This window comes from Glycine max, chromosome 5, assembly GCF_000004515.6.
Source record: "Glycine max cultivar Williams 82 chromosome 5, Glycine_max_v4.0, whole genome shotgun sequence".
In the NCBI taxonomy this organism is placed as follows: Eukaryota; Viridiplantae; Streptophyta; class Magnoliopsida; order Fabales; family Fabaceae; genus Glycine; species Glycine max.
The window spans coordinates 5,344,523-5,416,611 of record NC_038241.2 but is presented as its reverse complement, the minus strand read 5'-3'; the positions used below and the strand labels follow the sequence as shown (position 1 = coordinate 5,416,611).

At 31.7% G+C, this 72,089-nt stretch overlaps 3 protein-coding genes across 5 annotated transcripts; 2 read left to right on the top strand and 1 right to left on the bottom strand.

Moving 5' to 3' along the window:
* Positions 1 to 18,708: 18,708 nt before the first annotated feature.
* LOC100305616 (alpha-amylase inhibitor/lipid transfer/seed storage family protein) lies at positions 18,709 to 19,462 on the top strand. The gene has a single exon (NM_001251066.3). It carries the CDS (start codon positions 18,759 to 18,761, stop codon positions 19,170 to 19,172), a length of 414 nt encoding a protein of 137 aa, NP_001237995.1. The 5' UTR covers positions 18,709 to 18,758; the 3' UTR covers positions 19,173 to 19,462.
* A 12,787-nt stretch (positions 19,463 to 32,249) lies between these two features.
* On the top strand, positions 32,250 to 44,127 carry LOC100795700 (protein NRT1/ PTR FAMILY 6.3). The gene is given in 6 exon segments (XM_026128650.2): positions 32,250 to 32,364; positions 32,580 to 32,757; positions 32,946 to 32,984; positions 33,521 to 33,929; positions 34,051 to 34,214; positions 43,317 to 44,127. Coding segments are annotated over 6 exon segments (1,716 nt in total).
* Positions 44,128 to 47,261: 3,134 nt separating this feature from the next.
* Positions 47,262 to 58,625, bottom strand: LOC100812205 (oxysterol-binding protein-related protein 2A). Of its 3 annotated transcripts, none has more exons than XM_006579564.4 (11): positions 57,804 to 58,622; positions 55,448 to 55,807; positions 53,626 to 53,722; positions 52,301 to 52,743; positions 51,393 to 51,548; positions 50,817 to 50,984; positions 50,280 to 50,420; positions 49,815 to 50,042; positions 49,586 to 49,699; positions 48,050 to 48,240; positions 47,262 to 47,891 (listed from the first exon to the last, which is right to left on the bottom strand). In XM_006579564.4, exons 1-10 carry the CDS (start codon positions 58,227 to 58,229, stop codon positions 48,061 to 48,063), a joined length of 2,313 nt encoding a protein of 770 aa, XP_006579627.1. In that variant the 5' UTR covers positions 58,230 to 58,622; the 3' UTR covers positions 47,262 to 47,891; positions 48,050 to 48,060. The 3 variants fall into 3 exon arrangements, 2 of the variants coding, with proteins under 2 accessions (XP_006579627.1, XP_014630976.1); XM_014775490.3 differs by lacking the exon at positions 57,804 to 58,622 and adding an exon at positions 56,414 to 56,430; XR_414210.4 differs by lacking the exon at positions 47,262 to 47,891 and having other exon boundaries at positions 48,205 to 48,240; positions 49,586 to 49,737; positions 57,804 to 58,625.
* Positions 58,626 to 72,089: the final 13,464 nt, after the last annotated feature.

Here is a 72,089-nt window from a genome sequence, read left to right as displayed (position 1 = left end):
TAAGGTTGAAAAGAAAACAAGAGAAGCCTTAATTATTAGGAGCCTAGAATATTAAGTTACCAGATACCTGCACGCTGAAGCCCCGATTCCCCGAAGTCTTCGTAATTTGTGTCCGTGCATTGATTTTATTTTTATTTTCTGTTAGAATGACAGCAACAATGTAAAGACCTAAAACAAATTACCCAGACTTCTCACTATTAGGCCCACACTAATGATGATCATGCCCTGCGTTGATTAATTTGATGTTCCATACGTTTTTATATATAGGAATTGGTGAAGCAGGATAATTAGGATGTGTTTGATTTATATTTATATTTTTTGTTTTTATTTTATTTTTTGAAAATTGTTTTTATTTTTAAAAGATTAGAATTTTAAAAATATTTTTGATTTGAAGTCTTATTTATTGTTTTCAAAAAATAAAAACACTGAAAATGCATTTTTAAAAGAAAATATATTTTTAGATTTGTTTAAAATTACATTTTTTATCACCATGTTTTCATTTTATCCAAAATGAGATTCTTAATTTTAACTGAAAATGAGATTTTATTATTTTTAATTTTTGGTTCATTTAAGAAAATATTTTCACTGAAAATAAAAACAGAAATCCAACCAGACATATTTTTATCATCATTTTCTATTTTCAACAAAAATAAAAATAAAAAAAATCAAACAAAAAACCCTTATATATCCTTTCCGGATAAATATACAATTATTGACTTGAGGTTTTGTTAAAATAAATCCAATCAAGATTAGCCTGTGATCGAGACTGCTAATTACTATTACGAGAAAATAATAACGATTTCCACGCGTTCGGGCAATGGGCAAGTTCACATGGAAGTTCTTCTAGTAGGCTAATTTTTTTATAATATAATAGCGATTATCATTCAAAGAAGCACTTTCAGATTATAGTCACGGGCTTGGTTTAACTAAAGTGGGTTCCACTACAAGCTCACACACATCTGGACGAATATGAATCGAAGAGTGTGCTGCATGGGTATTTTTCTTTTCAATAAGTTCAAGTTAAATTAAGATACATAATTATACTAATTACTACTATTCATTATTTAATAACTTTTATTTGATAATTTTAAATTAAAGTCTGTCACTGGATTATTTTTTGTTATCCTATGGATAGAGCACAACTACAAAATTTTATGTTTATTTAAAATTATTTAATAGATTGGTATACATGGAACTTAATGTAATATATACTTTAAAGTATACAAAAATAAGAATTCGCACATGGATTATATAATTTTAGTTCAATTTTGAAAGAAAAAAATCAAATAAGTTGATGTAACAAAAAAAAAATAATAGTAGTGTATTTTTTTTTCTTATGCCAAAGATATTTCTCAATAGTCAAGGAATCATTTTAAGACATAGTGATTACTGAATTAAGTTTTGTCACTTCTAACAAAAAAAATTCAATTCACAAGGTCAGAAATAGAATCCTTGACAACATGATTGAAGAACCTAACTATCTATCAAGTATGTTTTTTAGACTATCTATTAAATGTGTTAAACTTCATTGATTATAGTATAATTTGATTCTTTCTTAGAGAGAAAGAGGAGTGATAAACTTAAACAAATATGAGTTTTGTTTACTCTTACATCAATAAGTAATTTTCAATTAGAAATTTTTTATCCCAATATATGTTACATTAAAATTTTCTTTCATATAAATAATATTTAAGTAATTTTAGATTAATTAAAATTATAAGTTATTTAATTTATGCAGATCAAAATTAACATAATATTTATTTTTAAAGTATATAAAAATATAATTTGATTATCTTCTTATTATATTTTAATTTTTAGAAGATTTGATACAAATAATTTAGCTAGTATATATAAATAAAAAATATTCAATTTAGCTAGTATATATAAATATAAATTAAAGTATAAATAATTGAATATAAATATTCAATTATTGAATTTGATACCAAGAAATTTACAATAACCTACATACATTCTTTAAAAATTAAATTAGATTCCTTTGGTGCTTTATACAAAATTATTTAAGATATAAAAATAAGTATAAGTAATACCATCCCTCCTTTTATATGGGAGAAAATAAATTATATCGTTCAATAACATTTAATTAAAAAATTTTATTTCAAAATTCATTGGATTAAATTTTTTATTTTATATAAATTATATTTACAAAATTTTAATTCAATCCAAAAATATTATATATATATATATATATATATATATATATATATATATACTTTATTCATTTATATTGAAATTAACATGATAATATTTTTAAGATATATAAAAATATGAAATATTTTTTTACCAAAAAAAGTATGAACTAGATAAAAAAAAGTATGAAATATTTGATTTTATTCTTCTTTTCATTCTTTTTTTACAATATTTAATACAAATAATCTAAATAATATATATTTATAATTTAACCAATAGTTAAAAAAATTATACTAACATAATATATGACATAGTTGAAAAATAACATTATCTCTTAAAATATACATGATCATACATTCAATCCTCAGGTCTGTATATACTATAAAAAAACATTTATTTCAAAAAGATCGTCATTTAAAATGAATCTTAATACTTCAAAAGAATTAATTTTTAATTCCCTATTGAAGAATACTCTTAGTTCACAACATTACAAAAAATTAAAGAAAAATATATTTAATATATAAGTTGCTTAAAATATAAGAATGAATATAATTTGATTTGAATCACCAACCGCCATGCTTAATCAATTGCACGAATTCTAATTGGGTTTGTATCTTTTCCACCAAAGCGTGTCTACACGCTTTTCAAAGAAGGAACTGATCATTGTTTGAAGTTTTCCACCGATGGTGAAAGATAGGTTGACAACCAACCTGGATAAGTCGGCAGCGCCATCTTTGATCTAATAATGTATCGGAGAGAAACCACTAATTAAAAGTTAACAAGCTTAAAGGGTCCCATAAATTTTTCTTGCATTTCAAGAATAAACTAAAAGTTAGGCAAAAACATTATTTTGGGGTCTTTTTTCAAATTATTTATCAAGAGGGAACTGTTTTCAAATTATTTACTAAGGGAATTTGTTTTTATTTACATTGTGTCAAAGACAGAGACGCAATTCAAAGGGGAGTTAACATGTGGTATTGAGTTATTGTGCCAAAAGCTTTGCACAATGAGTTGTTACAGCTGCAATGACACAATCACTTTTGGATAAACTATGTCAGCGTGTGTTGCTACAACTGCATTGGCGCAATCACTTTTGATTTTATTTTTTCTAGATCTTCGCACTCGGTTTCATCAAAGGAAATTAAGACATCTCATAATTTAGAATTCAACCTAAAAATAAGCAACATGTGGTAAAAAATTACTTACATCAAAGATAAAACTTAAATACTATCAGATAATTATATTGTAACTTCAATACATTAATTACTTGTTGAAATTCTCTTGATTTTAAGTGAAATGAATAATATATACACTAATATCATTTAACTACGTACACTAATAATTCCGTGACTGGATCAAAAAAATTTTGTCACTATTTTCTTAATTATTCAATCAATATTTGTTTTAAAAAAAATTCAAACCATTGAAGGCTACTTTCGTGCTATTCGTGTAGTGGTTGTTTGTGCTAAATAGCAGTACTCATGTTGTTAATGTGGAATGAATATCCATTAGTTTAATCAATTAGTAATTTTTAATCTAGATTTCATTCTACAAAGATACGTGTGGGACGCATAGAAGAAAAATAGAGATTTTAATTTCCAAATTGCAAGAGAAGTTACGCGGGTTAGGTGATGATTTTCTTTTTTATCCTTCAAACCGCGTGAACAATTTTACAGTACAACAGTAATTGATATTTGAGGGACACATTATAATAGTTATAACACTTAAATAACTTTTTTTTTTAACAAACGGGGCTCACACCCTATTAAGAACATTTTATCTTCTGAGGACATAAATACTATATAGAAACGTCCATTAAATAAAACCGAGTGTGAAGATCTAGAAAAAAATAAAATCAAGAGTGGTTGCGCCACTGCAGCTGTAACAGCACACGTTGACATAGCGTGTTTACGCTTACATAACCTATCCAAAAGTGGTTGCGTCATTGCAGCTGTAACAACCTATTGCGCAAAGCTTTTGGCACAACAGTTCAATGCCATATGTCAGCTCCCCGTTGAATTACACCTCTGTCTTTGACGCAATACAAATAAAAACAACATGTGGTGAAAAATAAGCAACATGTGGTAAAAAATTACTTACATCAAAGATAAAACTTAAATACTATCAGATAATTATATTGTAACTTCAATACATTAATTACTTGTTGAAATTCTCTTGATTTTAAGTGAAATGAATAATATATACACTAATATCATTTAACTACGTACACTAATAATTCCGTGACTGGATCAAAATTTTTTTGTCACTATTTTCTCAATTATTCAATCAATATTTGTTTTAAAAAAAATTCAAACCATTGAAGGCTACTTTCGTGCTATTCGTGTAGAGGTTGTTTGTGCTAAATAGCAGTACTCATGTTGTTAATGTGGAATGAATATCCATTAGTTTAATCAATTAGTAATTTTTAATCTAGATTTCATTCTACAAAGATACGTGTGGGACGCATAGAAGAAAAATAGAGATTTTAATTTCCAAATTGCAAGAGAAGTTACGGGGGTTAGGTGATGATTTTCTTTTTTATCCTTAAACCGCGTGAACAATTTTACAGTACAACAGTAATTGATATTTGAGGGACACATTATAATAGTTATAACACTTAAATAACTTTTTTTTAACAAACGGGGCTCACACCCTAATAAGAACATTTTATCTTCTGAGGACATAAATACTATATAGAAACGTCCATTAAATAAAACCGAGTTTGAAGATCTAGAAAAAAATAAAATCAAGAGTGGTTGCGCCACTGCAACTGTAACAACACACGCTGACATAGCGTGTTTACGCTGACATAACCTATCCAAAAGTGGTTGCGTTATTGCAGTTGTAACAACTTATTGCGCAAAACTTTTGGCACAACCGTTCAATGCCATATGTCAGCTCTCCGTTGAATTACACCTCTGTCTTTGACGCAATACAAGTAAAAACAGACTTCCTCAATAAATAATTTAAAAACAGTCTCATTTTAATAAATAGTTTGAAAAAGAACCCAAAACCGATACTTTTTAACACTCACATACATGGTTATCCATTTATAACGAGATATGTAACTGTAGGAACCATTTATTGTTTCCCATTCTCGATCAAAAACACATGATTAAAATGTCGAAGCATAAAAAAGATGTTAGAAATTAATGATTACAAATTTTCAATCCAAACCCCACCAATTAACTTGAAGATGAAGCAGCACTTGGTATCACAAATGGAGAGTTCTCTTTTTGTCTCTCTTTTTTGTTTCTTTGTCAAGTTTATGTCTACAAGGATATTTTTCATTCAGCTTCGTAGAGTCTAAGGGCCAGCTTGTAAATTGAATTTTGATTTTTTATTTTTAAAAATGTTTTATAAAATAGTTTTGATTAACTGTTTTTCAAAACAAAATAAGAAGAAGAAAAAAAAATGTTTGATAAGTATTTTTTTTAAAACAGTTTTAATTTATAGATAAAAAAATACATGGTAAATTTATTTTGAAAACATAAAAATAGAAATATCATTTGATTGTATTTTAACTTTGTTCTCATTATTTTCAGAAATAAAAAAATCGATATATCCATATTTTTGCTATAGTAAGAATAGGACTCGAGTTACTTCAAACTTGTTGTAAATAAATTGTTTAAAAAAACACAACATAATATTTAAGATAAGTACAATTATAATTTAATTAATAAAATAAGGTCTATTATCATAATTAATCAAATTGGCTCCTTGTTTCCATATAAATATAAGCGCAACATATTTCCTTTTCTAAATTTGAAAAACGAGAAACAGCCTATTTTGAAAATTAATTTTTAAAAAGAGTCTAGTCAAAATATTTTATTTTTGAATTTTTGAAAACAAAAATAGTTTTAAAAATAATTATCAAATAGGACCTAATTTATAGCTATTTGAAAATTTATTTTTTTAAGACGAGATTGTATTATACATATAATTTTTATACGGACATCTATTAATTCTTTTTATTTTATTTTTTTCATTTTCACTAAGGATATCACTAATCGATAGTGGAAAACTAATTTCTTTTGAAGTATAAAGATTGCAAAGTGGGTTTCAATCTCAACAAAGTTTTATCCAATCAAACATTTAACAATATGTTTAAAGAACCTTATCATCTATTCTTTTTTATTATCCGCTAGTGCTTTATGTTGATTGTGGGACGATGAACGATAGAGATAGGATGAACAACAATTTTGGTTGTCTAGTATAGTATTCTTGTCTTCTGTATTGGTCGTTCATTCTCTTATAATCTGGTGGAGCGTCCAATCTGATAGTTCATTAACATAAGTTGTGTTGTAACTATAATTGTATTATGTTTTCTTTTGTAACCATTTTCGGTTAGATATTTAGTTGTTGTCTCCTTTATAAGGAACTTTATATTATGGGTTCTAAGAGCTTGAGAGTGTTTTGAACCCATTCATTGTAAATTTTGTTATTCATATTAAACTTAATAATTTTACATGATATCTGTCTTTTACTTCTATCATATGAGTTTCCCTATTTGAATAGAATTTCTCAAATCTTCCAACAAATTGATATCTAGAGCTTTAGTTCAAGATCAGTTCTACATTTGTTTCATGGTAGATCAAGTCATCAGTGACTAGCCAATCTGTTTGTTATTTGTTTATGTTGCGTCCAGATTCTATTGGAGAGAATGGTCAACACAATCAAGATTGAGAAATTCACAGGGAATAATAGCTTCAACCTTTGGTGCATTAAGATGCGAGCCTTGTTGAAAAAATATATCATTTGGGCTCCTTTCTCCTATCAATTGTCGAAGATTGATAAGTCAATGCTTGAGTTACAAGAAGAAAAAACACATTCATTAATTCTCTTATCTATATATGATGAGGTTTTTTCAAGAAGTTTTTGAAGAAATAACAAGTATTGGCCTTTTGATCAAAGTGGAAAAACTCTTCATGACGAAATCAATCTGCAATAACTTGCTTCTAAAATGACCTTTGTTTGGCCTCTGAATGAGTGAAAGTATGTCACTAAAGGAACATCTTGATGAGCTAAACTTTGTCCTGGATGGAGCTATGCGACATTGATGTCAAGATGGAAGATGAAGATTTGGCATTGATTTTGTTAATCTATCTTCCTCCTTCCTATGAGAATTTTGTGAGTTCTTTTAGTATAGGCAAGGACTCCATTACGCTTGAAGAAGTCAAGTACAATCTCTATTCTAGAGAGCTTCAACTAAAGGTGTTTGGGAATGGTGATAAAGCCTCTGCGTTTGGATTATTAGTGACTGATTTTGCTAAAGGGAAGAAGAAGAAGAAGAAGAAGAAGAAGAAGAAGAAGAAGAAGAAGAAAGACAAAGATGACAAGAAGAAAAAAATTGATCCTAAGGATATATACAATTACTACAAAGAACTGAGTCATTGGAAGTAAGATTGTCCAAAGAAAGCAAAGAAAAGTTCTATTGTTGCTCTTGTTTAGAATGACGTACTCCTCATCCAAAAGTGATTTGGTTCTGGTTGTTGGTGAACAACTACAACAACATTTTGGACAATGGGTATTGGACTCATATTGTTCTTATCATAGGTGTTCACACAAACATTGGTTTATGACATATGACAAGAAGTTTGGTGGTAACATCTTCATGGGTAATGATGTTCCTTGTAAGTCTGTAGGTAATGGTTCTATATAAATCAGAATGCATGATGGTTTATTAGAACCTTAATTAAATTTTGTCACTTTCCAAAGCTTAAGAAAAATCTTGTATCCGTGGGTGCCATGGATTTGAAAGGTTTTTCTTGCTAGGTTGAAGGTGGAGTTATGCAGATTAGAGGGAAAGGAAAGTCTATGATAATTCAGGGAACCAAGCAAGGAAATTTTCTACATCGTTCAGGGGTCCATTGTGACAGACTCTGCCTATGATGTTTCATAATTTGGAAGTCATGCGTCCAATGGGTCATTTGATAATTCTCTATGGCATCTGCGCCTGGGCCACTTGAGTGAAAAAGGGTTTAGATATTCTAAGCAAGCGAGACTTACTTGGGAATCACAAGGTGGAGCCTCTTTAATTTTGTGAGCACTATGTCTATGGGAAGTGGCATTAGATGAAGTTCCCAAAGGTTGTGAACACAACAAAAGGCTACGTTCATTTTGATTGCTAAGGGCCTTCGAGAGTTTCATGATTGGGAGGGACAAGGTATTTTCTCTCCATCATTGATGATTACTCTAGGATGACATGGGTATTCATGATGAAGCAAAAATCCAAAGCTTTCAAATTTTCAAGCATTGGACGATTCTTATGAACAATCAAACAAGCAAGAAAGTAAAGTATCTTAGGACTAACAATGACTCAGAATTATGTTCTACTGAATTCAACGAATTTTGTATAGATAAAGGCATAACAAGACATCATATCATACGCTATACTCCACAACAAAATGAAGTATTTGAAAGAATGAACATGACCTTGTTGGAAATGGTCATATGCATGTTATCCAATTCAGGATTGAATAGGAGTTTCTGGGCTGAGGCAGTCAACACAACATGCTATCTCGTGAATCACTCATCGTCCACTGCCATAGACTTTAAGACCCCTATTGAGGTATGGTCTAACAAACCACCTGAATACTCAATACTAAAGGTGTTTGGATGTCTGACATATTATCACATAAGTGAAGGTAAGTTAGAGCCCGAAGCTAAGAAAGGATTATTTATGGGTTATGGAGATGGAGTCAAAGAATTTTGAGTCTGGTTCCTATCTAAAAGAAAGGTCATTCTGAATAGAAATGTTGTCTTTGACGAACTCTCTATGTTGTATACTAAATTTGATGAAGATTTGGACAAGACTGAGGATATCATTGAGTAGGTGGAGTTTGAGAGCTCCACAATTAAAAACATTAGTGATCAAAAGCAGTTTGAAGCATCTAATGAGACTGATTATGATCTTCAAATGCACCCTCAAAATCAGAATTCAACACCATTTGAGGGGACTGATTGGACAAGTCAAAACCATCTGAAGTAGCTCAAAACCATAGCACCCTAAAAGTCACAAAGGCAAATTAAAGCTTATGAAAGATATGGCTCTGATGTAGTGTCTTATGCGCTATAGGTAGTAGAAGAAATCGATTCATTCAAACCAACCACTTATCAGGAAGAAATTTCCTATTCTGAAGCTGAAAAATGGGCGATGGCTATGAATGAAGAGATGTAATCCCTTCTTAAAAACCAAACCTGGGATTTAGTTGAGCTATTTGAAGGTAGACAGGTAGTGGGGTACAAGTGGATCTTTAAGAAGAAATTTGGGTCATCCACTAAAGAAGTCATTTGTTATAAAGCACGTTTGATAGCAAAGGGCTACAATCAGAAGGAAGGAGTGAACTACAACGAGATCTTTTCTCAAATAATTCGACACACCTCCATGCGTGTTTTGTTGGCCCTAGTGAAGCCTCTAGACATGGAATTAGGGCAACTTGATGTCAAAACTTCCTTTCTCCATGGATGACTGGACTGGAGGAAGACATTTTGATGCAATAACCTAAAGGTTTAAGGTTAACGGAAAGGAAAATTCTATATGTATATTGAAGAGGTCTCTTTATGTGATGAATAAATCACCAAGACAATGGTCAAGAGACTTGATGTGTTCATTGTCTCTCATGGGTATTGTTAACTCATTGACAAGTGCACCAAATTGTCATAAGTAGTAAAGTTACTCGGAAGTCCGAGTGTCGAATCCACAAGGACTTTGTTCGTACTTGAGATCGTGTATATCTTAATTTTTAAGCAAGAGATAAGGAATTGTAGATCTAAAACTTAAAGAAAGTAAAAGATAAGAAATTTAAAATAGAAGATAAAGAGAGGTAGAAGATAAGATAAAGATCTAAAGATATAAGAGATTTAAAGATAAAAAAGTAGAAGATAAAATAGATAAAAGATTTTAATGTAAAAGATAAGAAAAGTAAAAGATAAAGATGATGATAATATGTTTTAATACTTAAAGGTGAATTTAGAATGCAAATGTGTTGGGGCCTAGCATGTCAAAACTACTTGTGATGCAATGTTAATAAATTTTCTCTATCTAATGTTATCCCAGTTCCCACCCACATCTACTATGATACTCTATCTTTGGTTTCCCGCATGAAGAGCCTAATTTATCTATTTTTCTCTCCCAAATTTTTTTGCAAAGATAAAAAATAGTAAATTGCATTAAGATTGAAGATGCATAAAATAGGCTAAACAAATCTTACTCTATTTCTAGCAATGATTTTATTTAGATGCTCTTTCCCAGTTCTTAGAATAGAATCATTTTTCAATGCATCACCTCCTAAACAATACATGAGCATGGGTGATCAGACCATACTCAATAAACAATAAAGCACAGAAAAGAGTAATAAAAATTGGATTGCATTAAATAAATAACAGGAAAGAATTATATTACAAGAGTTGGTCTGCCAGACTCCCAACAATGGGGGTTTAGCCTTTCGTTGTCATGAGAAGCTTTACACTTTAGGGGCTAATGTGGATAGAAGAAGGAAAATGATGGATAAAGGAAGAAAAAAGGATAATGGACATAGAAAGAAGGTTTCTCGTATTTGAAATACTTAGACTTAAGATGTATTCATTAGAGAGCTCTGAGTCTTGGTGTATTTTTCTCATTTGCTTCCTACTCTTTTTATAGGCCTGGGGTAACTTAAATTCTCGCGACCTCACGCTAAGCGAGCCTGTTGGGCTTAACGAGTATGGAGGTGATCATGCGCTTAGCGCAAGATTCGCGCTAAGCATGCCTTTAGGCTTCTTCGTGGGCCTTTTTCGTGCTAATCTTGTGCTGGCCCAATTTTTAACTTTTTCTTCAAGTTTTTGCAACAATTTTTCCTCAAAAGCACTTGTAATTTCCTTCTTTTGAATTCTGCTGATAAAAAATTAAAATGATATTAAAATTCTCATTATTTCATTAAAAACAATAGTAAAGTAGAGAAATTCTAATCATTCTTAGTCAAAATTGACTATCAATTAAACCTAGATTTCGCAGTTATCAAGTACGTTAGAAGTCTCTGTGACTCATGTGTTTATCATAATAAGATGGAGGGTGGTTCCTACATCTATCTACTACTCTATGTGAACAAGATGCTCATAGCAACTCAAAATTTGATAACAATTCAGAAGTTGAAGTCACTACTCAGTAGGGAATTTGAGATGAAGGACATGAGAGCTACTATAAAGATTATGGGCATGAAGATCAAGAGGGATCGAGTTTAGAATAAGCTTTTTCTGTGTCCAAAGAAATACATTAAGAAATTATTGAATCGTTTTGGAATGACATCTGTAAAACCAGTATGTACTCTTCTGACAACATCCATTCATCTATTTGAAGTCAATACTACCCATTCAAAATCAAAGAAGAAATACATGTCTCATGTTCCTTATGTCTCATGTTGTAGGCAGTTTCATGTATGTTATGGTATGCACTAGATCGGACCTAGCACAAATTGTCAGTGTTGTGCGTAAGTATATAGATAATATTGGAAAGGAACATTGATAAGCTATGAAACATATATTTAGGTATCTTAAAGGTACAACTTATATTGGACTAGTCTACCATGGAGACACGTCCTGTGTTCTCGTTGGTTACTCAGATTTTGACTAAGCTGCAAATTTGGATGCAAGGAGATCTGTGATTAGGTATGCATTCATGATCAAAAATTCTCTTGTCAGTTGGAAGACAACACTTCAGCCCATAGTGGCTTTATCCACTATAGAGGCTGGGTACATGACTCTTGAAAAAGCAACAAAAAAGAAATTTGGTTGAAGGGTTTGATTAGCAATCTTGGGTTTCCACAGGAAAAGACTATCATTTTTTGTGACAATCTGAGTGTAATTTTTTTAGCCAAGGATTAAGTCAATCATGAGAGGACTAAGCACATTGACATCAAATACCACTTCATTCGTTCTGAGAAAAGGGTCGAAGTCCAAAAAGCTGATACGAGGGAGAATCCAATTGATATGTCAGAGTTTCATGAAGCCTTTTACAAAAAGTAAGTTCGTGCATTGTTTGGATATACTTAACATAGATTTTTGGAAATGAATTGAGTTACTTGTAATTAAAAAATGTTATTAAGCCAAGGTGGAGATTGTTGACTGTTAGATGATTGATGATAAAGACAGGGTGGATGATAGCGTTGGTCGTCTAGTTTAGTACTCTTGTCTTTTGTATTGGTTGTCCAATCTCTTGTAATCTAGTGGAGCGTCCAGGAATGTCCAACCTGGTGGTTCATTACATAGGTCGAAAAGAGATAAGATTCTAAGAAAATTTCTAAAACACTATGTTAAAGAAAAACTACTAAAAATACCTGCGTTAAAGAATGATGACTAAAAGTACTTTTTTTCAAATTGACTATTCTAATTTATATAGAAAGAAGGATGAAATAATATTTATACAAATTAAGGGGTTATTAACTTGTAAAAAGGGTGCTATTTACTTATTAAAAAATAGTGTTTGCCTTCATTTTGCTTTCATGAAAAAAGAAGTCATTTTATATAAAAAAGGTATGGAAATAATTATTATATAATATTTATATTCGTTTTTCAAAATTTTCATTTTTTATTATAATTTTTATTTTAGGATAAAATTTAACTTTTTGTCCCTGATTTTAATTTTTAGTTTCAATTTGGTTGGATGAGTGGCTATATAGCTAGGGATGGATGAAAAGAGGGCTATGGCCCCTTTCCTTGGCACTTCTCATTTATATATATATATATATATATATATATATATATATATATATATATATATATATATATATATATATATAAAAGTTGGCTAAGGTAAAATAATAAAAGATTAATTGTGATGTGATTATTATAATAATGGTTAGACTTAGTTTGTATAAAATTAGTTGAATTTGTTGTTATTACTGGTTAAAACTAATTATGTGTCAGTTGATAAAAATTAATTTTAGTATCATATAAAAAAATAATTTCAATCTTACCTGTAAAAATATATAGTAAATACAAATTGTTATTTATTAGAAGTTCACTACTAGATAAGCGGGATTCTACATCGGTTATTTGAAGCATACTACATCGGTTTATGATCGTCGTCGTAGGGAATGTCATAAAAAGGGGAAACCTTTTCTACGGCGGTCACGAACGACTGTCTTAGAATGCTAAAGATTCTATATCAGTCGTCTCAGAACCGATGTAGAATGCATTGCGTTCTAAGACGGTCTTTGACATGTGACCGTCTTAGAATGATTATCATTCTACATCGATCGTCTCAGAACCGATGTAGAACTTTTTTTTATAGAATTGAAAGTTAGGTTCTTCAAATATCTGCAATAAACACATGAGAATATGAAATGAATTAAATTTTATGCAATGAAAAATAACAATATATAAATTCAAGATGGTACATATTAATCAAACAATGTTTATCACTCCTTCACCTAAACCTTGCTCCTTCTCACTCTCACTGCTCTTCCTGTAAATGTCATATTTTTGTTTAGTTAAGATACACGAGCTACTTCAAAGTTCAAACAATCAAATTAAAGCAAGTCTAATATAGTCTTCTTAAACTGTAGACTTTTGTTTAGTTAACAAATACAAAAAATTGAGATTGGTAGAAGCAGGAATTTATTTATTATCATAGAATTGTCCACAAGTTTAGTTCATAATGAATAAATTGCATATATAAAACAAAACAATGAAATATCATCACATTTACTGCTGATCAGACAATAAAAATGGAAAAATGTCAAGAAGGTACCTGCCAATGTACAACTTTAATTTTAATAATGTAAGCACTAATTAGATCAAAGAAATATTTGCTATAAAACCAGGGGAACTATAAAACCAGACTCACATATAACATTAAATGTGATCATCAATGTATAGTGTTACTATATAGATCAAAGACCCTAGTAATTTGTTTACATTTATAATTTGACTATTTAGTAGTAACAATCCATTCTATACATAACTACATATAACAAGCAAATAGTAATGCAAAATTAAGAGAATGGTTTTGTTGTATTTTTTATCAAGGCCTGGAAAAAGAAGTATCCTTTGGCGAATCAAACGAGCTCCAATTACCTATTAATAAGTCTGCGTGCTCATTTAGATTTTGGAAAGGTTTAAACAGATGTTTTGATTAAAAAAAAGGCACTTTAGGGAGAAACTCCTTTTATTTCCTTTTCCCAAACACCAGTTGACATTGGGATAAATAAGCCAAACAGGCTGAAAGCCATCTGCGAGGCAAATATTCAAAAAGAAAGAATTACCTGCTCATAAGTCTATTTCCAGAAGACACTACCTCAAATGGTAGATATTGACTAGACAAACAATATGAATATCCACCACTTAAAACAAATATTATATTACAAAGCACCAAAATAGTTGTATGAAAAAAAATTGTCACTATAAACAAAGATATAAGAACATATCCTCCAACAGCATAGTCATCACGACACAAAATAGCTTAGGGTCATAAAGTGTGGTATTTGCCAAAAACACAAAGCAACTTGAAGAATCATTGCATTTAGTGAAATATCATTAGAAGCTACAACCCATATGAAAATCAACATAAAAAAAAAAGTGAAGAAGGGCAAAAAATACACGTGCACATTCCTATACACATGGTGAATGAAGTGAGACAATATGAGTAAAGAAAAAAGGAAAAAGAGAGAGATACTAATTCCACTTCAAAAGAATTGAAACTCATTTTCAGGTAGTTAGGGATTGAATTATATGATCTTTCAACATTTCACTCATTAATCCCATTGGACTAACAAAGAGGGGGGGTTAAGCTTTAGAATAACTATGCCAAATATTTAAAAATAATAATACCTTGACCAATAGAAAGTCAATAAATGACTTGGATAAAATTCGTCTCTGGCAATGGAAATTTAACGCACACAAAATACCAACATGAAAATATTGAGTCAAGCCATATCAATCTTGTGTGGAACAACATAACTTCATAGGGATTTTACATTGCACATGGTAAAAAAATAATTAAATAACACTCACATATATTCCTAAAGCATTCTGAAATATTCATTCCCATTAGAGAATTCATGACATGAATCATGTGGTCAATTTGCAAATTCCCATTAGAGAATTTCCAATCGCGATTGAACTTGAAGCAACCACATGGTCAATTTGCAAATTTCCATCCAATTCTATTTTCTTCTTACAAAATATACCCTTTGTTGAAACCTTGTTTCTCCTGGTCTCTTTAGAAGCTAGTGTTTTGGGGATGAATCCCTCACTCTCACCTTTTGAATTTCCCGACACAACAATAGTACAAGGCAACCCATTTTGTAGTTCCAACTGAAGCTCACAAAGAGCCCGAGCCATGCTCAACATCCTCGGCCACCTGGAAAAGTTTTGTTTCCATAATGTGAGCAACATAAAAAGGGAAAACAAAGCGCCTGAGCCATGCTCAACGTCCGCCAGCCCATTTTGCACTTAAAAAAGGAAAACAAAGAACAAAAACACCCCACCAAACAAAGGTCGAGAAAAAGGGTTTTTCCCCTACAATGTAACATTATGACAAACACGTAGTGGACAGTACTCACTGGCGATTACAGAGGAGTATGCACTTGACCATGTCCTCGAACAATGTGAGAGAGTGAAACACCCTTCCAGAGAAGCTTCTATTTGGATGATCAACCACGTGCAGGATTTTGAATTCCCTCACAACCTTCTTTTCCACTTCGGAGAAACGCAGCATTCGCGAAACCTGAGCCTAAAAATAGCAACAATGGAAGAAGCGAAAGAATGGAAACGCACGAAGCAAAAGAAGCGATCAGAGGTTAGCGGTTACATAAAGAGTTAGGTATCGTGATGGGGTTATGTTGTTGGGGAGAGAGGGCGTGGGTGGCGTGAACCCTAACGGCAAGGGATTGGGAGTGTTGGGAAAGTGAAACGAGGAAGGAGGAGGGAGAAGAGCGGAGTGGGCGAATTAGGGTTTTGTAGAATGGGTCCCAATGGTTGGGCGACATCATAAAGAGGTCGTGGCTGCACACTGCTTGCTCCAACTGGAATGGCGAGGGAAGCTTCCGTCAATGGGGAGGATGAGCAATGCAAGCTAGGGTTAGTACGTAATTAGTAAAGGAACGAAGGCGGGTTTTCTTGAAACCCGATGTTGTTTAAACTTTTGATAATTACAGAAATATCACTGTATCACATTCTAAGACAGTTATTTATAACTGCCTTAGAATATACAACGTAAAAATAAATTTTTGTTCCCCTAATTACAAAATTATCATCGCGCCATATTCAAAAACGGTTCTCCAGAACCGTCATAGATGACACATCGTAAAAGCAATATTTTCTAGTAGTGGTTAAACATTTCAACAATTAGAAAGGAAAAAAATTCAACTCCTTTTAATAATTTTTTGGATCCATCCATGTATTTAGCTACGTACTATAGGAGATTTATATTTAACTTTGAGGAGTATATTTAAGAAAAAAAAAAAAAAGGACTTACAATAGGCTTCAACGAATTGAGTACAAAGTTAAGCTTGGTCTTCGGGGAAGAACCTTGCCAGCCCCGAGTTTAATTTTTCTATTAATTATTTTCCTTAAGGACTTACACGTACGTTATTGTGATTAATTTCCATGCAATTCCACTTGATTTGTGTTAACAAATATTCTAATTATTATTCCTTAATCAAACCTTTGTATTGTATAGATGCATCAAAATTTCCACACAAAAAAATAGATGCATCATAATTTCCAACAAAAAAAAATAATGCATAATAATTAATTAAGAGATCACGTTCTCACAATCAAAGTTGGCAGAGATAAATCCTTATAGCTCTTAAGATCAGGAGCAGCTATAAGGTTTTTTTTTTTTTTTTTGAAAAAAAGGAGCAGCTATAAGGTGCTTTGTATTGTATATATTAAAAAAGAGGTTTGAGGTCTATACTATATTAAAAAAATTCAAGAAATTTAACAAACACTCTAAAATATTAATTAATATAGATTAGATTTGCATACCATGCCTAACCTTTGCTGTTCTCCAGGAGAGAAAAATGTCTTCCCAGTTTAGATTTGCATCCCGGCCATTGCTGTCTATTTTTAGAAGACAATTCAACTGAACAATATTAATCTCTATGATAAGTTGCAAGTGCGTGTCCAACAATTTTCTAGGGTCAGAATGTTTTTCACCTGAACTAGCAAGATTACAATGGCCAGCACTAAATTGGGAAAAAATGTAACCCTTTAAAATGATTAAAAAAGAACATTAGTACTTAATTACAGTAGAAATCGCATTGGTGTGCGCACCTAAAAAGGGGGAAAAGACTAAAAAATGAGACAATTGAAGAAAGAATCTAAAAATTCAGCATAAGCCCTAACAATCTAACCATTGAAATAAAATAAGAAAATGGGTGGTCAGATATATATATTCAAGTTCAGACAGCAATATATTACAATAGATCACATACAATTGTAAAGCAATTAACTTCTTTTAATTAAACAGTAAAGATATATGCTAAATATTTGAGGTCAGACAGCAATAGATGCCCATCCCACCTTACCACCTAAAGAATCACTTGAGTGTGAGCCTAATCCAATGGGACAATCTCGGTTCAGTAACTATAAATCCTTTAAATTATAGTTCATGATTGTCCTTGGTGATACTAACAAGAATGGGATCCCCTGCAGTTTCAAAATAAAGTGCAGTGTGTGCAGTTTTAAATCCCACCAATGGAATGCATTTAATTGATTTTGAAAGATAAAATTATCATTTACTAATCAAACAAATGATATTCAAAAGCATGTTCTTTCAGAACTGTAGACGACCTTAATCCGTATTAACTGTAACTAGTAAGACCTTAGGCCAATTTTGCAGAGGGATCGGTGGTCAAATACCCCAATTAGGGACCAAATTTAAATCCATCTTCATTTGGGAAAGGCAATTCCAAATTGATATTCAAGTCTTCATTGTATCCTTGTAGGACACAGCTTAATTTGTTCATATTACTATTACTATACATTAAAAAATAAATAAATTCCAAGGCAAGTCCCACATGTGGGAATCAAATCACAGGCCGTTTTCCCGCGCATGATCGATGAAGTTCACGGGAGTGCTTTCACTGATCACATGCCAAGTGGTAGATATCTTTTCACAAAGCAAAAGTGGGAAACCACTCCATGGTTTTCCAATACTTTATGACGAAAATTTTCCTATTGGGAATTGGAAAGCCTATCATATTTTACGCCCATTGTCCAGCTACACAAAGACAACTTCGTCGGTTCACATGTCTGGTTCCTCAAACATCAAAACCCACGATAAATAACCAAGCACTATATAGTTTAGTTGGCAAACACATGTTAAGTTTTTTGAAAAAAATTTAAGTTTAATTTTTATAAAATACATCCTTAAATAAGGACAAAAAAATTTAAATATAATTAAATTTTAGATAAAATATTAATCTTAGAGTGGACTCAAAACATCAAAATTTATAAAAATACTTTGAAATTTTACTGTTACCAATAAATCAAAGATCCTAATTCTTGAATCTTGGACAAAAAGTACACCAACCATTAACTCCTATATATAACCTCATCACAAATTACTCTCCCTTCACACAAACTTTATTACAGTTGTTGTAACTAAGCAAGAATATTATTAGGCAATGAAGTCTTCTGGACCTTCAACAACTCTTGCTCTTTTTTTAACCATCAATTTGCTTGTCTTTGTCATGGCAAGTGGCTGCTACACTTGCACACAGCCTAAGCCAAACCCTAGCCCTAACCCATTCCCTTACCCTAACCCCAGCCCTACCGCAAAGAGCTGCCCCAGGGACGCACTTAAGCTGGGTGTGTGCGCAAACGTGCTTAATGGACCAATTGGTGCGATTGTGGGGTCACCACCGGACCACCCATGTTGCTCAGTGCTAGAAGGGCTTCTTGACCTTGAAGTTGCGGTTTGCCTCTGCACTGCCATCAAAGCTAACATTCTTGGCATTAACCTTAACATCCCCATTTCACTTAGCTTGATCCTTAACGCCTGCGAGAAGTCTCCACCCTCTGACTTCCTATGCAACTAGACATTATTAAGCATGCCATTCTCAATTATCCATGCACTACTTAATCTCATTGATGTGTTTGTTTATTTGTGATTTTGGTTGCCCTTTATGTTGTGGTGATGATCGTGTTGTTCGGACCGTGCTAACTCATTTAGTGAGAATGCAGTTGTAGCCGTAATTTAACTTCTGGTGTTAGTAATGACTTTCTAATTTTTGAAATTTGAGGAATTGTTCTATGTTGTGTTAAGTTGTTAACTAAGGATTCTCCTTAATATAAGCTATTGACGGAAATAAAACAGCCAAAATTTACATCCGGCGTCAATATCAATTTTATGAAAATGACTTAATTGAAATATTTTTAAAAATTAAAAAATCTGATTAAAATGTTTAAAAATTTAAAAATCAAATTGAACAATTTAAAGTAATTTAGGGACAATAAATTGATAATTAAGCCTAAAATTTTGTGCACATTCATTTTTAACATGCGCATTCAACGTTAAAGTTCCAATTATGGTACGTATTATCATCTCTATGTTTTTCTTAAATTAAAAACCTTTTAGCCTTTTGGAAGAATATATATATATATATATATATATATATATATATATACACACACACTGGAAGAACATATTCTTCCAATAATAACTTCCAAGTTCTAATAAAGACCATTTTCTTTAGGGGAAGGCACCGATCACACGCCAATGTGTATGTATAATCTACTGAAAGCACTTCTATATTCACCATCATTTATACATACAGAGGAAGTTGTTTAGAGGGTTTAGCACGATACCACAGATTTTTTACAATTTTTATTTTACAGTTTTACTTGTTAGTTCACATTCTCGTACTCTCTAGCATGTATATGCTTTTAGGTTGTCTCAGGGAAAGATTCTTTCAAATCGATATCATGTATCATACAAGTTGCCAAAGAAAATCCATTAGTTGACATGGAAACAAGAATAAGTGACAAATCCACCGATAGAAAATGGAAAAAAATATACAGATGATTCAGGGGAAACTTGCTAGAAATTGTACTCGCAGGCTTGCTGTGTGGTTTTGTCGCATCTCCCGTGATTGCTTTGGGCTTGAAGTTGGGCTGTTTTGCTTTCTGCCGTTTGTTTTTCTACATTTTCCGGACAAAAAACAATCGGAAACTCCCTTACTACAGTGTTTTACTCAATTTATTTTAGATTTCTATTTTTAAAAAAGTTAGGTCAAATAAAATTTTAGGAAAATAAACTTTTAAAACTTCACTTAAATAAAAAAAGTATTGATCGAAAATATTTTTTTTATCTTTTTTAAAAAAATTTAAAATTTAAGAATTAATTACGCATAGAAAAATAACTCTATAGTAACTTTTAATTAAGTTTAAATGTTACAAAATTATCATATTACTTTAATTTTGAATAATTTCGTATTTTTATTTTAATTTTAACTCAAAATCTCTTTTAAACTCTAAAAGATCAGACCAAACGCAATGATATTCTACAGATTGTAAATTTTTCGACTCCACGTAATGTTCAACAGGTGAACCCAGATGACTAAAAAGAGAAAAAAGAAAAACAAACACGTGAACCAACAGTACTTTGACATTGAATCTAGCGATATTAATTATTTTGGAGTTTCTATGCTACCTTGAGGAGTTTGGGCATTTCTCGGTTTTTTATTAAATATTTAGTGATGAATGAAATAAAACAAATGGATGATATACAAAACAATTAAGTTACTATTTTATGAGAAAATAGATTGTACAATAATATTATAAATTATTATATAAGATAAGTCTATTAACTTATACTATAATTACCATAAAAATCTTATTATCGATCATTTATAGTTAAATAATAGTATATAATTATTTTACATAACTATTAAACTCTTATTTTATTATGAGTAAAAGGATACTTTTGGTTTTGCTTTCTATATAAATTTCTTTTTCTTTTTTAAGTTTTCACCCTTTAAAATTATAGAACAATAAAATTTTAGTTTTGATTCTGATAAAATAATTGAAATTTGGTTTTGTTTCTTGTAACTTTTCTTTGTTTTTCTTTTCTCTAAAGTTTGAAATAATTGTTTTTAACTTCGGACCTCATCAAAGAATCTCTATCTCTGACTCTCTGTTTTCCTTGAACCTTGTGAATTCCTTTTCCTCTTTTTCATGACCCTTTCCTTCCGTGCCCTCGTCATGATCGACATCCCCCATCCCTTTCATCTAGAGTGTCCAATAATAAAGCAATTAAAGCTTTAGACCTATCAATAAAATAATATTTTTTATAGTTTATTTATAAAGTAATATATAACTGAGTAAAAAAAAATAGAATTTATGTATCTAAATTCTTTACCCACATAAATTATACACAACATTTAATAAAATATCACAAAAATATATTAACAATTTATATATTGACTATTTTTTTAAATGTTGTTAAAAGTGTTTAACATTGTTTTTATTAAGTGTTAGACAAAAAAAATGTTATTAAAAATCACATGTGTAGTAATATCTCGGATTTAAACTTTGAAAATAGAAAAAAAGATAATTAAGAGAAAAAGTTTCACTAAGTATTTAATGAAGTTCTTTAATAGAAATTAATCATCAATAAATACTCTATAACAATGTCGTGATAAAAAAAAACTTACTCAAAAAAATTAAATGTGGTGCATAATGGACCACTTATTCTATAAATATATTTTTTTCTCATTTTGGTTAATTACAATAACCTTGTGTCAGTAGAAAAATAATATGATTAATATATACTTGTATAAGAATAAAATATGTATAAATCAATATTCAAACGCACATTACACACGCTGAAATTTATATTCGATTATATTAATGTCTAAATATATAACTGAATAACAAAGATAAATATTAACATAAATGTGGATAAAAATTATATAAGAAAGCTTATTAATATTTACATTATGTGTAAGTAAAAATACTCAAAATTCAATAAATAAATATTAAGATAAAAAATTGTTTTAAAATATATCATTATATATTGGCAATATTTAGTAAGTCATTTAAGTTGTTAAAAAACTTATTTGATTGTTGAGTAAATAAATTTTTTTAAGTAACTTTTAACATTTTTTAAAACATTACTTGAAATAACGTTTTTTAAAATATTAACTTTTTTTATGTTTTATTCTCTTTTGATTCTTAAAATATTTATTCAATTTTTTTATTATTTTTATTAAATATGTTATTTATCCCATTTTATATTTTTTTTATTAACTTTCAACTTTCAACTATCAATTAGTTTTTTAACTTAATTAACTTTTCACGAAGTTTTGCCAAATATAATCAATTAAAAGGGCATCTCTATCTATCATCTGTATATTGCAGTTAGTAGTTTAAAAATAGTAATCCACAATAGATTTGAGTTTTCCTCTTTAATATAGGATTGCCGGTATTAGTTAGGGATTTTAACTTTTTTATTCCTTCATACCAGCAGATTTGGTTCTATCTCTACCGACTTTAGGTTCATGGGCCGCAGTGGAAATCTGGGCCTTGAGAGCGTGGAGGACATGGCAATTACTATTCTCACACTATTTTCCGCTCTTCCAACCCGATAATTTCTTTTCACCTTTGCATTTTCTAAAAATACTTGAAAACATATTTTCGTTGTGTAATTAATTTTAGATAAAATTAATTTTTTTTAAAAAAGTTACCAAGATTCTTAATTCCCAAGTCTTCATCCTCATTTTCCTTAAATTTTTGCCAAGCAACTTAGTGATTTTTTTTGTTTCTCTTCATCCCTACCCCACAACTTTTTTTATAAAAAAAGGATTCAAATGTCTGAATGATACCTATGAGGCCCTGATAGGAGTCACCACAAGCTAAGTCTAAAGTGCAAAGAAATTAACTGGGCTGGATATCTCTGCTTATTTCATTCATGCACTACTATATTTATACATGAGGATTATGATAGCAATAAGGAAATAATATCCCATTCGGTTACAATGAAAAAGATGTTGTCCCCTAGCACCAGACAAGGCTAACGACATTATGCGTAATTGTTTAGGTATGTTGGCCTCGTGTGAGTGCATGCAGAGCTACGTGTGGGTCCGTTGTCAGCATGGGAATGTGGCACGTGCGTAGCAGCAACATTACTATCAATACCCCAAGTCTGGAGAATATCGTCGAAGAAGACAGTTGCGAATTTCCTCAGAAAAGGCCGAAGAAGCTCGTTCATGGTGGCCTGAAAGGTTGAGGGTGCGTTGGTCAGCCCGAAGGGCATCACTTTGAACTCGAAGTGTCCATGGTGGGTGCGAAACGCTGTTTTCTGGATGTCATCTTCATGCATTTAAATTTGGTGGAACCCTTGTCAAAGATCCAACTTTGAGAACCACGAAGCATTGCCAATCTCATCAAGTAACTCATCAATAGTGGGCATGGGAAACTTATCTTTAATGGTAATGGCATTGAGAGCCCGATAGTCCACGCAACACCTCTAATTTCCATCCTTTTTTTTCACCAATAGCACTAGTGATGAGAAAGGGCTATGGCTATGGCAGATCATATCTACCTCCAACATCGCTACAACTTGGCGCTCAAGCTCGTTTTTCTGGGAGAAAGGGTACCAGTAGGGCCTAACGTTAACAGGTTGAGTATTGGGTTGTAAGTGGATGTGGTGAGTGATGGTACGAGGAGGGGGAAGTTGGGTGGGTTCCAGGAACAGGTGCTGGTATTGGTGAAGAAGAAGATCCAGGGAAGGATGGGTGGTTTTAGTAAGTTTGGGTGTGGTGTCAGTAGAAAGGGGGGTGGGTGTGTGGTCAGTAGAAAGGGGTGTGGTGTCAGTAGAAAGAGGGGTGGGTGTAGTGACACGGGTGAGGTGGTATAAGGCTGAAATACTATTGGTTTGGGCCAAACGTCGAACTTGTTGGGCTGAGGCTGGGCTGGGGTGCATGGGAACATTGGCGTGGAGAGAAATGAGCATGTCGTTGTACGTAAATGTCATCGTCAACAATGAATAATCGGTCCTAAGCGGACTCAGCTGCTTGAGCCACTGAACGCCGAGCACCATATCTGCACCTCCTATAGGCAGCCGAAACAAATCAACAGAAAAAGTGTACCCCTGAATAATAATTGGTACTTTAGGGCATTTCTTGTCGCAGTCGATGGTGTTTCCATTGCCAATCATCACTCGCATTGTTGGCTCGGGTACTTGGGGGAAGATGCAAAAAGGCAACGAGGCGAGCTTGGATAAAGTTGTGGGTGCTACCACCATCCACAAGTATAATCACCTGATGATGGGCAATGTTGCCGTAAATGCGAAATGTCTCCGGTGCCGGCATTTCCGCCAAGGCGTTGAGGCTAATCTGGGGGGTCGTGAGTGGGACGGGGGAAGCAATGTGATCAATGAAGGGTGAGGTCAATGGGGAGGAAACCTCAGAACACTCCTCGTCATCGTCATCTGCGATGAGTAAATGGAGGCGAGGGCGACAACGGTGACCGAGAATCCATTTCTCGTCACAATGGTAGCACAACCCTTTGTCCCGACGGACTTCCAGTTCTTCAGCGGAAAGACGCTTAATCGGTGGGCGAAGTGGAGGTGAGACTGTGGATGTGATGGTCGGAGATGGTGGTGCTGAGCTCGCCGGAGATGGATGAAAAACAGTGGAGTTAGCGCGAGAAGGACAACGTCGGTCCTGGAGTTTTTCTTCCTGTAACTTAGCAAGGGCGACTGCCTATGGGATAGACATGGGTTGTAGCGCTTGAACTTCCCGGCGGAGGTCCGGGTATAGTCCCGAGATGAAACAACTAAGCAACACCGTGGGAGAGAGGCCGATGATTCAATTCGCTAGACGTTCGAACTCTGTGAGATAGTCATTCACAGATCCGCGCTGCTGAAGCTTGAAGAGGGCTCCCTTAGGGTCATCGTAAAAGGTGGGTGCAAATCGTGACTCCAAAGCTTGTAATAGAGTAAGTCACGACGCGATGAACCCATTGTGGGTCATCCATTGGTACCATGACAAAGTAGGGCCATCCATATAAAACGAAGCTACTATTATCCATTCATGGTCCGACAGGCCCTGATAATCGAAGAACTGGCATATTTTAAAAATCCAGCCAAGAGGATCTTGGCCGTCAAATTAGGGTACATCAAGCTTCATATGAGGTTTGTATGAAAGTGGTGAGGGTGTGGGCGCTGGGGATGGGTGGGTATGCGGTGAAGCTGGTTGAATGGAGAGGGTGGCGAGATGTTCGAGCATGGAATCCATTTTCAGGTTCATGGAAGTTTGGGTCTGGGCTAAGGAAGCATGGTCTTGGATAAGGGTGGCTTGAGCCTGCATAAGCTTAGCGACAGCTTCCTCCAGGCATTCAAGGGTGGATTGGCGGGTATTGTGATTAGGCATGGTGGTTGCTGGTTGTGGTGGGCAGGTCGAACCAAATGATAGAAGTCACTACAAGCTAAGTCTAAAGCGGGAAGAAATTAACTTGGCTGAATATCTCTGCTTATTTCATTCATGCACTACTATATTTATACATGAGGATTATGATAGCGATAAGGAAATAATATCCCATTCTGTTACAACGAAAAAGATGTTGTCCCCTAGCACCAAACAAGGCTAACGACATTATGTGTAATCGTTCAGGTATGTTGGCCTCGTGTGAGTGCGTGCAGAGCTACGTGTAGGTCCGTTGTCAGCATGGGAATGTGGCACGTGCGTAGCAGCAGCATTACTATCAGGCCCTTGAAAAAAAATAAAAAAATTAAATTAACAACCACGTCAAGACTGATTTTAAAAGCACAATTCTAACTCCCAAGGATGTTTGTCTAATATACTCCAATAAACAAGTCCTTTCCTCACTTTTTCAGCCATCATCAATTTTCAAGTAGCTATCTTTCTATGATTAACTCTAATTGGTATACCAAGGAAGACAAAAGGAAACTCCCCAACTTTACAATTTAGAAAGCATGTTGCTTCTATCAACCATGCTCATGTACATGGACACTCATCAATTTACTTTTGAGAAAATTCACTTTTTAAGCATTGCCTCAAACAGTTATAATAAAGCCTTAATTGCATAAATGTTTTTAAAGCTAATCTCCCCGATTATAAGAGTATATGCAAATTGAAGGTGTTTGATACTTTGTCCGATGGTGTCCAATTTGTACCCATAAAAATTTCTTATTTGTATATTGCCTCACCAACCATCACACTTGGATTTTTAACAACAATGAGAAAAAGGAATGGAGAAAATGGATCCCTTTGCCTTTGCCCTCTACACATTTTGACTTCATCTGTTGGGTTGCCATTAACTAGCTAGAATCAACACCAAAGTTGTAGAAACACATTCTTGAATCCATGACCTCTATTTCTCTGGAAACTCCATTCTGACCAACAACATATAGAATCATAAGCTTTTTAAAATCCACTTTAAATAGAAGAGTCTCTTTATCTCTTTTCGCTTCATCCATCAACTCATTAGTAATAAGGACGCTATCTAGAATATGTTGGCCTTTCACAAAAGCTTATTGACATAAAGATATCACCTTTCGTAGTCTATTTGCTAATAATTTAACAAGTACCTTGCATACAACCAAATAGCAAAATTGGCCTAAACTCCCCTACAAACTATGGATTGTCTATTTTAGGCACCATAACAATAAAAGAATTATTTGAGCCATGTACCAGTATTTCCTCCAAAAAAGCCACAAAATAATATTTGGCAGCATCCAATAATTCCTTAATATAGGTAAAGGACATGCCATTTGGTCCTTGATTCTCATATCTCTTACAACCCCACATTGTTTCCTTACTCTCCACTTCCAAAAATGGAGCCACCAAGTAATCACTATATGCTTCTGAAAGTTGTTCAAGCTTTAGCGACGACCCAAGTTGTGATCTCTGCCAATTAAAACATGTAAAATGCCTATAGTTAATCTTAACCTTCTCTTTCAACTCCTGCACCTGTTCCACTTGAACCCCGTCAAACTAAAGGCGTGAAATCCCCTCCCTCTTCCGATTCTTAACAACATAAGCATGATAAAACTTAGTTTGTGTCTCCCTCCTTTAACCACTTGAGTCATGACTTTTGGAAGACTACATTGCATACCATAAATTTGTTAGATTTAGTCCTATTTGGCCTATGTGAGGCCTTGTTCTTCTTAGAATTGTAATGTTTTTATTATGTAAAGGTTTATATTATTTTGGATTGTTGATATTTCAAAGAGAGATTTTACAAAAATTTCTATAGAAATTTCTTTGAAATATAAGATTTTTTTAATAAATTAATATTATATTTATTATTTTAGGTAGGACTACTTTTATTTAAGAATAAACAACCGTTTTGAATGTCTATCAGTAATAATTTAATCCCTGAAGCAATAAAAAATTTGATTTTGTTGATAAAATATATAAAAGGTAAGATATTTTTGTCCCCTTAAATTTGTGGGACTATTTTATTATTATATAAATTGACGATAATTTAATTTTTGAAAGAAAAAAAATCTGATTTAATTTATAAATATGTAAAAAAATATGATAACTTTGTCATACTCATAAATTTAAAAACAAATTTAACATTTAATTATAAAATTCATGAACCAATTTAATATTAAATTATATACATATAAAATATAATTGTTACACACTTTACCAATTAAAAATTTAATCACAATTTTCATTCTTTCAAAAATTAAATTATCATTAATTTACATGTTCATAAACCAAAATAATCATTTCCACTTTTATCGAAATACGATATATTGTAATCTATACTATAATCACAGTCAAAATCAGATTGTGACATAAAGCGTTCATTATATGTTCGAGAGCTCCCATAATGATGATATGATATAATTGGTCGTAGAATCTATAATTTGAGGTTTTTAACTTCGAGAGCTCCCATAATGATGATATGATTACATGGGCAGGTTCTTTTTCATTTTGAAATATTTCTGTAAAAACTATACACTATAAGTTAATAACATTCAAATTCGATCACATTAAACCTAAGTTTCCAATCTAAAATGGTCCTAACTAATTCAAGATTATAATTCTAATATTAAAGCAAAGTTAAACATCTAAGTTTCTAATAATATTATTCAGCTTCAAGATCACAAAATCCGAAGTCATTAACTCCAAGCTTTGAAAAAAATGGTACTTTAGCAGTGATGTGAAATTAATTTAAATTTTTGTTTTTATAGTTTTTAATGTTTTCTTTTAATATTTAACAATATAATTATTTCTTTCATGTTAGGTAGTATTACTTTTTAAAAATTAATTATAAACGAACCAACATGTAAGGTTGTGAATTTATTTAACTTACGAATTAAATAAATGATGCTGAAAATAAATGTGCTAAGATTAGACGCAGGGAGGCACAAGATACAACGTTCACAAAAACGGTACAACCCCACAAATCAAAGCACAGCATGCCAACAATTGAAAACATGAAAACAACACATAGTGGGCAAATCCCCTACCCCCTTCTTAATAAATAACCCATGACATTATTATAAAGGACAGAGAATGACTACTTGTACATGCCACTTCAACCAACAAGCTAATCAAAGCATTCCTATTTTAAACCTTTGGCGGGACTTGAATGACAAATAACCCCTTGTACTTGCAACTTTGTACTAAGATGTTGCCTTGTAAAATTGGTTGAAATCTAACTCTGATACAAGTCTCTATTTCTTTCATGAACTTGGCTTTATAAGTCTCTAACATCTACTTGGTTAGTTGGTAAAAAGAGACAATTCAATAACTTAGGCCAATTTGTTGAGCCTAATGAAAGGAGGAAAACAAAATCTTAATTCACACTCTCGCGCAAGGTTTTAAGATGTTATGTTTAACTTAACATTTTTGTACACTCTTCTAATGGAGGGATTTAGCTGATGCCAACATTTTTGTACACTCTTCTAATGGAGGGATTTAGCTGATGCCAAAGTGTAGACTGTATTCATACGAAATTATCATTAATTTTATCCTTGCGGCACATGAGTGTTTCAATTTGTCATATAATTCTTACAAAGGATTGGTTAGTCATAGGCTAGATGAACATTTTAATAGAAATCCTAGTCATGTGCAGCCCATTCCATCGGCGCATATGAAAAGAAAATATCTTTTGTACGATAAGAATGAAATAACTTAATTGTCTTTTGTCCTATTGAGAATGTATTTGTAAAGGGTATGCTTATGAGGACATCTCAAATCATTACTACAAAAAGTTTTTTAAATATGATTTTTTTAACATTTTTTACAATGATTTTTAACCATTTTTTATTCACTATAGTGAAAAATAAATATCTTAGTATATCATTTTTATATCATCTTAAAATATGTTATTTTTTGTTTAAAAAATATTTAAAAACATGAAGATTTAAAAGCAATTTTTCTACATATATATCTTAGTATGATAAGATAATAGCATAATCTTTCCATGTAACATATTATGCATGTAGAGAACCTTAGACCAGATATAAATGCCTCACATTCAGCATCATGGCAACAAATTACTTTACAACGAAGCTTATGCAGCTTTCGTAATGGTCTTGCCATCAAACAGCCGAGTAAACATCATCAAAGTCAATTCCTCTGGTCAATATACCTTTCTCCAATCTACAAATTCAAAATTCACCATAGCTCTATACCAAGACCAATTCTGATATGATTCAAGCCTACCAGACTTTTCTCGTTCACTATAAATAAACCTTTGACATGAACTCAAATTTCACCCTAGTCATATATACCCAAGTGGTAAATTCATAAAGTGGGCCAATATTAAGTTAAAAGAATATGCTCATTTTTGTATTATTTTTAAATTTGATGCTTCAAATTCGATAAATTTGAGCAGGAAGGAAAACCAACAATTTTCATTCAACAAGTATAATTTTTTTATATAACCATTTCTACTCAAATTCTTAAACTAAGCCAAATAAAGATTGCATTTTTAAGAACGGCATATGTTATCATTTATCAACTGATGTGGCAGAGGCAATTGTGCCACACATATCATTTGTCAATTTCAAGATACAGGAAATGTGGAAGTCTTAAGAACTATCTTCCCAACCATTTTGAACCAGAGTACCCTGATAACCTTAAAAAGTTGAAGCGTAGAAAAACTCTGCAGGGTAGAAAAAATCTCCTTGTTATAGACTTCCGGTGTTACAGACTTATTATGGCTAGACTTTGTTATAGACTTATGGTGTTACAGATTTATAACATCTTATCCATATAATAGCAAAATAAAAAGTGGTCAAATACCTCCTCGTGCATAAAATTAAGTAATACACTTGTAAATATTAAAGCACTGGTAGCAAATTCAAACATAAGGAACCTAATCAATGTCTCATACAAATGAAAAGGATAAAGGTTGATAGCTAGAGCATGATCATTACATGAATTTGATCACTAATTTCTTAGAAGTATAAAATCTTTACATGACTATCAAATTGGCATGAAATATTTTATAACACATAAAAGGGAGGCAAGCACAAATGGAATTAGATTTACTCTTAAACATGGAAATTATTTTAGACCCTTCACAACATTTCCTTGATGCAAAAAGTAAATTAATTTTAACATATTTCTGTGCATTAATATGATGAAGATTCCTAACTTATATAGAGAATGTTCAGAATGAATGAACCTCCAACCAAAACGCCAAGTTTTCATAGTTTTTTTTTTCTTAAGACCAAAGATAATATTATGTTGATAATAACAAGAACTAAATGCCAATCACAAGGCATGATGCATTCAGTCCAAACCTCATAGTTAAAGTACCATCATGTATATGACTATCCAGAGTCAAGTTCAAACATCAGAATAAGCCTACGATAATGGATTTTAGCAAGAAAAAGAGGAGATTAAAAAAAAAAAGGAAATCAGCCAACCATGCTCATAATAAATGTAAGTTCAAACTAGTTTTCTTCCTTGCTACTACAACCATGGGTTCCACCAAACAATGAGAGTGTACAGGAAGGCAAAACGTTAATTACTTCACATTTTCTCTAGAAGCTAGGTATCGATTATTCAATACAGAGTCCAAACACCACCAGGGGAAGTCTTTATCATCCTTAGTTCCATCTAAATCAAACTTTTTTCTTCTCCACATACCTCCATGAGTTCCCTTGGTATATGACTAACTCAGAACTTTAGCTAATGAAAGGAATTTGGTATTCACGATATAATTTGGATATAAAAAGTGCTTGATAATGGATTTTGTAACTACATACAAGTCCTTGGTATCGGGTTTTGAAGTAAGGAATTGAAGATATAGGTTCTCTGGCACGAAGGACAGAGGACATAGAGAGAGCACGAGAGAGAGGAACTCTGGCATGTAGGACAGAGGCACGGAACTAGCAGCATGGCAGAGACACCACAACAGAGGTGACACCACGACGGCAACAAATGATTTGTGAAGAGCGCGAGAGGCTGAGAGAGAGAGACCTAGAGGCTAAGTAGTGAGAGGCTGAGAGAGACCTAGAGGTTTGAGTAGTGACCTCATCCATGTATTTTTATGACGGTTTTACAATAACCGTCATTGAACTCGAAAAGACCACAACAATTTTCGTAAACAAAAAAATCTCATTAAACATAGTCAATCACGACAATTTTGTTAAACCTCACATCGCATATTTCATTTTAATTATAATATTGGCATCGCATTTTCTTCTACGATGAATTTTTGGAAATCATCGTTGATGGAGCATCTTGAAATGCTATTATTTTAGGTTAAAAACACTCTCCATTATCCCATGTCAACACATTATTTTCCTTCACTCCCCTTTTTCTACTACAATATATCATATATATATATATATATATATATATATATATATATATATATTCCTCTTTCTCTCTCTAATTATTGAGTGTCATAATAGTATTCATACATCATTTTCTATTTGTAAAATACTTATATAAATAAAATACTATAAAATAATGCTAAAAGCATATTCTTTATCACTCTTTTTAATACATTTTTATAAAAAAAACTAACGTAATTATATATAAATATTAAACATAGGTACAATTATTTCACGTTAAAATATAGAAACTATATGAAAACCTCAACCCCCTCGTTGTGGCATGCATACCTAATCACTAGCATTTTAGTTCACACCATTCATATCCCTTCCTCTGATGAACACTCTCCCTCAAACACCAGGGAAAACCATCCCAGATGCCTGCGACTACAAAGGTCGCCCAGCAGAGAGGTCCAAAACCGGTGGCTGGACCGCCGCGGCCATGATTTTTTGTCTCTAGATACAAATCATATCATATATAAATAGTCAAAATTATTTTAATTAAATTATTGTAATCTTAACCATTCACTTTTTTTTTAGTTATATGATTAAGATTTACTCTTCTCGTCCCAGCATAGATCCTTGTATCTGTGAGAAGCAAAGACAGTGTTATTCACATAGGTTGTTAATTTGTTTCCTTTGGTTGTCTTTGATGTACTATTTTCAGGAGTGGAAGCATGTGAGAGGTTAACGACAATGGGTGTTGCCGTGAATTTGGCGACATATTTGACGGGTACGATGCATTTGGGCAGTGCTAACTCTGCCAACACGGTCACCAACTTCATGGGAACCTCTTTAATGCTCTGTTTGTTCGGTGGTTTTGTAGCTGACACTTTTATCGGCAGGTTTGTGACCATTCGATCCCTTGTCTATTATCTATTATTAATTACTTTCAAAACGTACAAAGCCAAAGCAAGATGTTCAATTATTCTATTCAAACAAAACATTGTTACTGTACTCTTTCTAATATTATATATATACGGATTATGAGTTACTAGATTTTTCAATATTGCCTTTATTCTCTGATTGACAGATACCTCACTATTGCCATCTTCGCAACCGTTCAAGCCACTGTAAGACATTATTGCAACGTTTAACAGTTCATTTAGTTTCTATAAGTTTGATTCATCTTATTTTGCATCCAATTCGACGCAGAGCTTTAGCCCTTTATTTTTTCATTTATACACAAGAGCATAGGTTTAAATTGCAGTCACAATGTAAAGATATTTTTTTAACTCATTGCAATTGCATCGCGACAGCATTTGTCGAATTATGTATCAGTTTTATTTTCCCACAATTGCTCACAAATCACAACATAAATATTTTTGCACTCACTGTAACCACGATTGCAATTTAAGACCATACTTAAGATCACCCGATATCAAGTAGTTTTGGACTATTAAAAGTCGATTATCTCAATTTTTACATCACATATATTCAATTGTTTTAATTTATAATAAATAATTAATAATACTTAAATATGTGTCATACATCAGACAAATCATTAAAATTTCGGACAACCTAACAAATAGATATGAACCTCCATTTTTTTTTTATATGTGTTTGGTTAATATTTCTATTTTTAGATCTTTACAAAATATGTTTTCATGGTGTGACAATATTGACCATATCAACAATAATCCCAAGCCTGCACCCTCCAAAATGCATAAGAGACGCCACCAGACGCTGCATGTCAGCAAACAACATGCAGCTAATGGTGCTCTACATAGCCCTCTACACCACATCCCTCGGCATTGGAGGCTTGAAATCCAGCGTCTCAGGCTTCAGCACGGACCAGTTCGACGATTCGGACAAGGGAGAGAAGAAGCAGATGCTGAAATTCTTCAACTGGTTCGTGTTCTTCATAAGCCTGGGGACACTGACCGCGGTGACGGTTCTTGTGTACATTCAGGATCACATAGGGAGGTACTGGGGATACGGGATAAGTGTGTGTGCTATGCTGGTGGCTCTTCTGGTGTTGTTGTCGAGCACGAGGAGGTACCGCTACAAGAGACTGGTGGGAAGGGTTTTTATTTTTTTATCCACAAACCCTAATTATTAGTTTGTTAGTTTTTATAAAAAGGATCAAATTTACGATTTTTTTTAATCATTCAACCAACATTATATCTCCTGTGCAGGTGGGAAGCCCTTTGACGCAGATTGCGATGGTGTTTGTGGCGGCTTGGAGGAAGAGGCACTTGGAATTGCCCTCTGATTCATCCTTGTTGTTCAACTTGGATGATGTGGCTGATGAAAGTCTCAGAAAGAACAAGCAGATGTTGCCTCATAGCAAGCAGTTTCGGTATGGCTTCTCACCTTGTTATACTAATTATTTAGCTGAAATTAATGATATTTCACACACACTATGACTCATTCACTCGTATCATTAATTGAATGTGTTTAGACATTTTAGTTTAACTAATCAAAAACTAACTCTGAAGTATCTCTTTTAGTCTCTCTCAATTTAAAATTTATATTTTTAATCTCTTAAATTTACAAAAAAAATAAAATTAGCCCTTTCTATAATTAAAATTTGTCACAAATTATGCACTTGAACGGTAAAAAATAGCCAAAAAGGTCTAAAAAAAGTATTTTACAAATTTCATAAAATAAGAATGAAAATTTTAATTTGGAAAACTAAAAAAGATATATCTCTTAAATTTGAGCCACTAAAAATATATTTAAGTTTATTAAAAATGAAAAAATTTATCATAATAATGTAAAAAATTATTTACAAAGTTAATACATTAAGATAAAATTAAAATATATTTATAGTTTTTCCATTTAGTTTGTCATTTTTCATTCATTCATTTATTTAATTTTCCTATGTTTTATACTATTAACTAACACACTCTTCGTGAACATAGACAAAATTTAAGTATGTCTCATTATATTATCTGAATCTATTCCCAAAAATTAAGTATGATAACACACTCTTCGTCAGTGGACTCAGTACTGCTGGTGTCACCTCAAGTAATCATTTCACTGTTTAACAATGCACTTTAATAAATATCCACATGCTCATATTATAAATATGAGTTGTCTTCCATAAAGATTTTAACTCAAGTACCGAATTGTCCAGGATCCAGTTAATATCTTGTCACTCTCAATTTGTATAAGGAAAATAATTCATCAACATCCAACGCTATATGATATTTAAAGAGAGAAAGAAAGAAAAATGTAAATTACTAAGTGATTTATAAATAACTAAATACAAATCATTTAATGAGATGAAAATTTATTATATAGCATTAATTCCTCTCTCTTTTAGAAATAAATAATTCATGTAGGGATAATAATGCACTTTTATCCAATCTCAAATTTTTATGTATATTGATTTGATTAATTTTTATAATAATTATTTTTAAACTGATAAAATAATAATTATTTTTAGGATCATATAATAAATAAATTCTGATTGTCTGTTAGTTTGCAACTATCTTTTTTACCAATAATGGATGTTTTTTTTTTAGTTTAATAGTCATGTACCGTAAATGTAAAGTAATTTTATATTTTTATTCGATTATAAATATATTATTGATGTGATGTTTAAAATAATTATTATGAAATTCAATAAATAAATTTATCATATATTTATCATATGATAAATTATACTTAAATGATAATATAAAATTAGTTTTTGGAATGATAAATGCATAACCTATTTTCTTTTTGTTTTTTTACACGGAAGGAATTTTAGTGGTCAATCTTGTGAGCATATATTCTATCATCGCCTTTCCAAGAATGGAGAGATTCGTGTATCTTATCTTAGCTAACGTTAGAAGTAAAAGCACAAAATATTAGAAGTAAATTCAGCCATATAGCAGAAATGAGCAACGTGAATGTATCAACGTGAATGTATCAGATGATCATAATAACATCTCGAAGCTTTATTGAATGATAGCAGAGAATTTATACAAGATGGAATATGCTTGATAGTTGGTTACAACAGAAACCTAACCATATTAGCTAACTAACTAACCATTCTAACTAACTCTTGTGATGCTGCTAAGAGCCCCCCGCAAGCTGGGAATGTATATTCATCATTCCCAGCTTGTTGCAAAGACCTTGAAAAACTGCCGGAGACAAAGCCTTGGTGAAGATGTCGGCAAGTTGGTTCGAGGAAGAAATAGGAAGAAGCTTGATGAGTCCTGAATTGATTTTGTTTCGAACAATGTGGCAATCGATTTCGATATGCTTCGTACGTTCATGAAACACTGGGTTGTTCGCGATTTGAATAGCTGATTGGTTATCGCAGTAGAGGGTAGCTGGCTGTATAAAGGAAACACGAAAGTCTTGAAGAAGGTACGTTAACCATTGCAACTCACAAGTGGCGGATGCTAGGGCACGATACTCAGCCTCTGAAGAACTGCGGGAAACCGTAGATTGCTTCTTTGATTGCCAAGATATTAATGAAGAACCGAAATATATAGAAAACCCAGTGATTGAGCGTCTTGAATCCCGACACCCTGCCCAATCTGAATCGCTGAAAGCCTGAAGCTGATGTGTTCCTGTGGTTGCGAAGAAAAGTCCCGATCCTGGTGTCCCCTTAAGGTAGCGTAAAATACGAAATGCAGCTTGATGATGACTGGTAGTAAGGTTGGCCATGTATTGACTGAGTTGTTGAACAGCGTATGTAATATCAGGACGTGTGTTGGTGTGATAAATAAGTCTCCCAACTAGTCTTCGATAAGAAGAAGAAGTTTCTACTGGTAGAGGTGTTCCCGACGTAGCTTGTAGCTTTGTTGAGTAGTCCATTGGAGTAGAATGTGGACGACAACCAAGCATACCTGAGTCAGCAAGAATGTCCAGGGTATATTTGCGCTGACATAGAGAATACCTTGTGCAGTACGAGCAATTTCAAGCCCGAGAAAAAATTTCAAGTTCCCTAGATCCTTTATTTTGAATGTTTGATCAAGAAGTGCAGTAATGCTTTGAATTTCGTCAATGTTGTTACCTGTCAAGATGATGTCATCAACATAAACCAAAAGAGCTGTGGTTACATTATCAGTGAATCGTAGGAAAAGAGAGTGGTCAGAAGTGGATTGTCGAAAACCATGGGAAATGAGAAAACTCGACAGCCTGGTGAACCACTGCCTACTAGTTTGTTTCAGCCCATACAAAGAGCGCTGAAGACGACAGACGAGGTTAGGGTCCTTGATCGAAAGCCCCGGAGGAATTTGCATGTACACTTCTTCAGCGAGTTCTCCATGGAGGAAGGCATTATTAACGTCAAGTTGTCGCAGATGCCATTGATGAAGAGCAGCTAATGCCAGTAGAAGATGCACAGTGGTAAGCTTCGCGACTGGAGAGAACGTATCAAGGTAATCTAAACCTTCCATCTGCGTATAACCTTTTGCAACTAAGCGCGCTTTATATCTTTCGATGGACCCATCAGCATGGTATTTGATTTTGTACACCCAGCGACAGCCTATAGCAGTTTTGTGAGGAGGAAGGTTGGTGAGAGTCCAAGTTTTGTTTTCCTGCAAAGCATGTAACTCAGCCTGCATCGCCTTAATCCAGCAGTCATGGCGAGAGGCTTCAGCATAGGAAGAAGGTTCTATGTTTGAGGAAATGGTCATGACAAAGTGTTGATGAGATGGTGAAAGGCGTGAGTATGATAGGACCGAGCTTAGTGGATAACGAGCAATAGTGGAAGCACTGGTAGCAGACGAAGTGAGACCTCGATGATAATCTTGTAGATAAGTTGGTGCATGTTTTTGTCGTGTAGATCGACGAAGGTGTGGAGAAGAAGGCTCATCTTGAGTAGGACCGTTTTGGGTTCTGCGTATAGTAATGATAATATCAACTGGTGGTTCATATTGGTCGCTGGAGAATGACTCCGGAGTTGGAATAGTAAAAGTGGATTTCAAAGATGATGTTTCAGGGAAATGTGGGAAATGATTCTCATAAAATACGACGTTTCGTGAACAATTGATGCTATGCGAATGAAAATCGTAGACTAAATATCCCTTAGTATGCGTTTTAAAACCAATGAAGATGCATGGATGCGCTCTGGGATCGAGCTTTTGACAATGTGCTTTAAGAGTGTTGATATAACACAAGCAGCCAAACACGCGAAGATTAGATATGTCACGTGGGTGTCCATGAAGTTTCTCATAAGGCGATATGTTATGCAAAAAGGGAGTGGGTATGCAGTTGATCAGATATGCAGCATGAGACAAAGCATAACCCCAAAAGCTGGGTGGTAAGCTTGCCTGAAAAAGAAGAGCACACGTGACATTAAGAAGATGCTGATGCTTACGTTCTACGATCTCATTTTGTTCAGGGGTTTCGACACATGACGTTTGATGAATGATTCCTTTGGAAGCGTAAAAATCATGCATGAGGAACTCGGGGCCATTATCGCTTCTTATGATTTTGACTTTACTATCAAATTGTGTTTCAACAGATGCAATGAAGTTCATGATTATGTTTCGTGTCTCAGCTTTTGTATGCATGATATGTACCCATGTGAAACGCGTGTGATCATCAACTATAGTTAGAAAATATCGATGACCATGCATGGAGGGTTTCGAACACGGCCCCCAAATATCTACATGCAACAAATCAAAACTATGTAATGCATATGATTTGCTAGAAGGAAAGGGTAGTTTTCTGTGTTTTGCATAATGACAGGTATTGCATGTAAAACTCTTATTATTTCACAAAATAGGGTAGTAGGACTGCATACATTGTAGTCTTTCAGACGATGGATGGCCCATTCGAAAGTGCCAAAGGTCTATAGGAACAACATTACACTTAGGATGAACGATAGTGGAACATATGGTATTAGGAATTATTTGGTCAGGCGTGAGTTGGTAGAGGCCATGTCTCACTTCAACTGTACCAATCTTCACACGATTGCTCGTATCCTGCAAGGTACATGATGTAGAAGAGAATATTAGAGTGCAGTTAGTAGAGGATACTAGTTTGGAAATAGAGATTAGATTAAAGGTAAATGTGGGTATATAGAGAACATCTAGTAAAGTTATGAATGACGAAAGATGCACCACCCCTGAATGGGTGGCGTAGACATGCTGGCCGTTTGGGAGTTTCACCATGATAGGTTCGATTCGATTAAAAGAATGAAGGTTACTTAAGGAACATGTTACGTGATCTGTGGCTCCTGAGTCTAATACCCAGGAGGTAGATGTTTGAGTTCTAAGGGAAGAAGGTATACCTGGGTTAGTCACTGTATCAGTAGAAGATATGGAGGCAACCTGTTTGGTTTGTGGGTGGTTAGAAGCTGTGCTTCCTGCAGATGACTGTTGGATTAAAGCGAGTAAGGCTTTGCACTGCTCTGGAGAAAAGCTAATAATCTCTTGGGATTCATGACGTTGTTCTTGATCATCTGTGACCTTCCCCTCTACCGCTATCACATTATTTACGCTTGATCTTCCATTGAAAGCTTTGTATCCCGGCGGGTACCCATGTTTCTTGTAGCAGACTTAAATGGTATGTCCAAGCTTGCCACAATGAGTGCACGTTTTCCCATATCTCACATTGTTGTTTCTGTTCTTACCATCGTGGTTGAGTGGCATCCCGTGTTTCTTATAGCAGACGTTCTCCATGTGACCCGTACGTCCGCAGAAATCACAAACAACTTTTGCGGCATTGATGGATATATCTCTAGGTTCTAGATTAAGGTTCGAAGAAACATTACCTAATAGTTGACGTTCTTGTTGCACCACATATGAAAAAATCTTTGAAATTGCAGGTAGAGGATCCATAAGAAGCACATGCGATCTGATGTTTCCATACTGCTCATTCAAACCACGCAAGAATTGCATGGCACGATCTTCAAGCTTTCGTTGTGCGATAATGGTGAGCGCGGAACAAGAACACCTGATATTGCATGAACAAGCTGGGTCTGGTCTAAAGTTTTCGATTTCATCCCATATGACTCGCAGCCGGGTAAAGTACTCTGTGACCGAGAGTGCTCCTTGCTTCATCGTTGATGCTTCCTGTTGGAGATCGGAGATTCGTAGAAGGTCTCCCTGTGAATATCGCGACTTCAAATCACGCCATATTTCCTCAGCTTTGTCCATCCATAACACGCTTTGCCTGATAGAGGTAGCAACTAAATGAACAATCCAAGAAACAACCATGTTATTGCATCGACGCCACGCTCCATACGTTCTATCAGTTTTCAAGGGTTCAGGCGCGCTTCCATCCACAAATTCCAGTTTGTTCTTGGCACTTAACGCAGTGATCATAGACCTACTCCATGAATGATAGTTTGTTGCATGCAGAACTGGAGAGACAAGGGCAATGGCTGGGCTCTCACTTGGATGCAGATATAGTTAGCTTTCAATGTTGTTAAATGTGGTTTCATTCATGATGAATGATTCAAGACTTGATAAGAGAATGAAAGAGAAGATGAGTGCGCAACAGAGCTCTTCATTGCCATATAGCATAAATGAGCAACGTGAATGTATCAGATGATCAGAATAACATCTCGAAGCTTTATTGAATGATAGCAGAGAATTTATACAAGATGGAATATGCTTGATAGTTGGTTACAACAGAAACCTAACCATACTAGCTAACTAACTAACCATTCTAACTAACTCTTGTGATGCTGCTAAGACAAAAGATTATCATTGCGTGGGGTTTTAGGATACATTAAAACATTTAGAAGGTCTTTTAGTTTGAGAGGAATATATAAATAATTGAAACAATAGTTAAATCTCCATGGTTGAGGACTAGGTAGATGAGAGAGAGTAGCAGTAGTGGTAATGGTGCACGGTACGTAGTGAGCTTAATTATCTTCGAGAGTGGGCTCCCATATTATTTAATCGTGGGAATTCAGCTTTTCAATAAGTGCTAAATTGTCGATCTTGAACACTTCATTATTGGAACATAAAGTCGGTCACTAAGCTTGTTTCGGTTCCTATGCTCACTGTTTTGGTCATGTACTTCATCCACGATCTGAAAGTTTAACATTACGTAAAGATATGTCTGGCTTTCATGTTTGCTTTAAATAATATACTAAAAGCAAATAGTCAAAGTTAGACATGTCACGAGTGTGATTAAATCCTTGTTAAATATCTCTCATATATTTACTTCATTCCTTGGTGAAAGATATATCACCGTTTGTCCGTTTATATATAGTATCTGTTCAATAAGGGGGAAACGTAGTAAGTATCTTTTTTTATTTGACTGATTGACTCACACTTGCCTATATTTAAATTTTAGTTAGGCAAGATTTCTAAATAAGATAAAGCTTTTTCTATTGAGTTAAAATGTAGTTGTTTTCTCGGTAATTTGACTTGATTAATTTTTAATTTTTATTATATAATTAATGTACGGTTACGATCAAGTCTTTCTATCACTTTTCTATTATTTAATACTTTCATTTTCTACATAAAATATTCACAACTTAAATCAATTATACTTTTTTAAGAAAAATTTACTTAAAGTCCGCCAAAAAAATGTCAAATTTTACTTAAAATAATTAAAAACTCAAATTTTTCTCTTCTTTAAATCTTAATCCCAATTTTTACTAAATTCTTTAAATTTTATAAGAAAAATTACTGTTAATTTTTAAATTTTAAATGTATCATCGTTTCTACTATTATTTCAGTAGAAAAATAATATTCCAAATATTTTAAGTAATAAAATTGAAGAAGGAATTAATCTCATTTAAATAATAAATTAATTTATTCTAAAAACTTATGAAATTAAAATTATATACATTATAAATTAAATAGACAAAATATATAATTAAATCTAACTATTTTTTTTTTGTCTTTTTGCTTCACTGAGAGGGACATACTCTCACCTTGAAGTACGTTTTCTTAATTTTTTTTCCTTTTTTATTACATTATACTAGCTAGTATTATGTATAATTTTTTTTCTATCTTATTTTCCTCTAGATATTTATTAGTGATGAAGTGTCCATGAAACATTTTCTAATGGAATATTATTTTCCACAATGGGCAGCTCTGGTATTCCTTTTTGTTATACTCTTATAAAATCTAAAATGAATTATATAGCCGGATATAATTTCTAAAAAGACTAATAAAACTGAGAGGAATCACGAGGCGAAGGGGAACATGTAGCAGTGGCAAAGGCTGTCTCTCACGCCCAATTTGTCCTGCTTCATACCACTTTATAGCTATTTATTCTCTCTTTATAAATATGCCCCATCATCACCTTTGTCTCACTTTGCCACAGCTACCTCTATCACGGACATAGCTTTGTACGTGGTTTTTGTCTTTAACCAAAAACAAACTTTGTGGCTTGTGTACGTATACGCCCTACAATATTGGTTGTAAATTGGTAATTGCATTCTTGATCGATCTACTGCAGTGCACATACAAGAACTACTAATAGAAAACTCTTTCTAATTTAAGAAAAGATTCTTTGGCTGTCGCACCCTATATATACATGCAAACTTTCTCTCACAAATTTTTTTTTTTTTTGCTAGCTTCCAAAAACTTAATTATTCATCCACACATGGTTTCAAGTAGCAGTTGCACTCACGATAATCTCTAAAACTTTAATACTTAATGTGGATTCAGATCAATAAAAAGAATGTCGTGGACAGTGGCGGACTTACACTATGTTCTGCGTGCACTTGTACTCCTCTTTTTTTTTTTAAATTCACTAGTAATTGTTTTTACAAAAAAATATAAGTAAAATTATATATCTTTGTATTTATTTTTTATATTTAAATATTTGAATCATCTGGTTTCAATTTTTATAATTTATTCCTACTGAGACTTAGGATCCTAGGTACACTATTGGTTGTGGACATTTACCATCAACTCATCATAGGGCAATTATAACTATGTGAGCTGCAAGCCTGCAACTGAAAAACTCAATCTGCAAAATTATATCATTTAGCAAACTAGACCAAGTGACTTTCTTATTTATTCTAGTCTATGTATATCCTTCTAGCTCTTTCAAGTTTCATAAGATTACATAAAAATTAAAACTCTCCTATTTTTTCTATTTTAATGATTTTAAAATATTACAATAACACTCTTTATCCTTCTATTTTTTCTATTTTAATTATTTGAAAAATATTACATTATGTCCTCTATCTATCCAATCCCCTTAACACCAGAGGATACTCTTATATTTTTTTTTATATAATCTCGTACTTTTTATCTTCTTTTATATTTTCAGAATAATTTATTAATTGTGTAAACCAAATAAAATCATGACTTTTGAGTTGTACAAGTTTGAAACCAAGCGGATTTTTTTTGTCCTATAATTCCTCACTATTATACATAAAATGATATGACTTGTTTATGTATTTTTTTTCCTATATATATCAGCAACAGTTTGTATAATATGACAAATTAGGAAATATCAGTATATACTTAACTTACTATTATTGTTATTGATTTGGTTCAAGAATTAATCAATTTCAAACTTTGTTGAAGAACAGCTTCTTAGACAAGGCAGCGATCAAGGACCCAAAAATGGACGGCGAAGAAATCACAATGCAGAGGAATTGGTATCTCTCAACCCTAACCGACGTGGAAGAGGTCAAAATGGTGCAAAGAATTCTCCCGGTGTGGGCCACCACCATCATGTTCTGGACAGTCTACGCCCAAATGACCACATTCTCAGTCCAACAAGCCACCACCATGGACCGCCGCATCGGAAACTCCTTCCAAATCCCCGCCGCGTCGCTCACCGTCTTCTTCGTAGGAAGCGTCCTCCTAACGGTTCCCATCTACGACCGCGTCATCACCCCCATAGCCAAAAAAATCTCACACAACCCACAAGGGCTCACCCCTCTGCAACGCATTGGGGTAGGGTTAGTGTTCTCAATCTTCGCCATGGTGTCAGCAGCACTCATTGAAATAAAACGCCTAAGAATGGCACAGTTCTTCTTTGTGGGGTCGGGGGAGGCATTTACGTACATAGGGCAACTAGATTTCTTCCTGAGGGAATGCCCTAGAGGGATGAAGACCATGAGCACGGGTTTGTTCTTGAGCACGTTGTCGTTAGGGTTTTTTCTTAGTTCTTTGTTGGTGACTTTGGTGCACAAAGCCACCCGCCACCGCGAGCCGTGGCTCGCGGACAATCTTAACCATGGGAGATTGCATCACTTCTACTGGCTATTGGCTCTGTTGAGTGGTGTGAATTTGGTGGCGTACTTGTTTTGTGCTAAGGGGTATGTGTACAAGGACAAGAGGCTCGCTGAGGCAGGCATTGAGTTGGAGGAAACCGACACTGCTTGCCATGCTTAGGTTTTAGTACTTTACTCTTGGAAGAAGAAGAAAAAAAATGTGTTATTAATTTATGTGAAACATTGTTAAGGTTAATGTATTTTCATATTGTAGAATTTGGCTTTCAAATATTAAGAAAATACCTGAATTTAGTCTCTTCTAACTTTTAAAAAAATGATGAATTCGTAGAGAAAAGTGATTAAATTTATATATTTTCCAAAGTTTAAGGGCTAAATTAATCAATATGAAAAACATAATTACTTTGATCACATTTAACGAAAAGTATAGGAAGTGCTATATGATATTAAGAAAAAGTTTATGGGAAATCAACTAATCAAGTAATAAACAAGTGTTTTCCTTCTTAGTGGTTGAAAGATGAATGATAAAAAAAGAGATAAATTTTTAATTTCTCTGAAATGAGTTTTAAATTTTAATTTTAATTATTATAATTTTTTATTTCTCAAAATGTAAAAATTATTTTTTGTTATCTCTATCATTATGTGATATATTTATTCATTCATTATTTATTTAATGGAAGTTCAAGTAACTATTATTTAACGATAGTATTCCTAGGTATTATATTAGCATGTGAAAAATTATACATATTTTTTTGTTAACTGATATTAACCGTTTAAATAATAATCAATATTAATTGTCCAAATTTTTCGTAATAATTAGATGTTTTCCATTTTAAGAACGTGAGAATACTAAATTAATTCAATTAAAGTTAAAATTTATTGAATACTTAAAGTAAATATATTTATTTTCTTAATATTATTCATTAATAATAGTTAATATTCGTTGTTTAAATTTTTCATAATAATGAGTCTTTTCTCTTGAAAATAGTAAATTATATTAAAATTAAAAAGAGTGACTAAATAGTTATTTTAAAAAGGTCATAAATATTTATTTTTCTTAATTTTAACGATTTATAATAATAATCAACATTCATTGTTGACATTTTTTTACAATCACGTTTGAGTAGCTTTAAATAATATATTGATAAAAAGTAACTAAGGGTGTGTTTGGAGGAACATTCAATTGAACATAACCCACAATTTTTTATTTTTGCAAATAGCTAGGTTTGGTATCTCTTAATTAGTCGGCGATCCAAATACATTGAGAAAGTGTGCCGGACACGGGGAAGCCAGATAAAAAAAAAAACCTCACACGTAAGGAGCAGATTGGCTTTCTTATATATGCACATTCCTCTCCTTCAGGTCTTCATCACCTTCATAACCCTCCAGACTCCACTCTAGTGAGATGTGTATATGTGCTTAAGCATGACTTGTTACTGTTATAGTTGTTAGGAGTTACTTTGCCGGTTTGCCCCATAGGAAATGTATCTGGTTTCTTCTTTTTTTGGGAATTAGTCCTCTTATTCATTAAAAAGAAAAACTAAAAGGCCCATTTTTAAAAAATAAAGTTACATAAAAAAGATAAGTTTAAAGGGTTCATCCTTATAAAGTAAGACAACGTCTCACATATGCCATGTTCAAGTTTGAACCCTTGCTCATATCTTTAGAATGAGATAAAAGAATAATTTATCAATTTAATTTTAAAGTATTACCCCCTTGTTTTAGTAAATAATGTTACATAATCCTTCAAATTAGTCTCTCAATGTAAGTAACTACATTAATGCGGGAGCTAAGTTTAGAGATTTTCAATATTTTAGGACTATTTATAAAATTTCATTACTTTTAAGAACTATTTAGGAGAGAGGGTAATATTCTAATTAAGGACTAAATAGATAATTTATTTGTGAGATAAATGTAATTTCTCTTTTCTTTATAAGTATTTTTTTATTCCGAAAGTTTTTCCTATTTTGGCTTGGGGAATCATTCCCTTCTCCTAAATTTTTCTCAAAAAAATAATTACATAAAATGCTTACGAATTCAGTGATGGTAAGTATACAAGAGCTCAAATTTTGGGAAAAGAATTAGATTTAATTGTACATTTTACCATCCAACTATTATCATTTTATGAATTTTATCATCCAAATTTTTCTTACATTTTACTATCATATGTTTAATTTTCACACATTTTAACAAAATGTTTGACATGTTCAAACCACGTTTAATATTTTCTTTCACTATTTTCATTTGTGATGGGGTGTGTGCTCAGATTCTTTGATCTTCATTATTGTACGTAAATGGGATTTCCCTAACACTGATATCAAAGTTGACTTGCACGGAACAAGTGACCGGTCAAACCATACTAAAGTTTGATGAAGGTAATAGTGGATTCATGTGAAAATTCTTGTGTCAAAAGTCTTCTTAGTTATATGGGAGTTAAGTAGCATGTCCTAATAGCTATCAATGATACAAGTACATGAAGAGTATCATTCAATACTCAGAAATATTGAGATCAGAAGTATAGTAGGGAGCATACCAATTTTTTTGGAGTGAAAGCATGCTGTGAAAAAAAAAAGCGAAGATGATAACCAAGTGGTTTGAACATTTTAATTGAGAGATGAATTGTTGGGAGATTAAAAAACAATAAAAAAAATTCCAAAATATTATGTGAGTGGGTGGAAATTGAAGGTGTGTTCCAAGGGTTGATGGATATATTTTGACTCTTGAAAAATCTTATTATCATAAAGGTCATGCAAATTGAAAAAATACCACAACCCGAATTGATCACCACCAAGTGAGTGTGAGCGAAAGGAAGTCATAATGGAAAGTGTTTTCAATTCTGAAGTTTGTTCAAAAAACTACTAATCATGTTTGAAATAATGAATACTCTTTAAAATGTTGTATGAATGTAGACTAGAGAGGTGCGAGTGACGAGCCACGTTTAATTTATATCTTTCTTTATTTTTTGTTATATTTGTGTGTGCCTATATCTTCTAATCTTCATTATTTATGTGATTTTTTTTTTCCAAACATAAAATCCCCTTTTACATACATGCTCGAATGTGAACTTTTTAATATAATTTTGATAATTTTTTATTTATACCATTAATAATAGTTTTAGAATGTTGTATCATTTTCAACAAAAGAAAATTAATTATAAGGTTAATTTTAGAAGGGAGTATTATAATTTTTCTTAATCTATATAATAAACCTAAGACATATTCTTCTTATAGAGGAAGGGAGTTAAAGGTTTTGCACGTGAAAGAAAGTAGTGGTACATTTCATGGGAGAAAACACATCTTGTCTATTTATCAATTTATTAATTAGAAAACGAAAACAAATATGAAACAAATTGATAGCCTTTCGGCCAAGTCAGTAGCTTTTTCAAGAATATCAGGATCAACGGAGAGAATCTTACATAGGCTAATACCCCCAAATAATTACATACTAACAAAATTTAAATGGGAAAAAAAGCTTACAATCTAGACAACCTAATCTAACAAGTGTTGCTAAGCTGAAATCTTTGCTCAAATATATTTTCATCTAGATGAAGTAACAGCCTCAGTTTGTTTGATATTCCCAGTAGACCACAGCTCTCTGCAGAAGACCTGTGTACGTGCAATGCTTGTTCCATATTAGGTTAATTACAACTTTCACCAGCGGCAGGCGACTAAAATCATTTAAATTCAAAAAGAAACTTTCACATAGAATCGCATCAAGTGATATATGTTATCACTCTCCTTGTTTTTTGTTGTCAAAGTCGTAACACAAGGACAATCCACAAACCTGCCCAACCAGAACTTCAACGAGCCTCGTTTAAAGAGTACTCTCCCCTTCGATTCAGTAAAACAAGTTGCCTCCATGCAAGAAGGTTCAAGATAAACCCTCCACATAGTAATTTGCATTCATTATCATTATCATTATCATTATCTGCAACACAGCAACAGTATTAACATGTCATCATCTCCATATGAACGTCATTTGGTGGACCTGAGAGGCTGAGATATACATGTCCCTCACATGCATGCAGGGTATAAGGTGTATAGATAATAGTATCGAACATCTTTTGGAATAGATGTAAATGTTACCTGAACTAACATCAAGATGCACCTAAAGGATCAAAATTGCCTTCATGAATTTCACCGAAGATATTTGGGCATCCATTCCATCTTCCTTGAGCTCTCGCTTCCCAATACCCGCCAGTATATCGGAACGTTCCATTTTCACTCTGTCTGTGGAACCACCTAGGCTGCCATCCATTTTCTTGCATTTTCCTTGACTGTATGAGAAGCATGATGATCATCAAAATATAGGTTAACGAAATTAAATGACTCAATGACCATCAGTTAACAGTATAATGGAAAAAACTTTACTTATTGTTAAAAAGTGAAATCTTCAATGATCATAAGACATGCATTAGCTTAAAAATAAAAGTTGAGATACCAAAATGCACAATTTTCATACTAGAGGAATTAAAAAATAATTTAATATACATTCAGTGTTTTTTTTTTAAGTATGTTATCTGGTTACACCTTTACTATGCTTTAAGGAAACTAAGTTATAATTTTAAATGATAATTATTAGTTTTTATTAGAATGATAGTAGAGAATTCAAACCATCGACTTCTTCCCTTATCTTCTTTCTCTTTTTTCTTAAATATTTTTTTTCAATTATCAAGTTGATTTTATAACTCTTACTAAAGTTATAATTTAATAATATAGTCCTAAAAAATGTATTAGCAAATTGTAGATGCTAATGTACACCTACTTGCTTTTTCATGAATATGGTAACAAACACTTATGATCTACTAAGAAAATTACATAGTTATAATTTGTTAATGTAATTCTAAAAAAACAAGAGCTTGTTTATTAGCAAATCTCACAAAAGTTTATACTCCATAAATTACTCATAAAAATAGCCACCAAACATGAAGATTATATAAATATGTTTAAATCAAATTTAGTATGTCTTTCAAGAAAATATTACTCCCTCGATTTCGTTTCGTTCTAAGATTTTTTTTTATATATAGAGACCAAGAAAAAAAATAGATGAATAAAAGTAAGTAGTAATTTTACGAAATTAATCTTATTATTAATATTAAATTAAAAAATTAAAATTAAAATTATTAGAAATATTGATATAAAAAAATGAATGATATTATATTGAAAAATTAAAATAAAACTTATTTTGAAATTATTTTTTTTCTTATACGATAGTTAGAAGATGGAGAAAATATTAATTTTAATTCTCGTAAACAAAGGAAAAATAAATCATTATCACTGCTTAATGGTGATGGGACAAGTATTTAGTCATGTCATGCCATGTCATCAACCATTCTAAAATGGGTTATGATGTAACATGTCTACTATTGTGTAAATGCATACATAAGCAATGAATGGAAACATTTAAAACAAAAACACGAGACACAAAGCCAACGATAAAAATTGAAAGATTAAAACAAAAATTGATTATATTTACGGGAACTAAAATCAATATTTTGCCAAGTGAATATTATGCTTAGCGTATACAGTTAAGAAATTCACAAGCACATGATCAAACAAGAATCCAAAAGAAGAGATAGAATGCACGTTTCTCGAACAAACCATGGAAGAGTTCAAACATACCATTCTTTGCCTCTTTTCCAACCTTTGTTTTTCCATATTAGCCTTCTCGTATTCCCCATTCTCTAGATGCCGCTGATCTGGTCTCAGCCTGGAATCCGTGGGTGGAAGCTTCTCCTTTAATCCGTGATCAAATTACCCGGGATCAGAAAAGGCTATAACAAAGAATTAGAGATGCATAAGAAGAAAAAAGAAAACGCACATCGAATAATGATTTAATACATCATTATACCTTTAGCCCGGGAGTAAGCTCATTGAGTGTGATGGCAAATGATGTCAAATTGTAGCGGGTGAGATTAGAAGGTGGCTTAGTCCTTTTCCACAGCAAGTTTGTGTCTGACATAGTGAAATCTTTTGGCTTCACATTAACTTCGCCATTAACATAATAAATGCTGTCATCCCACTTGCCAAATAATGTGGCAACCTTTTTTCCCATTACATCTTCAACAAAGCCATGTACCTAATTAGACATACAGCACATTCTAATGAACAATTTGGTATGTAAAAAACACAGAAGATAAGATTCCTTCAGATATTTTGAGTGGGACCACGTGCGGGCAAAAGACAAGAAATTTAAAATTTCAGACGAACCAACCTAAACTAAAGGACAGGCTGGGTTAGTAAATTAACTTGAAATAATACATCAGGCTTAATAGGACAAAGCCATTGTTGCTAAATATTATTAGAACACTCCTACCTGGTGAGGGTTTCGATCAAGAATCGCCTGTTCTTTGAACTGGAGTCTGCACGAATATTGACGATTACCTCGGATGTCCATGTTCCCATGATGATCACAATATATTTTGCCAAGGATAAGATTATAAATTGTAGTCGTGACCTAGGAGAAAACAAAAGGATTACAATTAACAATTATTTAGAATTTAATATAAATACTTATAATATGAAGCTTAGAAAGCTATTCCCTCCGTTTTCTTTTATAAGAAAAAAATTTGATTTTACACTTATTAAATTGTCTTATTTTTAGTTAAAAAACAAATATATATTTTTTAAACTATCATTCATTAAAATTTGGTATTAAACATAAATTTCCTATTAAATGAAGGATATTTTAATATTAATCTCATATTAAATAACATAAAAACAATTAAGTTTTGCTTATATTTAATAAAAAAAATTGATTTTCTTTTTCTTGTAAAAAAAAAACGGAGGAAGTAAGTCACAAGCACTGGACAGTATACATTGTCCATGCAAACAGTCGTTTCACGATTTATACCTTGCTCCACTGAAATATTTCACCATCATCAAACTCTAGGGTCAGAACTCCCACTGGGTCAAGCTGAATTGACCTTCCCCAAAACTTTGACCGAATGTTACTGTCAGCCCAAAATTTCCAACCTCTACCTTCACAGTGGCAGGCAACGACAGTTGGATGGTGACTCACCTGTTTCACACATAATCAGTTGTTTGAGAAAACAGTAAATATTGGCAGGTTAATTGTCTTACCTGCACATTGTTTGAGAAAACAGTAAAACCCCACCAAAAGAATGACATAACATTAGCATAACAAAACCATAGTTCAGTTATTCTCTTCACTTTCGTCCCATTTCTCAATATCAGTTAACAAGTTACGTTGCATTCTGTTCATTTCAAAGTTTGTAAATGAAAAATGTTTTATATGAAACTAAATTTGTTGGAAATTTCAAGTGAAGGTTGAGTTATAGATATTCAAACCAAAACTAGAAAATAAGCCATGTATGTTATCACATCTTTAGCCCAAGTTAAATACACTGCAGCATAACATCCTGTTTCTTGGCCAATTCTCTGCATCATTAAATCATAAGGAACTAACCTTCTCAGAAAAGAAGCGAACTTCTTTGTCAGGAAAATGAGCTTCGTAAGTTTCCCCTAACAATGGATTAAAGGGTTTACAATGACGACCTTCAGATGATGCATATCCAGAAATTGCAAAGGCAGCAACATTCAGTGCCCGAAGGAGACTGTTTCCCTGAAAATAAAACTCAAAGGTTTGAACTGCCACATTCAATAGCATTAAACAATGTCATCTTTCAACTGAACTATAGGAGGCTAAATAAAAAATAATTAAATGTAGCCAAATGATTAATACAGGTCTCTCCCTCAAAAAATTCCTCGGATTCATCTGAGAAGAGATCACTGTATATACAAATGCATCAGTTGCCTATGAGGCAATTGATCAAGATTATTATCCTTTTAAATTATTGAGGTACTGTTTTGTTTCAAAAAGTTATTCAATGGAGTTTAATTGGAGTCATTAAATCAGTAAATATTATTATTCTTCCGCCCCCCCCCCCCCCCCCCCTTCTCTTCTTTAAGTTGGGGAAAATGAAATTCACCAAATAGTACAACTCCATAAAAACCCAAAAAAAAAAAGGAATGGTTGGGCCCAAATTTTATTTTTCCCTTTAAAAAAGAATGGTTAAAAAAGTTCAACCCTAAAAAAATCACAAATTAAAAGCGTGAAACCAAACCTTTCAAAAAAATTAAAAAAAAACTTTCAATTTTTACCATCAAAAGATTTCAAAGCATTGGAAGTTGAAGGGAAAGTGCTAACTTTTGTACCAAATTATGGGGAAGGCAAAAACCCAGGGGAAAAACCCATTTTCAAAAAAGGACCAAAAAAAAAAAAAAAAGAAATGGTCCCCCCCCACTTTTGAAATTTTGTTGGTTACCAAGGCAAAAAAAAAAAAAACACAATCAAGATCAAGATGTATATCTTACAGATTTTCCATACTCATAAGCTCGATCCAGAAGAAAAGAGTACTCAAAGTCCTCAAAACATTTCTGAAGAGATGATATTGGCTCATTAAAGTATACAGGAAGACACACTCGTGTTAGATCTTTGCCCACATTGTCTTTGATAATTGACCAAAGACTAACGCCTTTCTCTTTCTCAACAGGATCTGGAAGCTTCTTTCGCCTTGCTATCTGAGGGTACCCAAAATCATTGATCGTCTTCCCAACAAGACTGTTCTCCAAATCAATGCACTGTGTGTTACCTTCCCCAGACATGTTCATTGAATCCAAATCTCCTGTTGACCCACACCTAAAACCATGTTCTGTAAAATACTCTTTAGTGTCATAATATGAGATTTCATCTTCATCTGACACTTCCTCCATCTCCTGTTTCTCAATATCATCAGATGATTCAGTAGTACTGCATTCTGAAAACCACAAATATATGTGAAAACACGTTCATTGCATATGATCATTAGAGATAACATCAAACAATTTTGTTGCCTTTTTTTCCATTTTAATGCATCAAAATTTGAAATAACTATGTTCATCAAGTTCATATGTAAATTTCCTTACGAATAAACTACCCTATAACAGAAGAAACCAACAAGAATAGGGATGTGAACCCGGATCTACCATAAAATTAATCCAATTTTTCCATCATGTACATCAGGTGCATGGGTTAAAGGCATTAAATACATCCTTTTAAATGCTTTCAAGTACTTACAAAAGAAAGCAATAAATGGCTTTTGAATTCCCCATTCATAAATATTTTTTTATTTTAATTCCCTTAACCAATGCATAGGATAGAAAAAAAAGAAATTGATTCAACCAAAACAATTTATCCAAAAAAATATTAACTAAAGGATGCAATGCATAAGCAATCATAGCCCATCAGTTGGACTTTTGAAATAATAATTTCATGCCAATTTGAATATAAAAGATAGTAAAAATGTAAAGGAATCAATTTGTAGAGTTTAGAAGTAATATCGTGAAGAAGATGCTAGTAAATTATCCACTAAAAGGATTTTAAACTATGCAAGTTAGAAAAATAGAAAAGCATAGATTCATTGTTCTAATGACAATTAGCAAAATACTTTCCATAATCCAAACAGTAGTTTGTAAGCAATATGAAATATTCTTCATGTTCATATCACAGAACTATAGGCTCCTATGATCACTATCGAGACAAAGAAGATTCTAAAATATAAATATTAGCACAAGCTAATTACATGACATGAGAAAAAGAAAGGTCACAACATATGTATAAATTATAATGAGAAGTATATAGTGACATATAAAAGTAATACCACTATATTTTCCACGTCCTAGACTTGAAAATTCATTCTTTGTTAATTGGTATTCACTGTCATGCAAGGCAGTGGCCTCAGGTTCAATATTAGCAGCCTGTTCAAGATCAATAACAAAACTAGATTAGTAAGTCACATACAGAGTAACAGAAGGTTGCACATTTAGAAACTAAACACATGCTGACAGACAGATACAAAATACAGAAAAGATAGTAGAATTCAAATATATATAAAGCAAGGAAGAAGAATAAATATGATAAGGGGGGTGCAAATGGTAATCAATTATGAGTACCATGGTTCATGATTATGATCTTTCTTTGGGTGGGGGAGAGAATCAGTATGCGATACCATCAAAACCAACAGATCAGCCAAGGTGCTTGACCAAATGAACCAAGCATATCATGTGATGTAACATATGCAATTAGACCTAGTTCATATCAACCTAGTGCTTATCAAAAAAAAAAAAAAAAAAAACCACTTTAGTTTTAGCCTATAAAGCATGGACCCCTTACAAAATAGAGATTCGTCATGTTGGACACTATTAGGACACGACATTTGTCAAACACACCTTGAACATGTGTTAGACACCTCTTTGTTGTGTTGCAATTAAAAAAAAAAAATTCATCTCAAACACCTTTCTAACTAGGCTTGGACATGGGACAAGAGAGTGAATTGACACTTATTCTTAGCTAGACACTTCTTAAATGCTCCTATTATTAAAAAAAAAGTCAATTTATATATATAGTGAAGCTCTTAGTAATTTTTTGTAAGGCTCATTATCACATAATTTAACCAGTTGTTTTAACTTTCAAGAGATAAGATTCATCGTGTTGTCTTGGTTTTTTTTTTTTTTTTGGTAAAGATTGTAATGCCAAATGACCCCTCTTAGTATTCTATTTGTGATATGAAAATTGTAAACAACAACTTTAGAAAGTAAATAAATAAATAAATCTAAATTTTTGTTTTATATATATAGGGTCCCAATGCCTTATATTTTAGACATTGTTGTATTTAATATCCCTGTTTGATGTTTCATAGGTTTGAAGTTTGAACAGCACCAATACATGAATAGCTTATCTTTTTATAGGAAGCTAGAGTGATACATATCTTAAGCAATATGCCCACATGTTTTACAAACTTAGAAAAGTACAGCAATAATGTAATGTAATGTTGCACTAATTCAGTATATTCAATAAGCAGCAGTCCAGGAAAAAAAAAATAACACCAATAATTTTAGAGAAAAAAATCAATTAAGTTAAAACTCTATCTCCATACTGCAAGGTACAATTATAGGTATTGAGCAAGAACAAAAACAAGGAAAAGCATTTTACCATTTGATAGACCCATGATAAGAAATATTATTACATACAAGATAATTGGGAGAAAAAAAAATATTAAAGTTATTAGTCAACTTAATATTAATTTGGGGAGCCAAGAAACGAAAGCAGGAAATATAACAAAGTTTAAAACAGTAAAAACTGAAGCATTAGAGATAAATGTCTCGTCACACACACAGTAATTTCGGTGATTGTTTTGTCAAGCTGGCTCAGTATTGATCCACCCAAGTCCCCACCCACCACAGAATTTAAAAAAAAAAACTTTAGAAAATTAATTAAATGGAAGAATTTTATTGTAGTATAATTCATAATTTAGAGAATCTCCATCTGTTATTCTACCAAATTTGAAATGGAGGAGTTGTTGTACGTGGGAGGAGTGAAGTAATACGCAATAGTGTTCTAAGCTTTCAAATAAAGCAAACAAAGAAATTGTCACAGGTATTCCAAAGGTAAAACATACAAACAACACAGGTAATGAAATTTACCTCCAGCTGCCTTATTGTATCAAGCAAATTCATTCGTTCCTGACATAGGATCTGAAGTTGCTCTTGCAATTCGGAGAACTCAGCGAGCATGATTTGCTCGCAATCCTTGACAAGACTCTCACTGCTACCCACTTCAAGCAAGCGTTTCTTAAGCCTCTCGGCTGACACAGATATATTATTTGGCGCGAGGGAGAGATGGTCACTGAGTGGTCGAAGTGGGTACAATCCGCGGGTTGAAACCAAAGCTTGTATCCACGCCACACGGTCCTTCCTCGAATCGGTTCTCAGATGGAGAGTCTTTGTTGATGTGAATATATAGAACCGTCTATCGTCTGACTTGCTCTCCCTGAATGACGAGATCTGCTTAACAATGAATAAGTATCATTATTCATCTATTAAATCCAATTTTATTTTCTACTGAAAAAAAAAATTTAATGGCATATATAATTTTATATTATCATTTAATAATAAATTATCTTTTATATAATTTTTTAATATAATTATTTTAAAAGGTATATTACGTATATAATTCAATAACTATATCAAAAAATTTACACAATCATTATATAACTTTTTTTCTATTTTAATATATATATATATATATATATATATATATATATATATAAATAGAATTTATAACAGAACCTGAAATACCAATGACGTATAACAAATGAGATTTTTTAATTTAATTTTGATTTACAAGACAATGTTTGGAGTACAAAGAAACATAGCAGCAACAGCAACTATCAACTAGCAGAAGGCGAGGAAGATTATTATTAAGCATGTCCCTTGAGAAGCACAAGTGGGGAAGAGAGCCCACCTTGAGAAGACAAATTAAGTTTACACAGAAAAGCTTGAAAACGAAATTACCTCACTGGGCTATCACGGCATGATGCTACTACTCTCACTACTAAACTAGAATATGATTCGAGATAGAAGGTAATGATGTAAAAAACCAAAACTTACTATCTCCAACTTCCTTTTGTTTTTTTCCTTTTATCCGGGGAGAACAACACTGGCTCTTGAATGTTGACCTTGAACAGTAGCAGGACCAGCACACATTTTCAAAGATAAAAAAAAAATTATATATATATATATTGAACTGAAGATACCCCACCACCATGGTGGCAAGTCCTACGTAAACATATTTCTGTTGACAAAGACAAAAAAGGGACCTTTCCATATGTTTTCACTTTTATATATATATATATATATATATATATATATATATATATAAAACTAATAACCGAAAATGCTTTTTCAGTTTTTTCCCCTCTTTAAAGTAACGTCGAGACATTACAATTTACAACGAAGCTCACACCTGGAAGAAGCACAAACACACACACAGAGTCCAAGATCCCTAATTACACCTCTCTTAGATCACCGCACTGTTAATATTTGTTTTTTTGTCTTTTCAGCTTAAACCCTTCCATTGGCGCTGTTAAAAAGGGAAAAATCAATGAAAGTTACTGGTGGGAATGGGATTTCCAGTTTGGTGTAAATTTTTAGGCTTGAAATTGGAAGAGATCGAAAAGGTTGGGATTTGCAGAAAAATGGCGTGGCGATGAAAAAGTGGAAGCAAGGAAGAACGAAATGACGCAATGAAATTTTAATGCAGAGTGGTGCAGAGGCAGATTGATTTCAACCAATGGTGGATGAAGAAAAAGGCAGAGAGAGGAGGAGGCATGACGTGACCGCAAGTTAATGCCATAGGGATAATCGTAGGCTATCCCTACCCTCCGCGGCCACCTGTTGATGTGACCCACTACACATTAACAACCAGTTAAAGCTGTAAATCAGGATTTAAAAAGTTCCATACATTGCAAACTTTGAAATGGAAAAGGAAAAGGAAAACAAAACCAGATGAGAGAGAAAAGAGAAAAGGAAGAAGAAAAAAACGAAACAAAAAGATGCGAAACGTTTTAGAAACCCGCAGGTTTCCATGCTATTGCTCGCTCGGGCATCAAAGCCTCACTTTCAGATTTTCTTCAACCGCTTTTTACTTACACTGCCACAAGAACAATCTAAATCTGAATCAATCGCGTTCATAATTTTCATGCCCGGAAATCAATGAAATGAAATGAAATCCTCGCGAAAAGTTTATATATATAGTAATTATTATTGTTTTTCAAAATATAAAAGGAAAAAAAACGTTGCCTCTACAGGAAAGTTGCAGTGAGGTAGCGCCAAAAACGTGAACACGACACTGCTTTAAAGCGAGACCGAGACCTGACCCACACTATAACGAGTGATTCAGATCAGCACCGAAGATAAACCTTAGTAAATTTCCATAATCATAACGGAAACAAATAAATACTAAAAACATTAATAATGAAAATTGGACAGTCGTACATACCTTGAGATGGACGACGGCGGAGGAGGAGGAGGAGGAAGGAGGTTTGTGATTCTTCCGCCGCACGGTGGCGGCGGCGGAGGCGGCTTCTCTGGCGAGGCGGTTGGCAGTGACTTCACCGATGAGGCGGACGTCGTCGACCGGAGAGAGGAGGTTGAGGTTTTCCGGCCAGCGGATCTTGGCGTAGGAGAGGACGCCATTGCGGAGGAGGAACCAGCGGGATCTCCATCCCTTGCCGTAATTAGTCCACTTATAGAGAACTCCGGCCACCGTGGCCTCCGATCCCCGCCGCGCAATGCCATCAGATCCGCCGGCCGGAAGACTCCTCGTCCTCGACAGCGCCGCCGCCTCCGGCTCCGGCGAGTCGCTCCCGATCCCCGGACTCTCAAGCGAGATGCAGCACAACGGGTGCATTTCCTTCACTCGCATTTTCGAAACCTTTCTCTCTCGCTCTTTCTCTCTCTTATTTCTTACTACTATTTCACTTCTTCATTGGAACAAAAACTGCATTTTGAAAACGACACGAGCTGGATAATGGTTTAGTTTAGGGTTCAGAAGAAGAAGAAGAAAATGAGAGAGATTATTAAGAGTGACGAGGAGCTCTGAAACTGAGAAAGAAGCAGATCGAAGAAGGAGGACTAATTAATAGCGAGGGGTGTGGAAATGGAATGAGAAAGATGCATTGATTAAATATATGAAAAATGAAAATAATAAATTTATTTATTTAATTAAAAAATAAAAAAGGTAAAAAAGGGGTTTTGTTTTAGAAAAAAGAGGTTTTGGTTTGGTTAGGCTTGTTGGAAAAGTGAATGAGTAAAATTTTGTTCAGGAGAATGAGATAGGTGTGGATAGATATATAGAGCAATAAAGGTTGGGTAGAATGGTAATTAAATTAAATTAAGTAGTTTTTTTTTTTTTTTGTTGAAGCGGAGAACCAGCTTTCAGTTTGAGTTGTTGCAGTTTTAAGATACTACTGCTTCTTATCCTTCACTCCATTGTTTTTGTTCTTTTTTTTATTATTATTATTCGTTTTGGATTACTTTTTAATTTTTGGGGAGATATTGAGGGAGGGGGAGTTTTCGCGAGATGATGGGGGGCGTCAAATTATCGGTAAAATATCGAGGGGGTGTGAATGAAAGAGAAGGCAGCGAGTTTGAAGGCAAGGGAGACAGGGTGGCAATTGACGACGATGAGTGGGAACTGGGGCGCGTTATAAATGCTATTTACTGCGTAATCATGAAAAAATTTCTCTTTTCTTTCCCTTGTGTGTGCTTTTCTTCTTTTTTTTCCTAGAAAAATCTCATTCAGTGCTATTTATCTATACCTGAAAAGAATGATGGCGTGCTTGAAAATGTGTCTCATGTCCATTGCAGTGAAAATGTGTCTCCATGTGTAACATGAATCCTGATGAAAGACATAAAATGATGTGCTTGGAACCAAATTGAAATTGAAGTAATTTATAAAGGACATTTCACTAAATGATTAAATTTAGCTCACCATCTTACTGATGGTGATATACTATGAATTACTATTACAGCTGAAGCTACTAAGCTGCATACATGAATTACAATGATCACTTAGAATTTTCTTGTATTTTTTTACTAGTAATTGTTCTGTAACGCTTTTAAAATAATTGGAGGAAAAAAGACGGAAAGAAACTAATCTTGATAGTTAATTTTCAGTTCCATTCTCACAGCAAAATTTTGAAGGTTCTGTTAACAAGTGTATAGAGGATATTTATTAAAAAGAAAATATTTTTTAAAAAATAGTATAAAGAAAATAGTAGAATAAAGAACATCCTATATCCCAATTTTGTCCGCCAGTGTCCACCACCCAAAAAATGTAATTAACTATTACCGTAATAGATATTTCAATAATCCTATCACACAATTAACTACGTGAAATAAAATTAACCATCATTTATTTTTAACCACTTACTGAGGGAGTAATAGACATTACAATAAACTTTCATTATTCTAATCTAATTGTCTCACTACTATTATTGTATTATCAATTTTTTCATGCCGCCCTTTTTTTTATTTAACCTTATTTAACTATTGAACGTTTTCCTTTTATCTTCTTTTACAATTATTTTAGCATGTGCATTGCATATAATAATATTTATTTTATACAACTAAATTTATATTTTATAAATACTTCAAAATATATAAATTATATTATAATTAAAAACTCTAATGAAAAATATTTTTCAATATGTAAATTATGTTTGGTGAGGCATGTTGAGAGAATTTGTGGGCTATTAAAGATATTCTGATAAGTTTTGAGCTTGTTTTTTATTTGAGGGTGAATTACTCCAAAAGTAACTTGTATGGGTCAATGTGCATGATAGATTTTTAGATGTTGCCTTTTAACTTTTTGGGAATTTCTGTAGGCTCTAATCCTAGAAGTTTCAACTTGGGATCTAGTTGTGATTTTCTTTCGAAAGAGGCTTATTGGATGGAAGGAACGTCATATCTCTGCAAGAGGAATAGCCATTTTGATAAATTCAGTGTTGTCTGGTTGACTAGTTTACTTCTTTTAATTTTATAAGACTCCCAAGAAGGTGATTCTTGAAGTAACTAGATTACAATGAAGATTCTTTTGCACTAGTTCGAAAGATTCCAAAAAATAATCGTATGGATTAGTTGAGACACTGACACTATCTGCCTCCCTAAATGTAAAGTAAAGGTGGTTTGGGCGTGATGAAGAACTTGTTGGAGGCTTTTAACATAAGCCTCTTGGCGAAAATGGAGATGGTGTTTCCTAACTGGCAACAACGCTAGCATTGTTTTCTTTGTTTCAGGTTTGGGAGAATCGATTCATGTTCCAATAATCTTTTAGATCTGAGATGTGCGTCCAGGTGCTACGATCTCATGGTTGTAGACACATGGTGTTTAGTTTACAAATTTTGTTTCTAGGAAGGTCGGAGATGGATCAATAACTGTTTTGGAAAGATAGATGTGTCGGAGATTTATGTTTGATGTCTTCCTTCTCCTTACTTTACCAAATCAGGATAATAACAATTTTTGTCGGAAAAAGTGAAAATTATTCCTCACTTATATATTTTAACTTGTTTTTATTTTTAATCGATGTGAAACTTATCAGTTTAATTAGTTTCTTATAATATAAATTTAGGTCTAATTTAATTTCAAAGTTAGTTCAAGGAGATTGAGGATTATCTCTCGTTTATATATTTTATCTTGTTTTATTTTTAGTAGATCGTGGGAGTTAAATTTTTTCTAATAATAACACAGTTTTATCAACAGAGTTTTTGGAAGTGTTTAGTACCATCTAAAGTCCTGGTTTTTTCATGGAAGTTTTTATAGGAAAGATTACCAACTCGTGTGGCATTAATGCATAGGGGGAATGGCTGTTGATCAACCTGGTTGTGTGTTTTGTGCACATGATTTGGAGAGCTTGAATCATCTTTTCGCACAATGCACTTACTCTCATCAGGTGTGGAATGCAGTTTTCAATTGGTTGTGTTTTAGCATGGTTTATGAATATGTTGCAGCAACATTAGTGTCAGTTTGGCTCTTTGTTTTGTGGAAAGAAATTGCAAAACGTCATACTCCTTCTATGTCATGCAACAAGCTGGTGTTTATGGTTGCAGCGTAATTCCATTATATTCATGGGTGGTGTTCTTTTAGAATTTCGGAGCATTTTAAGTCAAATTCAGAGATTGTCGTGGACTTAGATGATATATAAGGGCCATTGCACTAGAGCATTTTCCTTTGGAAACTGGTGTTTGAATCCTTTATTGTATTTTTCTTTTGGCATAGATATGGTTGTATTGCCACATGTTTGGCTTTTATGAGTTTTTTTAGTAGTACTTCATGTAATCCCTTTCTTATAGGGTCACACTTGGTGCTCTTTTAATAATATTTCATTTGTCTTTAAAAAAATATGTGAATTATATTTTATATTTATGATAAATAATTTATGATGTTATATATTGTTATGTATTGTATAAACATTGATAAAAAAAATTTAAAAAAATATTAAAAATAAAGTTGGAATTAAAAATATTGTTGCAACATCTCTCCTTGCTGCTTTAAATTGAGCTTCTGATATGTATTTTGACAAGTAATATTTGAGACCGACTGTAAACAATTAGTGGACGTCATCGGTTCATGGAGATTTATTAATAATAAGGCTAGAGTTGTACTTAAAAGTTGTGTAAAGAAATTTAAATTTTTTTTAAGTTCATTTGAAATGATCACAATCAAAACTTATATTTCAGTAGTTGATTTTAATGAATATGATCTAATATTAATGTTTTAAAATTTTATTTTATAGAAATTATATATTTATTAAATAGGATAAGAGAAAAATAATTATCTTTTTTAATATATAAAAAAATTGTAACCTCAAATATAATCATAAAGTCATAATTATTTTTATATTATCTTTTTAACTATTATTTTAAAGATAAGATTATTTAAAATTATTGCACATGTATATTAATAACATTAAAAATTATATTTTTAAAATATTTTTTTTACTTTTACTTTCTTATGATTAATTTTTTTTTAAAAAAAAGATTCATTCTTTACAGGTAGTGTAAAATTTCATTTATTGATTTATTAAAAAAAATAATTAAATTGGTAATATTAAACCATCTATTATATAAGTATATGTTAAAGAGACTTGAATGTTTGTGAGGCATTAGATTAAGATTTTAATTAGACAATAGCCATTGAATTAATCCAATAATATCAAATAATAATGCAGAATTTTATTTTAATTGATAATTAAGCATATAAACTAACAAAATATAATATGTATTTTAATTTGTGTTAAGTATAGGAGTGTCAAAACGAGCCAATCTAGCTCACACAGGTTGACCCACGAAAATATCAGTTCGCCCTAATCCATCACGTCGATGGATTAAGTGGATTGGCACACCAAATTTTTTATATCCAAAAATAACATTTTAAAAAAATTAAAAACATGCTTTCTCTTTTTTTTTAAAAAAAAAGTGACATTTTTTCAACCAAAGGCATTTCAATGATTTAAATACAAATACAGATAACAGACAAATATCTTGAATAATCATGTAAGCATTTAATATAAATCATGAAAATAATCATTCAGATCAAATATCTTAATTCTCAAATACATAAAATACCATTCAAAACTCTTAAAATCCTAAAGTATTAAATCCAAACATTAATCTTAGTCATAGTTGAACAACACTATAATACCAAATTGTCAAGACAACATACACAAATTTATTTATTAGTTATTACTTAGGTGGATTTAACGCGTCAACCTAACTCAAACCTATCTTGGCCCATTAAATACATCTAACCCATGGACTAAGTGAGTCAAGTTCATTTTTTCTCAATAATACAAAACTTGTATTTTCTTTTTTACCTAACCCGAACTCGCGATGAACCGAGTTGACTTATCGGATTTGGGCTCACTCTGACACCCCTAATTAAGTCTAGTAATTTCAATACCTATACATTTCCAAAAGATATAAATTTTGAAACTTACAATATTTTTTATACATAAATAAATTTAAAAAAGTAGTAAATAATAAAATTAAATCAAATAAAAAGATGTAATGATTTTAACAATAAAATTATTAATAATAGTAATTATTATTATTCAAAAAAATATTATTATAATAATCAAAGTAATAACTATAGTCAGATCCCATTGCATTGATTATAGGTATTTATCTTATGTCATGATTAACCAACTCAAACTTTCACTAATTTAACTTAATTAAAATTAACATCTTTAACATAATTAAAAATTTCATTTAAAAATAATTAACAAATATATCTATTTAATAAAAAGGTTTAATTACTCATTTGGTTCATATAGTTTCATCATTTGTATTTTTTAGTCCTTATCGTTTTAAAGTGGTTTTTTTAGTTTCTATAGTTTATATTTTAATTCTCTTTTAGTCCTTGTAGTTTGAAAGTGATTTTTTTAATCTTTGTAATTTGTATTTTAATTTTCTTTTTGTCCCTATAGTTAGAAAGTGATATTTTTAGTCCTTATATTTTATATTTTAATTTCCTTTTAGTCCTTACCATCAAAATATGAGTAATATTATCAATTATAATTAACTACAAAAATATTAGCAAATAATTAGTAACTAATTTATCGCAAGATAATTTGTAATAAAAAATAGTTAATAATTTATAACTAATTTGTAGTTAATTATTTTTATATTTTTTTGTAATAAGGACTAAAAGGTAATTAAAATACAAATTATATGGACTAAAAAAATCACTTTATAGGAAATAAAAGAGAATTATAATAAAAACTGAAAAGATCACTTCTAAACTATAGGGCTAAAAGAGAATTAAAATGTAAACTATATGATTAAAAAAATCACTTTCAAATGATAGGGATCAAATGAGTAATTTAATCTAATAAAAACCACACAACTTTAATAAATTTAAAAAAAAATTTAATTCTATTATAAATATATTTAAAAATTATTAATTACAAAAACACAATAACAAAAATGAACACTATATATATATATATATATATATATATATATATATATATATATATATATATTATTTTTTAATTTACAGATTGATATTATATCACTATTATTATTTGGGGAAAGTATAAATTTTAATATGCTTAATAATTTTTACGACAAATATGTCTAATAAAAAAATCACCTTTCTTAATTTTAATATAATTATATTTAATATATTACTAATTTTTTAAAAAACTATCAAATATATTTATTTCCATATATTTTAAAAAATACTAATTATAATTATAAAAAAAATACAATTAAAACATACTAGTGCAACTTGCAAGGATTTAAAATCTAGTTTATATGTATAAGAAGATTTATTTTCCTTTAAAAAATTTAGAGAGACACAAATTTCTTCTCTTTCCTCTAATTGAAAATGTTATTCAATATAAATGTTTACATATGTCATTTTTAATATTTCCAAGATATAATTTTATTTAATTTTTTAAAAAAGAATTCATTTTAAATTATATAATAATTATAATGTAATTATAATAATTGATTACAATCAGATTTTGTTAAAATTAGAATTATAATAATGAAAACAATTAATAATAATTCATGATAATTATACATATTATACTTTTTTACTGTATATTTATTATTATTATCATTGTTAAACTAATTATTTATTAACGGATTCAAGTAATAAAAAAACTAATCACCAGTAATAAATATGAAATTGCTAAAATTATTTTATACACAAATTTGAATAGGCTTAAATGTAATTTTGATTTTTTTTTTCATTTTAAAATAGAAATATTTGATCCTTCTATTTTTAAAAAATCTATCATTTTAGTTCTCATATTTAAAAATAAAGATATTTGATCCTTTTATTTTAGAAAATTTACAATTTTGGTACCCATATTTTAAAAAATCTGTAATTTTGGTTCAATATTTAATTTTATCTATATTTTATTTCTTACTTTATAATTTATGAAATTATTTTTTAATAATATCTTAAATGAATAGATTAGATTCAAGGTTTAATTGTATCAAAAGAAATAAACAGGAGACAATTTGAGAATTTGACTAAAATTATAAATTTTCTAAAATAAAAGAATCAAATATTTTTATTTTGAAATAGAAGATTAAAATCACATATTTTTTAAAACAAAAGAACCAAATGTCTTGTGAATAAATATCTTTGTCAATTCGGGATAATAAACTTCTTTGGTGTCCTTCACTTTTTTTCTTATGTTAGTCTCATACTTATTTATAAACATAATAATTTATGCATAATTATTTACATAAAATAATTTTAAGATAATTATGAAATTCAAAAATAAAAAATTAATATTTTATATTATCTTTGGATTGAACATAATTTTACAATCACTGTACTTAATCAAGAAAATTATTAGTATCTAATATTTCTATTTTTTTTATTCAAGTACAGTTGGAGAATAAAAGGCGAACAAGTAAATAAAAAATTATAAAGAAATGTATATTTGAAGATAATTTAATTTGGGGTAATTATAAGTATCAATAATTAAATAAGTTGATATGTAATTGAGTAAAAAAAAGTTGATAACAATAGGAGAAATTTTTTTAAAATTTAAAAACAAATAGAAATACCTTTTATTTCCATAATACATTAACAAAAATTAATTTTGATTTGATTGATTTATATGTTAAAATACGTGATTTTAAAAGTGATTTCCAAATATGATTAATAACAATAATTATGGAGCCACTTTTAAAAGTGATTTTAATTCAAATATTTAAAAAATGTGATATAAAACTTATAAGTACAATGATTATTTGAATCTTATTTCAAGTTTTCAACTATATGAGTGTGATATGTAGCATTTGTAGCATAAAAATAAATTGTATCAAAAGTGATAAATAATTACCAAAAAACATTCATGATTCAATAAACAAAGAATTTAATTATTTACGAATGCAAGAGTTTGTGGAGTCTTACGAGACTTCAACAAGATTATTTTATGTGAAGAATATCTATGATCTAAAAAAGCAAATAATTTAATTTTCATGCATTGATTGCATGGTTTTTTTTTTACATTGCAAACCAATTAAAATTCATTATATATATGATTTTTAAAATAATTATTATAAAACTTAACAATCTTATATCATACTTGATAATTTATAATCAAATGTATAAAAACTTATACCATCGTTACATTCTAATTAAATTCAATAAAAAATTGTTATTTTTGATTACTTGTACCATTTTTTTATAAATTACAAATATTTTTTAGTAGAGAAAATCTTATTTGAGTTAGATATAATCACTTTAAGCAATAAAATTATTTATTGAGTGTTTAATGTAATTGCATATTTATAACTTAAATTTGAGACTAAGCTGTAACAATCTTGTATCAGTTAATCAACTTGTTTAATGGTTGTATAATCTTTATATACACATATATTGTGTAAGTTTAATTTATTTTTTATTTCTTTAATATTTCAATACTTGAGTGTTATTTTCTCAAAGATCATGAAACAGTATGATTAGACAGGTTTTATAAATGACATCTCCAATGCTTGAATTTTATTTTTTTTTCCTTCAATGAAAGCTATAATAATTTATCGTAAGCAAAATGAATAATAAAGCAATAAACCTTTAATACTAGATAATTAACTTAGTTTATCTATATAAATGTTAATTTGATATCCATGATTCTACAATATACAAAATCTTCTTATAATTTATAAATCATCACTTGACTTGAGTGCCTTCTCAAATATTCAAATCCAAGGCTTCTTTAGTTCTCCTGCCTAAGCACGAAAATTATTTACTAAATCCCAAGCCCTACTTGTTATTATAACAGTAAGATAAAATAAAATGGTAGCGTAGTGTTCAAGTAAAGAATACAATCACAGAAAGGCGTGCGCGGACTGCGTATACTTGTATATATTCGAAAATAGAAAATAAATTCTATTTGTGTAGTTTTATTGTACAAAAATGTATATAATAAAGAAGAAATATACAAAAAATAATTAAATGTGGTAAAAAAAGTAATGTTGTAAAAAATGATTGTAATTTTTTTTATATGAATAGTAGTACATCTCAAAACGGAAATGATAAGATTGCATGCAATGTTGTTCCAATTGTAAACTATGGTACTATCACTAGTCCCCATATCTGAGTCTCAAGCTAATGATATAGCATAAGAAACTTATCTAGTAGTTACATCAAGATTGTCAAAAGTGCAAATATTTAATGCGCATATGTTCTTATTACTTATTGGGATTAGTTTGCATAATTAAGTTCTGTTAATTATATTCTACTACTAAAATATAATCACTCCAATCCACGTCTCCAAACAAATTCTCAATGAAGTTCCCCATATTATTATTAGTATTTTGCAAATTAATATTCCCCAGCTATATAGCTAGACCTCATCATCGTTAACTATATACATCCCCAAGTCCCTTTCGCGATATAGGGTGACCTAAAATTCTTCTTTTAGGCCCGAATGTTTTTCCAAGAAGCTACTCCAAATTTCATTAAGTGCCCAAACTTGGCTTGATATATCTTGCCATGTGCATATGGGTACGGTTGGATATAGGAAGGAAGATAGATATTGTTTTGCAAGCTAATTAGAATTTACATTTTTTTATAGTATAATGGTCGATAAAGAAAAAATAAAGTTGCCAGGTTGGTAGAACAAGTAGATAAGAATTGAAAGGATTTTGAAGAGAACAAAACCATATCTTTTTTTAAAATTATTAGTTCTTTCTCTTTTATAGAAATCTTTGTGAGAGCAAAATTATCTAATTATCTCTAAGCCAGGTGTCTGTATTAAGGGTATCTTAATGGCCCATGCCATTCCTTGTGTTTGGCCCGACTTACAACACCAAAGCAAGTAGGATAGTTAGTCCCAATCACAAGTCTAGTCTTTTTCTTCGTTGCACTGATTGATATGGGAACATTTTTGGTTGTTTTGTTTTATACAGTCTATATGATTTAGATTTGACGCTAACCCCCCCTTTTTTTTCTAGTTTGTTGGCTTGCTTATTTATTTTTGTTATAAGCTTTGGAAAAGTGTTTTTTAGAAGATTGAGATTGGGGATCCGAGATCCCACATGTTCATGTGTCTAAAGGAGTAGAGAACGCCATGACATAAGGGTTAATTAATTAGCTGATGTGATGGCACCATAAAAATAAAATATCCCCTCGTGTTTATTAACTATTAAGGTTTAATTTTCCAAACCAAAAAAATTTATTTCTCGTAAAATTCAGTCACCTTTTAATCTCACTTTAATTATTCGACCAACATTGAAGTATATCAAATGCAACACATTTTAAGCAAATTATATCATATCAAACTAAGACGACATTAGATGAAAAAGGAGCATATCTATCTTATCTAATCTAATTCTTATAAACTAAAAATGGGGTATTGATGGTATGTGAAAGTAGACCCAAATAGCTACTGCTTCTAGGCTTAATAGTAAAGGGATAGATTGCGTAGAAGAAAAGCTAATGGCTTCAAAAAAGAAGAAAATTCAATAATTTTTTTATAATTTATTTTTCTAATTTAGATTTATATATCTAAATTGTCTTGCCACTGAAATAATATTAAATTTCATAATTTATATAAAAAAAAAAACATCATTTGTTTGTTAGAATCGATGTCATAAAAAATATTAAATAATCCCACTAAATATTTAATTACCTTACCTTTTATTATCTTCCTCAGTCTTTTTATTTGTAAAAACTAAAAACTAAGTTGTTTAAAAGAAAGAGGATGGAAGGTATGGTGTATAAAACCCCAAATTAAAACTCAAAATATCCTTATTCTTGTTGTTGTTTTTTCCCTTTCCATCATTATTAAAATTGAAAGTGTTCTAAACTAAATTTATGGTTCAATTTGTACTATTGATCACCTGAGTCCCAAAAAATTCATAACTAACCCATGTAGCTAAGTATTGACAGAGGTCAACACCCACTCAGGTGTAAGGCTCCTATAATATCAGTATATTTGGATGCACGCCCATCCAATATGAACACCCATCATGTTGAAGCTACAAAATTAGCTCAGGGCCAACACAAGATAAAATAAATAAAGCTTACACTTTAAATTCACCAACAAAAAAATATTTATTATTAGTATTTATAAAATAAAAAGACTACTTGATAAAAGGCAAAATATGTAAATAAAAAGATCTAGCACGCTTAAAAAGTTTCTTTTAAAATTTCTTTTAGGACTGGTTTATTGTTGGGAATTGAAATATGTGCGTTCATGAATTGAATCCAAATACATACTTCGCACATATGTGAACAATGAATTATGTCTTGACTTGGAGTTAAATTATCATATCGCTTCACTAAACAAAGTAACAAATATGACAAACCTTCCTCATTTAGGAAATCCAGATATCAAACCCTTATAAATACAACTAACATAACTATGATAGGTAAAAATTAAATATACATCGTTACTCTAATAAAAAAATTATTAGCAAGAGTTTCAATCACACTATCTTTTGTAGATACTCATCCCTATCTATGGTGTCTCAATCGTGTTAAAGAGAAGCATCACCATCAAATTAAATACCTTAAGTCTTGATCCCTAAATAACACACTTTGATCATAACAACCTAGAGTTCGACCATTGACATATAAGAAAGGTCCCTCTAAATGTTGGATCATGACCAACATGTTTAAATATTTAATAACCGAAGGATAAAAAGATATATTTTTGGTAAATGATTCTATGACTATAATAAGATTTGAACCTGAAACTTCATGTAAATTATTCTAACCCTTATCATAAAGGCAATATGGTCATAATAGAAGGATAAATGAGATATGAAAACATAATAAACTTAAACTAAGGTTAGAAGACTAAATTAAATATTAATTTTAGCTAATTAAAGAAAACTAATTTAAAGTAAAAAGTAGGCGTTTTTTTAAGTATATAATATTCAAAAGATGTTGGGTGCGCGGGCATAGAATTCTGACATCTTTAGATTTTATAAAATATTTATCTTGTAGTATAAAAAAATATTTTGTTTGATACTTTGAGTGTGATTATTATGGCTAGACATTTCATATGTTTCAGTAATGATATATGAACACTCAATGTATTTAGAGTTGCAACTCAGTGATAAAATATTGAGTTCTTTTTTTACCGTAAAAGTAAAGCAATCCTGATATGTTTACAACTTTTTTATTGTGATACTGTTATATTTGGTTGCTTACCGCACCACCAAACACAGACTCATACAATATTTACATCTAATTTAATTGACATTTTTTTATTTTTTTTATCTTTCATTTCTTATTACATTTCATTACTTATCAAAATTACATTTCTCTTTTTTTATTTTATTTTTTTCTACTAGATGTAGATTAACACAAGATGTTGACGAATCATTTTTCTATCTCTTAACTGTTCTATTTTTAGTGAAGATGTTTATTGAATATGATGAGTATGAGATACTATATCCTTCCAAACTCAATTTTAGATAAAATCATGTCTTGTTTTTCTTCTTTTTTCTGTTTCTATTACATCACGTATCTCATACTTCTCTCTTTAATTTGTTGAGACAATTGTACGAAATAGATGTGCAAATATAATTAATTTTCCTTGAAATATTATACTACATATATGAGAATCCTAAATGTTTATATATATAATTAATTTGACTGTACTTGAATGGGATTGCATATGACATCTTTATATTTGTGTAGTTTAGGGACGAGTGTCTTATTTGTTTGCTGTTTGCGAAATCCACATGAATATTCGAATAAGCTTTTGTATGTGTATTAGGAAGCAGCAGTGTGTGGGAGCATCATTTCCAAGTTATATGGGATGGTGTAATCCTCAGATTTTTATTATTATTTTGTACATAGTGACTGATAGCTTTATGCTTGTAGAGAAAAGATCATACAAGGGCCACACATATTCATAGAAGGAAACAAAAACAAATATAAAAAAGATCATAAAAGGGCCACGCACACACTTCCATTGACCTTAAACGTACTCGATCCAGTTAAACAAAATTCTCAAAGTTTTCACCTCCAATTCACAATTTGTCATAGATACAACTGACTGCTGATTAAGTCCATTTTTCAAAATGCAAAAAGTTATGTACAATTTTTAAAAAACTAAATTCCTTCTTTTTAAGCAATTATGTAATTTTAAACAATGTTTAATATTGTGTCTTTACACAAATGTAAATCTCTCACTTTATGTGTCATTACATATAAAAGTATCATTTTAATCCAACAAGTGCGTGGATGAATTAGACATGAGGTTATTTCATCTTAATTAATGAGTTCAGATTAGAATTTTAAATATACAACTAATACATTAAATACTTGAAGAAAAAATTATTTCTATTAAAAAAAAAAAACAAGAGAGGATAGTTATGATTAAAAAAAACTACCATAAACATTGGTTGTAGAGATGTGATGACAACTTGCTAACTTGATCGCCGTGATCCACTGATTTCCCTGTGCCCCTCTGGAAAACTGAAACGTTAGTAATATTCTTGCTTGTAATTTAAACATATGTCCTTTTCACGTTCTACCTCACTAGCACCTAATGCTGATAATGACCCCAATTAAAGCATAACGATTTTGGCATGGTGAAACAGATCTGCACACAGTAACTTAAATTACCCTGAAATTGGTTACAAATGAAAAGCCAACATATATATATCCTCTTTTGTATATATGCAGTGGTGCAACGGGGTTTCCTAATTAATCAACTGCATGGAGAATTTCAAAGATTTGATACCCTTTTGGATTGATTTTCAAAGGGTGAAGTGGGGCATGGTTCAAGTTC

What these genes read in the sequence shown, in the direction of transcription:
- LOC100812205 (XM_006579564.4), bottom strand. Translation starts at nt 58,229, where the DNA reads ATGCGAGTGAAGGAAATGCACCCGTTGTGCTGCATCTCGCTTGAGAGT. An exon ending in ATACAATAAGGCAGCTGGAG is followed by an intron (nt 53,723 to 55,447) that starts GTAAATTTCATT and finishes GATCTTGAACAG; the next exon opens with GCTGCTAATATTGAACCTGA. An exon ending in CTTATGAGTATGGAAAATCT is followed by an intron (nt 51,549 to 52,300) that starts GTAAGATATACA and finishes TTTTATTTTCAG; the next exon opens with GGAAACAGTCTCCTTCGGGC.
- LOC100305616 (NM_001251066.3), top strand. Translation starts at nt 18,759, where the DNA reads ATGAAGTCTTCTGGACCTTCAACAACTCTTGCTCTTTTTTTAACCATC.